At 42.2% G+C, this 61,649-nt stretch overlaps 4 protein-coding genes and 1 long non-coding RNA gene across 9 annotated transcripts; 1 reads left to right on the top strand and 4 right to left on the bottom strand.

Moving 5' to 3' along the window:
• Positions 1-7,304: 7,304 nt before the first annotated feature.
• On the bottom strand, positions 7,305-26,937 carry LOC146549441 (lactose-binding lectin l-2-like). Its single transcript, XM_085262876.1, has 2 exons — positions 26,808-26,937; positions 7,305-7,826 (listed from the first exon to the last, which is right to left on the bottom strand). Exons 1-2 carry the CDS (start codon positions 26,893-26,895, stop codon positions 7,387-7,389), a joined length of 528 nt encoding a protein of 175 aa, XP_085119002.1. The 5' UTR covers positions 26,896-26,937; the 3' UTR covers positions 7,305-7,386.
• A 1,279-nt stretch (positions 26,938-28,216) lies between these two features.
• Positions 28,217-29,633, bottom strand: LOC146549440 (ladderlectin-like). The gene is made up of 2 exons (XM_085262164.1): positions 29,493-29,633; positions 28,217-28,792 (listed from the first exon to the last, which is right to left on the bottom strand). Exons 1-2 carry the CDS (start codon positions 29,578-29,580, stop codon positions 28,362-28,364), a joined length of 519 nt encoding a protein of 172 aa, XP_085118290.1. The 5' UTR covers positions 29,581-29,633; the 3' UTR covers positions 28,217-28,361.
• Positions 29,634-43,858: 14,225 nt separating this feature from the next.
• On the bottom strand, positions 43,859-45,430 carry LOC146549439 (lactose-binding lectin l-2-like). Its single transcript, XM_085263304.1, has 2 exons — positions 44,937-45,430; positions 43,859-44,499 (listed from the first exon to the last, which is right to left on the bottom strand). Exons 1-2 carry the CDS (start codon positions 45,011-45,013, stop codon positions 44,076-44,078), a joined length of 501 nt encoding a protein of 166 aa, XP_085119430.1. The 5' UTR covers positions 45,014-45,430; the 3' UTR covers positions 43,859-44,075.
• A 113-nt stretch (positions 45,431-45,543) lies between these two features.
• On the bottom strand, positions 45,544-51,842 carry LOC146549438 (ladderlectin-like). Of its 4 annotated transcripts, none has more exons than XM_085263301.1 (4): positions 51,762-51,823; positions 50,059-50,190; positions 46,851-47,015; positions 45,544-46,187 (listed from the first exon to the last, which is right to left on the bottom strand). In XM_085263301.1, the coding sequence occupies exons 3-4, from the start codon at positions 46,936-46,938 to the stop codon at positions 45,754-45,756; spliced, it is 522 nt and encodes a 173-aa protein (XP_085119427.1). In that variant the 5' UTR covers positions 46,939-47,015; positions 50,059-50,190; positions 51,762-51,823; the 3' UTR covers positions 45,544-45,753. The 4 variants fall into 4 exon arrangements, with proteins under 4 accessions (XP_085119427.1, XP_085119428.1, XP_085119426.1 ...); XM_085263302.1 differs by having other exon boundaries at positions 46,851-46,999; XM_085263300.1 differs by lacking the exon at positions 50,059-50,190 and having other exon boundaries at positions 51,762-51,842.
• A 1,538-nt stretch (positions 51,843-53,380) lies between these two features.
• LOC146549437 (uncharacterized) lies at positions 53,381-60,935 on the top strand. Of its 2 annotated transcripts, none has more exons than XR_014890542.1 (2): positions 53,381-54,091; positions 56,287-60,935. It is a non-coding gene; the product is annotated as an uncharacterized LOC146549437 (long non-coding RNA). The 2 variants fall into 2 exon arrangements; XR_014890543.1 differs by having other exon boundaries at positions 56,284-60,935.
• The last annotated feature ends 714 nt before the right edge of the window (positions 60,936-61,649 follow it).

Here is a 61,649-nt window from a genome sequence, read left to right as displayed (position 1 = left end):
GACTCTGCTATAGCAGCCAGTAAAGTTGAAGTAAATACAAATTTTAAAATGAATTAAATAACAAAATTTGAACCTTTGGTTTATAGATGGATTTTTGAATACCATCCATCCATCCATTCGCTTCTGCTCATCCTTTTCAGGGTTGTGGGGGGCGCTGGAGCCTATCCCAGCTGTCATAGGGCGAGAGGTGGGGTACACCCTGGACAGGTCGCCAGTCTGTCGCAGGGCTAACACACAGAGAGAGAGACAACCATTTGCACTCACATTCCCTCCTGCATTCACACTTATGGGCAATTTAGATTAGTCACTTAACCTATCCCCACAAACTGCATGATTTTTGAATACATTTAGTCTTCATCAAGGTTTTTGTGATCTCACAATGCTTTATATAGACATCAATGGATATCAACAGTGTTGGGTAAGTTACTTTAAAATAGTAACTTAGTTACATTACTAGTTATTTCTCTCAAAAGTAACTCAGTTACTTCAAGTTACTCATTACTTTCAAAGTAACTAGTTACTAGGGAAAGTAACTATGATTTTACTCAGAATTCTCTTGTTAATGTGTTTCTTCCATAACTTTGCCAGTCTTCTAGCTTGCTTACTTGCCACAAGTGCACTGTGCCACCTACCAATAGAAAGGAAAAGATAATGTGCATATTTCCACGAGAGAAATCCCACGCCTGGACCGTCATTGACTGCTGCCATGATTCTAGCCTACGTCACAGCGTCATGTGCACCTTTTACATCCAACACAAAAACTGCAGTCGTGGTGCTTTCGATTGTACTCAGAACTCGGAAATTCTGCCTTCTGAATAGGAAGATGTAGGTAACACCAGACTGCAGATGAGCTGCATACAGAGCTGGACTGGGACAAAAAAATCGTCCTGGGCATTTTGACGCCCACCATTATAGGAAAAATCATAAAGCCTTTGAATGAAAATAAACACTGTTGTGTCAGTGATGTACACGGTTTTGATGGTATATATGCATCAATCTATCAATCGTTTGTTGTAAGATTCAGATAATTATTTTTTAAAAGCGAGACATTTTAAATGAGAATAAGAATGAAAAGTATTTCTTTGTGCCCCCCTTTCCCTGTTAATGCCCTACATGCCCCCCTGGCAACACTTTGCTAGATCCGCACCTGCACAGTTACCAGCTGTCAGCTACTTAGAAAAGGATCCTGGTGTTATTTGTCTCTCAGAAACAGTTCATAACTTCCCTTCAACTCATTCATGTCACCTAAAAGGTAAACCTGTTTTTCCATCACCTGTTCAGCTCTGATGATTCAGTAAGGACATCTCCTGGTTTCATCTTCATGTTTCCCTCTCACCAGATAACCAAACCATATCATGACCAGCAGCTTTTTTGCAGCTGTGGCTCCAGCAAACATCAGCTGATACTAGAAATTAATATTAAATAAATTCTAACAACAGCTGATCAAGCTTAAAAGTGCTGCTGTTGTTTACTTCATTTCTAACACAAGGTCCAGGACAGACATATTATTTATTTATGAGATCATCATTGAGCTCTAAGTCTTGTTTTTACAGGATTCAAGTGTGTTTTGGTAAAATTATCCACAACTCAAAGACATCACTTAACTACTTATTGACACGTGTTGAGCTCTGGCCTTTTCCAGAGAACTTCACTGTTTGTTTGTCTGAGTATTTATTGTTTTATTATATTATAAAATCACATCATCAACAAAATGCTTAACAGAATAGGTTACTATACCAGGAAGAGGAAATAGAAGTGTACAATCATTCTCAGTAAAAAAAACAACAACTGTCAAAACAAACCCTGTGCACACTTTTTATTGCAGTGAACACATATACATGAAGTGATTGTGGGCGGCCTGTTCAGAGGCAGGTAGATAAACAATTAGAACCTTTGGTTTAGTAGATTTTTGTTTTTTATAGTATTGTAATTTGCAACTTTGAAACATATTTTTTAATTTTAACTATTGTCTCTCTTTTAATGTTTACAGTGTATGAAAAGAGCACCCCAGACAGATTGCTATTCTTAATTTATTTCTTTACTCTTGTTTTTTTGCAAACTTTATAAATGGCACAGAGTGAACATCATGACAAAAAGACTCAATATATACAATATAGAGACAGTGGAATACTGACAGGGAAACACAAAAGTTCTTTTCATTACATCTTGGACCCCTGCCTGGTCGCTTGGATCTCCGACTACCTCACCGACAGACCACAGTACGTCAGGCTGAAGGACATCACGTCTGACACAGTGGTCAGCAGCACAGGAGCACCACAGGGAACTGTGCTGTCCCCTCTTCTCTTCACCCTGTACACCTCTGACTTCTGCTACAACTCTGAATTATGCCACATTCAGAAGTTTGCAGACGACACAGCCATCATGGGGTGTATCTGGGATGATCAGGAAGAGGAGTACAAAAGTCTGGTGAGGAACTTTGTCGCATGGAGTCACACAAACCACCTGCAACTCAACACCTCAAAGACTAAGGAACTGGTTGTGGACTTCGGGAGGTCTAGAGCAGGTCCACTGCCGGTTCAGATAGAGGGGGAGGAGGTGGAGGTGGTCAACAAGTACAAGTACCTCGGGCTGTGGGTGGACAATAAACTGGACTGGTCATGCAACACAGAGCACCTGTATAAAAAAGCACAAAGCCGACTGTACTTCCTCAGGAGGCTGAGGTCTTTTAACATCTGCAGGAAGCTCCTGAGGATGTTTTACCAGTCGGTGGTTGCTGGAGTACTTTTCTATGCTGTGGTGTGCTGGGGGAGCAGCACAGCAAAGAAGGACTCATCCAGGCTGGAGAAACTGATCAGGAGGGCTAGCTCTGTGGTCGGCATGAAGCTGGACACTCTGGTGACAGTGGCAGAGAAAAGGACATTAAAGAAACTGATGGACATTATGGACAATGCCAGGCATCCTCTGCACACGGCCATTAACAACCAGAAGAGTCTGTTCAGTGACAGGTTGCTTCTCCCCAAGACAAGAACTAACAGACTTAAAAACTCCTTTGTCCCACACCCCATCAAACTGTTTAACTCCTCTCTGGAGGGGAGAGGGAGGGGAAACAGGAGGACAAAGGAGGGAACAACTAAGCTGTAGTGCCTCTTCACCTCACTGTGCAATACCTTTTGTGCAATACTTTTGTAAATAGTCAACAGTGCAATAGACTCAATACTTGAAATGTGCAATTCACTTGTATTTTTATTTTTTATTCCTATTTATTCTATTTATCCCCTTCGTATATTTTATTTATATTGTCTCTGTATTATATATATGTGTGTGTGTGTGTGTGTGTGTGTGTGTGTGTGTGTATACATATATATAATATTCTGTAACTCTGTAACTTCTGTCGGTGCTGTGCTTTTTTGGAAATCGAATTTCCCAGAGGAACCCACCCGAGGGATTAATAAAGTTCTATCTTATCTTATCTTATCTTATCTTATCTTATCTTATCTTATCTTATCTTATCTTATTAATATTAATCTGAATAATTGCAGAGTCCAAAAATTGACCTGGGCCATAACAGAAAGGGAACAGAGGGTTAAAAACCATGCACATCTCAATGACATCACAAAGCATTTTTACTTTACTATGTATTAAACTGGGCTTTGGCACTTTCAGGAGAACTTCACTGTTTGTTTGTCTGAGTATTTATGGTTTTATTATATTACAAAGTCACATTATCAGCAAAAAGAAAAACAGAATAGGTTACTGTACCCGGAAGAAACAGAGGTTTACAAGCCTCTCCAGTAAAAAATACAAAACAAACTCTGTGCACAGCTTTTATAATTGTGAACACATAAATGAAGTGATTGTGGCCAGCCTAGACCTTTAGAGTCAATAAAAGGAAAGACCGTCTATTTAACTTCTTTTTTACTTTGCCACTTTGAAATATTTACTGTGCATACAAATATTTAAGCTCCCTTTTGTCTATTACATTTTTAAATTCACCAAAATGAAATCCCTGCAGTAAATAAACGTTTAAACTAAAAGCAGATCATAACCACTGCTGTGCCAGCTAGGCTGTCCTTTGGCACTCATGTGGGGGGTTTGCCTCACTTTCTATTCTAAAATGTGAAGTGCAGTCTTAAAGGTTTTTTCATCTCAACTTCCACCATATCCCTTTACTAAAGTTTCTTGAACATACACAAAGAGATGGAAAGATGAGAGGCTTTCAGCTAGGGAGTACGGAAAGAGGGCATGACCCTCAGTAGCTTCAAGTCTTAAAGGATCATTTAGAAGGAAACTGGGCCATAGTTAGAAACAGGTAGAAACCAACACAGTTAAACATCAAACATCTAAAAACTATGTGACCTTATGAGAATAATGTTCTTTTGGTTTTTCCTGCGACGTTTCCATTTCCGACGTTGCCATCACATAACATGTAAACCTAGCATTCAGACAGGATTTTCTGAATGGACACACTGATTACAGTTTATGGATAGTGTTACTTTCTGTTAGTAACTTCACTGTAGCTTCACTGTTACACTTGTTTCCCTCTTATTCACACACATGTATTCTGTCTTGCTTCTGCTTTAATCCCTCTTCTCCTCAGAGCATACCCCCACCTCTCCAGGCCCTACTCCACCTGCTCCCTACTCTCACTACAGTTTACAATGTGATCTGCAAACATCACAGTCCGTAGAGCGTCCTGCCTGACCTCATCTACCAAATACGAAGGAGCAAAGAGACGATCTCTGATGTAATCACACGTCCACACTAATACCACGTACCTCATGCTGTCTCTCTGTCCTTATAGATGTTCTGCACCACTCTCACATACTTGTCTGCCACTTCTGACTTCCTCATACAGTACCACAGTTTCTGTCTTGGCACTCTATCACATTCTGTCTCTAGATCCACCAAGACACAGTGAGCTGCACCGCAACTTCTGACCTCCTCTGTACTTCTCCATCAACACTCTCAAAGCAAACATTATCTGGTCTTTAAGTCTGACGTCATTAGCTTTTTCTGGGTCCAAACTCCGCTTCAGGTCCCAAAGTGAAACAAACACTGCAGGGTCACTGAGAGTTCCAAACTGTCTAAATTCATCTAATCTTTAATAAAATGATCAATGTGGCTGCTCTACAAGGTGTAACAAATAAGTTTAGCATCCAGGCATTCATGAAATCAGAATTTACGAAGTTTAACAGAGGGAGTTAGCTCACTAGTTTCCATCTAAAGGTGATATACCATGTTATGACAGAGGGATTTCTAAAAAATTAAAAAGTACAGCTCAGCCATCGCGTCCAACATAAATGAAGAAGTTGGACTAGCTGGTATATAACGATGTGCTACGTGATCACTAGCGAGTTGCGACACAGCTATGGTTAGCTATATATGTCATGATCCTGGGCCATGTGGGCCCAGTATTCTTAGTTTCTTGTATTTGTTGTATTTTGTTCCTTATTTAGGCCATGTTTCCTGAGTTGCCCTGTTGTGTTGTTCCCTAAGTGTTTTCCCTTCGTGACTCTTACCCCCTGTGTGCCCCTCTGTGTATTTATGAGCCCTCGTCTCTCTTTGTGTTTATTCCATGTTTCCCCTGCCCGTTATGTCTATGTTCTCCCTGTGCTCTCTCTCTCTCTCCTCCTGTCTGAACCCCCGTGTACTTCCTGTTTTACTTTGTGACTCTCGAGCCTGTATACGTCATGTTATGTTCACCCCGCCCTGTCTCGTTATGGTTATCTGTGTCAGCTGTGTCCCCGTTTGTTCCCACTTCCCTCGTTAACCCTCTGTGTATTTATGTGCTTGTCTCCCCCAGTCCAGTGTTGTGTCGTCAATGTCTCTTCCCCGAACCTGTGTGGCTTTCTGTTCCCTCGGTCTTCAGTTTATATTCCCGGTTTTGGTTCTGTTACTTTGCACTTCTGCAATAAAGCAGCATTTTTGAGTTCAGTTCCAGTCTCCGTGAGTTCTGCGTTTGGGTCCTCTTCTGCCTCCACACAGCCAGTTTATGACAGTATATAAATGCAGTGAACCTGGAGGATGAACGCTAACGTTTCTTCCACTCAGTGAAAGTTAACGCGAGGGTTCCCGATAGTTAGAGACAAATGCAACCGGCAAACTTCAGTCAGGAGAACAACGGAGATAATCCATCCACAATACAAGGTTAGTCATTAATGCTGCATAGTAAGGTTTTAAAAACTAAGCAAACATGCTACCAATGAATAGTGGAAATAAGAGCCGAGAGAGGCAGATAGTGATCAGTTCTTCAGATTAAATAGATCAAGATACAAAGATTAAAACGTGTTAAAAACACAACAGCCTTAATAAATGCAGAGTAGTTTGGACCTGGAAACAGGGTTCATACTGTCATGGACCTAACAACCTGATATCTGTAGTGCTTTTTCTTTGCATACTTCTGCTTTTCTTAAACTAGCTTCATAAACTATTTTTCATATCTTCATGGTATGGGTGATGAGCTTTATTCCCCTTTAGTTACTACAGGTCTGCACATCACCATTGTTGTTGAAAATCGGTACCAGTTTCTTCTTCATTTCCGAGGCATCCTCTCACTTTCCAAGACTGTGTTAAACATTCTGGTTAGTTAGTCCACTCCTCTCTGTATTATCATGGGTATGTTATCTGGACCAACTGCCTTTCCACTCTTCATCCTCTTCAAAGAGCAGACTAGAAACCCAACTTCAGGGTTAACGTTGGATTTTCTGTACTGAGAGGGTGTATCAGTGTTTACCAAGGTATATCGCCAAGCTAAACTATGTTTCAAATTTATTTTCCATTGATTCTTTCCTTGGTCTCATGTATAGGAATTTCTTTTACTTATGTATTAATCACATTATTTTATTGCATAATGCCTTGGTGCCACTGGATTTTAACATGTCTGACACTCATACTGTAAGACAAATGGTGGGGGTGTAGTAAGGAAGTTGGGGGAAGCAGACCACGCCACAGGAAGAGTCTTTTGTCTCTCTGAGGACTCTGGGAGGTAGCAAGGGAGTGTGAACCTTAAGGTGTGAAACAGCTGTGTACTGCCTTTTGTTCCTGGAGAAGGTATTTAACTGAGAGCCATGCTAGGCTCAGGGAGACTCTGCTGACCTGCCCCGCGGTCATGTAGGCTCTCCACAAGCTTGGTTTTCTGTTCTTTGTGTGTTTGGATTAAAGAATGTTAGCTACCGCTCGTCTGCAGGCTTTATTTAAATGGAAAACTTCCACAACACTCGGTACACTAAACACCACTAAGGCTGCAGCAGACGGGATGAAAAGCACAGCAAACATACTTTTTTTCTTTCTTTCTTTTTTTTATTGCTAGTTGTTCATTACACATTTAGGAAAATCAAGGTCAATGGAATTTTGTCAGTGTCACACAAACATATAAAAGACATATAACAGAAACATTGAAGGTTAAATGTATATTTTTGTTTTGTTTTATGTTTTAGGACAGGTTATTCGTGTTGCACAAACAGAAGGAGAAATTACAGAACATGGGAAGTCATTCCACTTCTTTACATTTGAATAGTTCATGTGACCACAGTGTTCAATTCCCTTCCAGTTGTCTGGCTGTTGTGGACACCAGTGGACAAACCGAACTGCACAACCATCAGACCACATCCATCTGCCTTCTTTATGAAGGTCACTCAGACCAATCCATGTGATTCCCTCAGTGTGGTCAAAGTTCTTAATTAAGGTTCTGACAAAGTTCTCTTCCTCCTGGCTGTGGATAGAAACCAGGTTGGCTCCCTGTGACACACAGTAGAGCTCTGCATCAGCCCAGCTCATATGTGCGGCGACATATTTGTAGCAGCGGCCATTGAAGTTGTACCAGAACATGGGGCAGTTTCCATGCAGTAGTTGAACTCTGTGGTCATCTGAAGAAGACACAGACACAGTTAGGATCAAGTGAAAAAGTACGAGTTAAAGAGATCGTGTTTTTGCAGAAATAAAGCTGGTCAGCTCTGGTATTTCAAGGGTGACACCTGGTGACAGACTGTTTTCTTTGGTCTAGTTTTCAAGCCTTCACATCTTCATTGTTAAAGCCCTGAACGATTCAGAGAAGATTGGTTACATGTCTGTCATTTACAGATCAATGCTACAAATAACTGCCACAGTGAAAGTTGAAATGACTGTTACTGTACATGGCTTCACTTTGTAAGAAGTCTATTATCTAACTTTAATCTTACTTATTTATGGTGCCAAAATGAAAGATGAAAGTCTGCCCATCAATGTGAAAGTTAAAATACACAGAGAAGAAAGTGGGGCTTATTATGGTTATTAGCAGGTCTTTATCATAACTCTATGATTTAGCAGAAACCATCTGGTATGGGAAGAAAAGAAATCCATATTATAATCCTACACTAATACTTTTTGGATAACACTACCTGCTGAAACAAAAAACATCAGAAACATAAGGAAAACATAGAATGGTTACGAAGTAAAACATAGAATGGTTACCAAGTTGGAGCTTCATTTTATTGCCATCAGACGGAGACTCAGAAGGAGCACCCAGAGCCGGACCAAACAAGAAGAGGAGCAAGATCATGTTGGAGCTTTAAGTCTCAAAGTGTGATGAGGAGCTGCTGAAGCTTCTTTGTACAGGATGTTCAGATTTCTGCAGAGAGTTGGTCCTGCTTTCTTTTATAGCTGCCTGAGAGGGTGTTTTCAATCCACTGTAAACAATAACACTAAAAATGAGCCAGAAAAATACATCAAATTCCAATGAACTGAGCTGATGTGTAATTTATGTTTATGGTACCACAAAGCTATATCAGCATAATGATTAATCAAACAGGGTGAATCAGATCTCTAACAGGAAGGACCAAATAGAAACTCCTGAGCTGCTCCAGTAAACAAAGACAGATTGAACTCTCCCTCTCAGAAGGATCCTCTCTATGTAGTCAACCCAGACAGAGATATGTGACTCTGCTATGGCAGCCAGTAAAGTTGAAGTAAATACACATTTTAAAATAAATTAAATAACATAATTCGGACCTTTGGTATATAGATGGATTTTTGAATACCATCCATCCATTCGCTTCTGCTCATCCTTTTCAAGGTTGTGGGGGGTGCTGGAACCTATGGGCAATTTAGATTAGTCATTTAACCTATCCCCACAAACTGCATGATTTTTGAATACATGTGGTCTTTATCAAGGTTTTTGTGATCTCACGATGCTTTATATAAACATCAATGGATATCAATAAACTCATTTATTATTTGATTGCATATTGAATATCGCCTGACTGCCTCTGTGCAAGTATGCAAAAGGAGAGAGACAGAAATACTTACTTTTTACTCTATGCAGTAATATAGTAATAGTAGTAAGTACACTAATAATGTTTTCATGCATTCAGATTGATACACACCTGTTGGATATGTGTGATATTTATCATGATATCAAACCAGCTGTTAAATCCTTGTCACAAAAGCTACATGTCATTAGAAAACAAAATTAGAAAAAATTGTCCACATCTCAATGACATCACAAAGCAATTTTACTTTACTATGTATTAAACTGGGCTTTGGCACTTTCAGGAGAACTTCACTGTTTGTTTGTCTGAGTATTTATGGTTTTATTATATTACAAAGTCACATTATCAGCAAAAAGAAAAACAGAATAGGTTACTGTACCCGGAAGAAACAGAGGTTTACAAGCCTCTCCAGTAGAAAATACAAAACAAACTCTGTGCACAGCTTTTATAACAGTGAACACATAAATGAAGTGATTGTGGCCAGCCTAGACCTTTAGAGTCAATAAAAGGAAAGACCGTCTATTTAACTTCTTTTTTACTTTGCCACTTTGAAATATTTACTGTGCATACAAATATTTAAGCTCCCTTTTGTCTATTACATTTTTAAATTCGCCAAAATGAAATCCCTGCAGTAAATAAACGTTTAAACTAAAAGCAGATCATAACCACTGCTGTGCCAGCTAGGCTGTCCTGCAGCTATTTGGCACTCATGTGGGGGGTTTGCCTCACTTTCTATTCTAAAATGTGAAGTGCAGTCTTAAAGCTTTTTTCATCTTAACTTCCACCATATCCCTTTACAGAAGTTTCTTGAACATACACAAAGAGATGGAAAGATGAGAGAGGCTTTCAGCTAGGGAGTACGGAAAGAGGGCATGATCCTCAGTAGCTTCAAGTCTTAAAGGATCTTTTAGAAGGAAACTGGGCCATAGTTACAAACAGGTAGAAACCAACACAGTTAAACATCAAACATCTAAAAACTATGTGACCTTATGAGAATAATGTTCTTTTGGTTTTTCCTGCGACGTTTCTCAGGCAAGTGAGAATGTAGGCTATTTAAAATAAGTAACAGGGACCATGAGCAATCAAAAAAGCCCCAAACCATGATAATTGAACTTTTTTTGGCCTTGAACATTTGTGTGATTTTTCTTCTTCTTAGTGAATCTTTGCTGGTGCAGCCATGCCATCACATAACATGTGAGGCTGCTTTCTTTTATAGCTGCCAGAGAGGGTGTTTTCACTGCTGGTGTGACATCACTGGCCAGCTGGACCAAAATTATACACTGTAAACAACACTAAACATAAGCCAGAAAAAAAAAACAAATTCCAAAGAGATTAACAAAGGTTGTTTGTTTTTTGTTGTGTAGCGTATATTTATTGTACAATAAAGGTGTTATATGCATGATGACTAATCAAACCTAACTGACTAAACACAAGCCAGTAAAAAGGTAAAATTTCACACGTGCCTGTTTTTACTGTGCAATTATATTCTATTGTGTCATAAAAGGAATCGGTTACTAAAACAGATCAGACCAGAGCATCTACAGGAAGAGAAAAGAAAAAAACTCCTCAGCTCCTCTAGTAAACAGAGAGAGAACAAACTCCCCCGATGCAGCCCGATTTCTTTCTTTCTTTTTCTTTCTTAGAAAGAGAAGTAAATACAGTGTGAACTGCCAGCCATCTGAGATCTTCACAGACAGTGCTGTATGACTATGGAATTATATTTATGTCATAACAAGCACACAGCAAAAAATAATCTGAAAAAATAATTTCTGTTCATAATGAGAAGCATGCATCATTCCTAAGAAAAATGTAAATAGTTCTTTAGTCAGTTGAGTAAACTTAATTTGTAAACTTACATAAAAATATGACATGTGCTTATGTTGCTGCCTGTGAAACAGCTGTACACGTCTGGCTGCAGAGATCCACTCACTGTGGGTTCAGGAAACAATGAAACAATTACACTGTAAAACCCTCCACTAGGGTACATTAAATCACATCACTACTGATGTGTGGCCTAAGTAGACATAAGTAGAACAAACAAGATGATGGTTTCTGTCACACTGACAGAACTGATGTGCACTGCTCAGGTGGGATCGAGATCCTAAGCCTGAACCTTTGGCACTGAAGATGAACACAAGAGCCTCCAATAACTTGGGAGTAACACTTAAAACCTGTAATGTAAAATGTAAACTTAGATGATTTTTTTGTTTGTTTTTTCATTTTCAGCATATGAATAATACCAAGATAATGTGTAACTTAACACGGATATAAAACTAGAACAGAGTATCTAACATGTTAGGCTGACTGTGCAGACAAACGTGTGTTTGGATTCTGGCCAACTCCTCTTCCTCCTCACTGTGGATAGACACCAGGTTGGCTCGCTGTGACTCACAGTAGAGCTCTGCATCAGCCCAGCTCATGTGTGTGGCCACATATTTGTAGCAGCGCCGATTGAAGCTGTATCAGAACAGGGGACAGCTTCCTTGCAGTAGTTTAACTCTGTGGTCATCTGAAGAAGACACAGCAGTCAGAACTTGATGAAAAAGTAAGAATGAAAGAGATCATGTTTTTGTTAGTGTGACAGACTTTTTTCTTTGATATTCTTCAGAGATGGTGCATCAGACAAGCACTTCAGCACAGTTGACACTGTGGAAGTTAAAACATGCAGAGAAGTAAGCTGTATCTTATTATGTTTACCAGCAAGTCATAATCATAACACTACAGTATAGTAGAATCCATCTGACATTGGTAAAAGAAATGTATGCTTCAATCCAACATCAAGAATTTTGTATCATTGACTGCTGAAACAAAAGATATAGAAGCATGAACAATATGTTCTTTGAGTGAAAAAACAAAAGACACAAATAAAGGAAAAAGTAGAGAAAAGAGGGCTTACCAATATATGGGACAGTTACCAAGTTTAAGCTTCACTAAATGGTACTACTGGTGCTGCTTAGGCTTCACTGTACAGGATGTTCATATTTCTGAATTCAAAGTTGAAGCTGCTGTCTTATGTAGCTCCCTGAGAGGGTGTTTTTACTGCTGGTGTGACATCATTTGCCACATGGACATAGCAGTAACATTTTCTTGGGACTTCCAGGAGAACGTGACTGTTTTTGCTGTAATTGTATATTTATGGTATGGTATATACTTCCCTACATTAAAGAGCATTAGCTCTCTTTTTAAAATAGGTTTTTCTATCAAATGTAATAAGTGAGAGTTTTGTTCTTTCCTCTGCTTGCATTTATAAATGCGATTCTACACAGCAAAATCTCCAGTGTCAAATTAACACTAGAGAGTGTCTATATGGGTCCACACCTCTGAGTGTTAAATACAACACTGTTGAGTGTTAAATTAACACTTTTGACAGTGTTATATGTTTAGAAGTAACCTAGTCAGTTTTGAAGATTAACAATGGCTAACACTGAGCAGTGCTGATTTTCTAACACTGGAATATTTCTAACATTTTGAGTTATTTTCCAGCGTCCGCTGTACACTGTGTGGGAAGAAAACTTCTTTCTACAGCGAAAAATTCAACTTCAAATGTGAGCAAGCACATAGCACGCCACCACAGGAATGTGAAATTAACAGAGAAACCCCCGGATCCCCCCACTGACATGAACGCTGGGGCACCGGGCAATCCTCCAATGGCCCCGCTCCAGGTAAACATGTGAAAACTGATTTAAGACTTGAATCTTTATTTTATCTATTTTTTTGCTTTGTTTTACTTACATCTATTTGAAAAGTGAGTGTAAACACAAAAATGATTTCATTTTATATGCTGGAATAAGCAGAAAATAGGTTTAAATGTTAAACAAATTTCTTCGAGTTAAAGACTGTTGCATATAATTTAATTTTAATCAGTAATTAGTAACTAATTACTAATTACTACTAATTACTAATAACTATTTTTAAGTAACTTGACCAACACTGATAACGATAGAAACAGAAATATACCAACAAGTTAAGAGAGTGATGGAATGAAGAAAATGAGAGAGACATGAGGACATCAGGAAATGCAGAGGATTAGTAAGGAGGGAGTGAGGGCAGCTACACTGTTCCAAAAAATAGTAATGCCAAAGTATTTTACTGTGTAGTTTACAGTTGTGTACTGTTTTTCTAGAATATCATTACATTTACATAAGTAGACTGTGATCTGACACGTCAAATGTAAAACAACATAACATCACTGTAAATGTAATAAAACACAATTTACTTGTTTGTTAAATATATTTTGTTGTACATATGCATATTTAGATAGTAAAAATACATCCAGGAATGTCTCCCATCATGCCTTGGGACATGTGCTGCTGTTTAGATGTTCTTGTTTTATTGTTTATGGTTACGTTACTTTAAACTGTTATCTTGAATGTTGTGTTTACGCCGTGGTGCAGCGTCACTGACAGTTGTTGTTTTGTAGAGAGCGTGCTGTACCATGAGTGACTTCTGTTGTGCTGTTGTTGAACCTTGAGGCATACTGTAGCACTGCAAGTGTTTTATTAAGGAGCTCCCCCTACCAGCTTGGGGTTAAATAACAAGCTCAATCTCTCTCTGTGAGCTTCTTTGTTTAGATTTCTCTGCATGCCACAATGTAAAACATTGCATGGACACGCTGTGCTAATTATATATTTTGAAAAAGAAATGTAGAGGTAGGAATTGCAATTAATATAAATAACATGACGCTAAGCATCGGCCAATGAATGTGAACTAACAACAAGGTCGCGGGTAACGCTGCGACCGTAGGAAAAAACCCTAATATGAAGGTATTTTACTGTGCATTTTACAGTAATGTTCTGTTCTTGTAGAATATCATTAAAGTTACGTAAATAGACTTTGACTTCACATTTTGAATGTAAATTAACGTTAAATCACTGTAATGTAAGTCTGTGAAGGTTCTCAGTCATCCAGGTCATCGTAGTCAAAGGAGCTTGCAAAGAAAAGCGTCTGGACTTCTTTAAGTTGCTTGAAGACGTTTCACCTCTCATCCGAGAAGCTTCTTCAGTTCTAAGGTCAAATGGTGGAGAGTCCCAGATATAAACCTAGTGGGAGTGACCCCCCACAGAGGGACAAAAGGACCCCCTGATGATCCTCTAGTCGCCTGAGCCAAGGTGTGAAACTGGGCGTGGGACCCAATCAGCCAGAGTTTCGGGTGAGTTCATTGTGAAACCTGGCCCCACCTTATCATGCGAATTCCTGAGGTCAGATGGCCCAGGATGTGAGTGGGCGTTAAGGCGTCTGGGAAGGGATCTCAAAACTGGATTATAGATGGCAGAGAGTTGGTGTCGTAAACCCCCGCCTCTGTTCAAAGATGGTCGCTCACAGTGGACATAGATGGCTTCTTTCACTCCTCTTTCAAACCATCTGTCCTCTCTGTCCAAAATGTGAACATTGGCATCCTCAAAAGAGTGTCCTTTATCCTTAAGATGCAGATGGACTGCTGAGTCTTGTCCTGTGGAGGTGGCTCTTCTGTGTTGTGCCATGCGCTTGTGTTCACAATGAACACACCCGAAACTCTGGCTGATTTGGACCCACGCCCAGTTTCACACCTTGGCTCAGGCGACTAGAGGATCATCAGGGGTCCTTTTGTCCCTCTGTGGGGGGTCACTCCCACTAGGTTTATATCTGGGACTCTCCACCATTTGACCTTAGAACTGAAGAAGCTTCTCGGATGAGAGGTGAAACGTCTTCAAGCAACTTAAAGAAGTCCAGACGCTTGTCTTTGCAAGCTTCTTTGACCACTGTAATGTAATACAACATAATTGTCATGATTATTAAATGTATCTGTCTGTACATATGCATATTTAGATTAAAATATATTCACAAATGTATCATGATCCCACAAATATCTGTCCATTATTTGAAAGATTGAACTGTTGAATTCAAATGTAATGCTATGGAAAAGTATATAACATGATCCCTATAAGCTTGTGCTACATCACATTAGTATTATTATTGTTGCTAGTTAGGCCGTTCGTGGCTCAAGAGTTGGCAGTTCGCCTTGTGATCAGAACATTGCCGGTTCGAGCCCTGGCTCGGACACTCTCCGTTGTTGTATCCGTGGTCAGGACTCTTCACCTACCGCCTACTAGTGATGGCCAAAGGGGCCGATGGTGCGATATGGCAGCCTCGCCTCTGTCAGTCTATCCCAGGGCATGCAGTCAATTATTATTCAAACCAACTGTTAACTGTATATTTCTGTACATTTACGTATTATGATTCATATTTCCACATTCATTGACCTTGTTTATAGGTAATTTCATTGTTTGATCGCGCAAAAATGTTCCTAATTTAATGTCTAAAAGCACTTGGAAAAGGCAGAATCCCATGTCAAATTAGCGCAACAAACTGTATTTTTATGGGACAGTTATTTTCTGTTATTTTATGGTCGTATTTTGGTGCCCCAGCTGCTGGAATATTACCTTTTTTAAAGATGTTTTTTGTATCAGTGTAGTGGAAAGGCAGCTGGTCCAGATGACATAACTGTGGAGGTAGGGAGTTTTTAAGGAAATAGTGCAGTGGGCAGAAAGGAAATGGAAAAGGTAAAGATATGATTTGTGAAACAGCAAAGAAGAAACTGATGAAACTCCAGTCTTCCCTTCCATAAATTTTGAGATGAAAATGATGAGTAAATATTTCCTTCGAGTGCAGCTGCCAGTGGTTAATATGAAAATCAAGATTAGTGGAATTTTGAGACTGTCACACAAACACACAAAAGACAGATAGCATAAACAGTGCAGGTTTAATGTACAATTAGGTATCACAGTGTTCATTTGTTCCATCGTTGTCTGGTTGTCCTGCATGCCAGTAGACAAAACTCACTGCACACCCATTAGACAACATCCATCTGCCTTCTTTATGGAGGTCACTCAGTCCAATCCAGTTGTATCGCTCAGCATGGTCAAAGGGATATTAGCTTTCATTGCTGGATTGTTGTGTGACTCGGATTGCCTGGATCCGTCCCTGTTTACCCTGAGAGGATTCCTTGTCATGAGCAGAGATGGGCAGTAACGCTGCTCATCTCAGTAACTCAGTAACAGTAACGCGTTACGCGTTACTGTAATCCGATTACTTTTTTCAAGTAACAAGTAAAGTAAGGGATTACTATTACAAAAACGGTAATTAGATTACCGTTACTTTCCCATAGGAACACTGCGTTACTAAAACCGTGATTTTTTTGCGAGAATGTCTCATGACAGTGATGTAAGCAAGTGCGACGTTTGTGACAACAGCTGTGTGCAGATCAACAATGGATCATATATCGAGTACGGGAGAGAGTATGAGCGTGCAGCGTTTAAAGCGCGGAAGTACTGACCTTACTTTAAGTTTGATTCCATAAAAAGTGACAAAAACATTAGTGTCCATCGTGCGTGGGAAGAAAACTTCTTTTTAGAGCGAAAAAAACCCCCTAAACTTCCAAGTAAGCAGCTACGACGTAATGAGAAACTCACAGAGAAACTCGCGGATTCTTCCACTGACCGCTGCAGCACACCTGCACCAGGGTAAACCTCCGCCTACCCCACTCCTGCTTTACAGGTGAAAATAGAGCAAAAGGACCGCTGAGTCTTTGACTTTATTTATTTTCTGCTGTGTTTTACTTGCATCTATTTGAAAGACTGAGTGTAAACACACACAAAAAAATATTTTATGTGCTGGAATGTGCAGAAAATAGGTTTAAATATTCAACTAATTTCTTCAAGTCAGAGAATGGTGCATATAATTTAAAATTTGCTTGATGCATAAAGTCAAAAGATTAAAACTAATAAAAAAAGTAAAAAAAAAAAAGACTTTTCCATTTGATTACATTTTGTATGATGGATTATGCAGAAAAAGTAGAATTGGGATGAAAGATCTATCGCTTTATCACCTCTTCAGGTTGTAAATTGTGTTTTTAAAAAGTAACTAAGTAATTAATTACTTTTGAAAATAAGTAATTGTTACGGGTCCCAAGGATGAAGACCACGATGACAATATGTTACCTGTAAAAGCAGGTGAAGAGCGGAGTAAGGAAGACACGATGCGTCTCTGCTTTCCTCCAGAACGTGTCTGAGTCTGATTTATTTCACACAAATAAATGCTATAAAACACTAAACATGAGCTTTCAATATACTGTTCAGCTGGTTCCTCATTCACATCAATTACATTTACTTATTTCACAACATCAGTGAAATATACTCTTTTTAACTGGTTCAGTTTCTTAAGTTCACACTTCTTTCCATAACAACTACATTCTTTTATCATATCAATAAACACATCACATTGTCTTCTGCAGTGTCTTACTGGCTAAACAGTTCTATTCAATAACAGCATTGGTAAATACATTACATTTGTTCCCTCCAGTAATTTACTGGCAAAATCACTATTTAGTGCATCATGAAACACAGCTTGTTTAATTAACCCGTGAATGCCTCTGTTAGCTACACAGAGTTGCTCAGAGTGCTTGTGTTACACTAGCTAATCTACTCAGTCACTTTCAACATAACTATTAACATTCACATCTCACAGAACTGATTCGATTGGAGCATTACAACACGTTTGCACCGAGCATAGGAGCGCACTGACTCTGCTTCACGAGCGCTCCACCTAACGAGCGGGCTCGCGGTGCGGTCGCACGGGACACTCCTCTGGTTTTCTCCCGCGTTTACATGTAATTAACTCGGGCGGACCGCCTTAACTCTCTCATTCACGTTAACGTGGGTAACCATGGTAACAATAAACAACATTTTCGGTGCGAGCACCATTTACCGACCTGTAAAAGCAGGTGAAGAGCGGAGTAAGGAAGACACGATGCGTCTCTGCTTTCCTCCAGAACGTGTCTGAGGAAGCAGCGGAAGGTGGGCTCCACTTACTGCACCCCCAAACCCCGGAGCAAGCACCAAAGTTCCGCCCTCACTGCTTTCTAACATAAAATGAATCCCTATTACATGGATTTTCTATCCTCTTAAAGAACTGAAAATAAATACATATAGCAATGAAAAATGTCCCGTTACATGAGTGTTTTACACAAAATAACATTAATGTGGTCATTCCCTCACAGGGGTGCCACACACTCCCCTACAACAAAAGTGGCTCCTGACACTTGAAACAAATTTACACTCCCAATCTCTGTATTCTCGTCAAATCTCGGACAGTGAATAATCAAACCCTTAAATTAAAACTTCAAGCACTTAGGAATGTTTGGTTCTCTAGGATTAAGCAACCACCATAGTTTAGGGCTTCTTCCTAATAACTACATATGGGGTAGAGAAGAGAGATATATGGGACCTGGACGACCGGTGGGCCTTGGAATGAAGATAGGCTTGGTTGTGGGGGCCACAGGGTGGCCGAAGGCACGAGGTAAGTATCTACCATGTTTACAGTGGGCCGTGACTGGTATGTTGGATGACCTAGAGATGAATAGGTGAGCATTTGGCCTGGACGCCTCTGTCGGGTGGATCGCCTCAGTGGGGCAGGTGAGCTAGACTGAGAGTCTCCTACCTGCTCATCACAGCACTCATGTCGAGGTAACTCAGGTTCCACTTCTGACTGAGGCAAGCTAAGGGCTGCCGAACTGTTACTCCCCTCTCGGTCACACTGGTGAGTCTCAACTTCATCTCTATTCTCAGGTGCCATGGGACCCCCTCTTCCTAATGGACCTCCTTCGTGGGCTCCAGCCACCTCTGACAGATTCTCAACAATGTCCTCGGCATCTATCACAGGTGTCCTTCGTCCTGGCTCTTCAAGATCTCTCGGGCTCAGAACAGATCCTCCTTCAAACTGAGCCTGCGTCTGCCTACCCGGTTCCAATCTGTCCTGGCTGACAGCCTGTTTCCCGGAAGGGACGGTTGTTCTGAACTCAGCCCGGATTGGTGGTACCCTCAGCCAGTAGCCACTACCCGGGTCATCATCTGAATCAGAGGTCTCAGCATTTTCTATCCGTCCTTCCCTGTCTTTACCCCTCACTCGAGCATTGGTCCGTTTGTGAGTCGATCTTAAGGTTAGTTTAGTTGGTTGTGGTGGGAACTCTACTGGCAAATCATTGACCAAGAGGAGCAAGTTCCGGTGCAGGGTCCGAGTCCTTCCCTGGTCATTACCCTCTGGATGGACGACATACACTGGGTTATCCGAAGCCTGTTCCTTGACCACATATATCCTGTTCTCCCAGTAGGAGCGTAATTTGCCAGGTCCACCCCGCTCGCCTAAGTTCCTCACCAACACTCTGTCCCCTGGTTTCAGTACCACTCCCCTCACCTTCTGATCATAGTACGACTTCCCCTTAGCACTAGCCGAAAGGCTATTTTTGGTGGCAACCTGATAGGCCTCTGTCATTCTCTTACGCCACTTTTCAGCATACCCCCCGTGCGACACTGGTTCAGTTTCCTCAACCAGGCCGAACAGCAGATCGACCGGAAGGCGGGGGTGACAGCCAAAAAGCAAGAAATGTGGGGAATAACCAGTGGACTCATGACGAGTACAGTTATATGCGTGTACAACCTGTGGGAGATGATCTTTCCATGTTTCCTTTTCTTTGTCTGTCAGGGTACGCAACATCTGCAGCAAGGTGCGGTTGAATCGTTCTGCAGGATTACCCTGGGGGTGGTATGGGGATGTCCGAGAATGACCAACCCCTGAGAGCTGCCCAAGAGTTCGGAAGAGCTCATTTTCGAACTCTCGCCCCTGATCGTGATGGAGTTTGTTGGGGAACCCGAAGCGAGGTATAAAATCATTGTAGATCCGCTCGGCTGCAGTCCGCCCGGATTTGTTCTTGGTCGGGTAGGCCTGAGCGAACCGTGTAAAGTGGTCGACCACCACCAAAATGTATTCATACCCGCCTTTGCTTTTCTCAAGATGTAGGTAGTCTATACAGACAAGTTCAAGTGGTGAGTTGGACTTCAGGTTGCCCATGGGTGCACGCACATGAACTGTGGGTTTCTTTTGTTTAATGCAACAGCATTTCTTAGTGACGTAGTCCTCTATGCACCTCTTCATGTGAGGCCAATAGAACCTCTCTCGTGCGAGATGAAGGACCCTCTCAGTACCGACATGACCCATCTGGTCATGAAGATGTTTCAAGACCATAGGCTGGTACAGGAGAGGTAGGACTAGTTGTTTCCGTTCGGGTGTTCGTCTGTACAAGATTCCACTTTCGAGGTGTAATCGGTCCCACTCGCGGAGGAGTTTACAAGCAGATCCTTCTAACGACCTCCTGATACTCTCACTGAGTCTGACATTAGACTCTTTAAGTCTGATGACCTCCTTCATCGTGGGGTCATCCCTTTGTGCCTGCATCAGGTCATCAGGTTTGACTTTCTGGAGAGCCGCGCCTGGCTGCAGCATGACATCCTGGGAGGAAGCTAAAAGGACAGCCGCCCACGCAACTTCTTTCTGCTGGGCTACTCTTGCTCCCTCCCAAGCCGCTCTCACCACCTCATGTGACAACTCTTCGGTGCACACTGACGCAAGGTTGTTCACATCCAGAGGAACGCGGGACAGCGTGTCGGCATCTATGTTTGTTTTTCCTGGCCTGTATTTGATGCTAAATCGGAAATCAGACAATTCCCCAACCCATCGATGACCAACTGCGTTCAGCTTAGCTGTGCTCATGATATACGTAAGCGGGTTATTGTCTGTGTAAATGGTGAAGTGTGGTGCATAGAACAGATAATCTCTGAACTTTTCACACACCGCCCATTTAAGAGCCAGGAACTCCAACTTGCCACTGTGCAGGTGGTAGTTCCGTTCAGCAGGCGACAGGGTTCGTGACCCATAGCCAATGGCGCGCAACTTCCCGCCCTGCTGTTGGTAGAGTACAGCGCCCAGTCCCTGCTCGGATGCATCAGTGTGCAAAACAAAGGGTTGGTCAAAGTCTGGATATGCTAGCACTGGAGGATGGACTAGCATGTCGACCAGTTGTTCCAGTACCCTCTGATGCTCAGGAGTCCAGTCTATGGGCGCCCTTGATGGCATTTGAGGCCCTTTGGTTTTACTCTGATGGCTACGAGTGGGCCGTTCTGAAGACTTGCTCTGGAGTAGCTCGTACAGTGGCTGAGCTATCCTCGAAAAGTTCTGTATGAAAGAGCGATAGTAGCTAAGGAAGCCCAGGACCCGCCTCAGATCACCCACCGTCTGCGGTGACTTGGTCTTCAGGGCCAAGACAGCCTCCAGATCCTTTGGGTCAATCCTGACGCCCTCAGCGCTAACTAAGCGCCCCACGTAACGAACTTCTGCTTTAAAAAGCTCACACTTCTCAGGCCGCAGCTTCACACCGTGGACCTGTAGGACCTGAAGAACTTTGCGGACCACCTCGACATGGGCTTCAAAAGACTGTGAGTAACAGAGGATGTCGTCAAGGTATGGTACGCAACAGTCATCCCTCAGCGAACCTAAGATCTCTTCCATACTTCTCTGGAAGGCGGCGGGTGCATTAGTGAGCCCAAACGGGATTCTCACCCATTCGTATAGGCCCCAGGGTGTGGTGAAGGCGGTGAGATGGCGGGAGCCTTCATCCACAAACCCCTGGTGGTAAGCCTTGCCTTGATCAAGGATGCTGAACCAGGAGTATCCCCCTAAGGTGTCAAGCAGGTCGCGTATCCGAGGTAGTGGGTGTCGGTCCGGAACAGTTTTCTGGTTCAATAGACGGTAGTCTATGCAAAGACGGAGTGAACCGTCTTTCTTCCGTACACACACGATGGGAGCAGCATAAGAGGACTTGGATCTTACTATCCATCCCTTCACCAGGAGGTCTTGCACGTACTCTTTAACCTCCCGTAGCAGCGGCTTAGGTATGGAAGTATATGCTCTCTGCACTGGTATGTCATCCTTTAGGTTTATCACCATTTTCAGATCAGGATTACAACCAATATCATTCCCATCCCTCGCAAAGGCCCTGCACTCGTCGAACAACATTCTCTCCACAATCTCTTTTTGTTCCTCCTCCAAATGTTCAAGGTTCACTGGCGGATGCCATGACGTTGGGAGAGGTTCAGCTGGCTCCACCGTTATCTCGCGAACTGTTACGGTAGGTTGGGACTCGTTTGGGGCCTCGGCCTCCACAATACGTTCAACCGGCTGTAGGGTGCCCAGGGCAGTCTTCCTCGTCAAGGTGATATCATGTTTGGTGTCGTTACTCAGGGCAATGGCGACGTACGGCTTAGCTGGATTCTGTATTTCAACTAACCCCGTCCAAACATCCAACTGCTCTAGGGCCTGATTACCCTCATCAGCCTCAAACAGCACCAAACAATCAGGTGGATTCATGAATGATGGAACCCGGCACTTTACCCAGGTGACCTGTCCAGCAGGGATAATCACATCCCTTTCACCTGTTCTCAAGCGCCCTTGCTTCATGTTTGGCTCTGCTGTCTGGATGAAGCTTACGACCACCTCAGCTTTCTCAGGGGGAAGACAGATGGCATTGCACAGCAAGGTAACAAGAGTAGGTATCAACCGCTCTGGTTGCCCCTCAATGATCTGTTCCAAGACATTGAAACCGATCAATGGTTTGTCCATTGGCAAAGTACTGACGAGGACCGGAGTACTGACGGAGAGGCTGGGGTCTTCACCCCCCGGTAAGTTGATCATGATGGGTACCCAGCCATCAAATGGTATGGTTTCCCCATTGACTGTGCACACTTTCAACTCATCAATTTCCTCGATGATCTCTGACAGAGGTCGCATGACTAAGTCAGGCAAGTATCTGTCTTTCCAATCTCGACTTATGATGCTAACTTGAGCACCTGTGTCAAGTAGTGCTTTCACTGCTAAGCCATTCAAATTACACTGTATGAGGGCTTTCTTACCGATTAGCTTAGCAACTGCCCCACGTTTAGTGTGGGGTGTCATAACACCAGACGTAGCGAGTGCCTCACCCTGCTGCCGGTTAACTCCTGATGTGACTGGTGAGGGGAGACTGGGTTTGCTACTGTTAAGGCTAGGTTGGGTCCTCACCTCCCTTAAGCGCTCACTGTGGGGCTCTCTTTTGGACTCGGTCACTGGGCGCCCCGCTGCAGAGACCGGTTCACGTTTCCCTGGTTCTTAGATTTTTTTAAGCAGCCAACCGCCCTGTGACCCTCTTCCCCACAGATGAAGCAATGGCAACAATCTGGACGGTTCTGTTCAACACAGTTTGGACACCCAAAGGTTTTGTCTTTTCTGTTTCTTGACCTGTTTTGTGAGTATGGGTTCGCTAGGTCTGAGGCTCGTGCTAGAGTCTGTTGTCTCATTGCCTCCACCAGCCCAGCGAGCTCATTAACTTTAGCTGTGAGTTCTTTAATCGGGTCAGTCTTAGTTATGTCAACTGGTCGGTCTTGCTTACTACATTCCTGGATGGTGTTGAGCTCAGACTGAGCACTATGTGCGTTAGTTGTGTTCTGTCGACGGGACGAGCCTATTCTCTTTTGCCTCTCACTTTCCTCACTAGTGATTCTCATTATGTGGCGCAAAATTGTTTCATCACTCACCTCTCCGCTTGACAACAGAGGTTTTAACTCTCGCCTAATGTCACTGTGCTTATACCCAAGCCCCTGGTAGACTGAGTGCAAGAAAACATCCTGAACAGTAGCTGGACTGTACTTTATGCCTGCATCAGACATTTTGGATGTGAAGAGGACCCGCTGCTTCAACCCTATCACCCGGTAGAGAAACTGCTGTGGTGTCTCACTCTCGTCTTGTCTGGCACACATTAATTCCTGAAAGAGTTCTGTACTATTTTTCTCTCTCAGGTGGGCCTGGAGGAACCCCTTCAGTTCAAGTACAGTCAAATCGTCTTTATTGATTAGCATATCTTTAAAAGTTCCAGGCTTTATTATCCTGAGCACGCCACGAACTATCTCTGCGTCAGGGAAGCCTTCTCTAATCCCCTCATCCATCTGTTTGCAAATGTTGTTGTAGCTAATGTCGGATGAATGGTCACCAACTTGACCCCCTTGTACTCTAAATTCTCTTCTCTGGAGATAAGAGAGGTCTCTCAGAGAGATCATCCCCTCACGAGTGGGCTGGGCCCGTGACTGCCCGGGTGGGTTGGGTTGAAATGGGTCGCTCTGTGTTAGGTTAGCTTGAACTAGCAAACCTGTTGGCTGTCGAGGTGACTGTTCAGTGGGGACCATTACACTTTGTCTCAGTTTTTTACCAAGCGCCTCATAGCTATTTAACATCTCCTGCAGCTCAGTGTTAGTGATATCAGAGATAGAGCTAGCTAGGCCAGTAAGACTAGTTGTACCTGCAACTGGCGGCCGGTTAACCATGTTAGCTATCGTGGTCACCGGAACAGGTTGCGTAGGACTATCACCCATGCCACTTGAGGGGGGAGCTGGTTGCAGAGTTTGTGTAAGTGGTTGCATAGGACTATCACCCATGCCACTTGAGGGGTGAGCTGGTTGCAGAGTTTGTGTAAGTGTCTGTGTAACAGGTGAATCTGCGTACACACTATCATCACATACTTGTCGATTTTCAATCACATCATCAATGAAGTCCTTTAACATTAACAAGTCCACCATCCCACCATCTTCTGCCTCAAGCAGTGGCTTACTGTACATGAAAGAACTGATGTGGTCAAAGCAGCCCTCCTGGTCTGTTGCGTCGAGCTCTGGCTGACCCGGGTCCGCTGGACCCACCTTCTTAGCGATCTTGTAGAGTTCTCCCACTGACAGGGTGAGTAGGCTTCTCCTAATGTCCCACACTAGGCTCTTCCTCCCTCCCTCGGCCATGGCTGCAACTCCTTGCTGTCCCTCTCAATGGGCCACTCAGCACGACGATGGATCAGTCTCGGCTCCAACTCTCAGCTCGCTCAGCCAGCATCAGCTCGCGTCCTGGTCCCAGATGTCATTTATGGATCAGCCCCGACCACAAGGTGGCGCCGATCCCGGCCGAGCCCCCAAGATTTGTTACGGGTCCCAAGGATGAAGACCACGATGACAATATGTTACCTGTAAAAGCAGGTGAAGAGCGGAGTAAGGAAGACACGATGCGTCTCTGCTTTCCTCCAGAACGTGTCTGAGTCTGATTTATTTCACACAAATAAATGCTATAAAACACTAAACATGAGCTTTCAATATACTGTTCAGCTGGTTCCTCATTCACATCAATTACATTTACTTATTTCACAACATCAGTGAAATATACTCTTTTTAACTGGTTCAGTTTCTTAAGTTCACACTTCTTTCCATAACAACTACATTCTTTTATCATATCAATAAACACATCACATTGTCTTCTGCAGTGTCTTACTGGCTAAACAGTTCTATTCAATAACAGCATTGGTAAATACATTACATTTGTTCCCTCCAGTAATTTACTGGCAAAATCACTATTTAGTGCATCATGAAACACAGCTTGTTTAATTAACCCGTGAATGCCTCTGTTAGCTACACAGAGTTGCTCAGAGTGCTTGTGTTACACTAGCTAATCTACTCAGTCACTTTCAACATAACTATTAACATTCACATCTCACAGAACTGATTCGATTGGAGCATTACAACACGTTTGCACCGAGCATAGGAGCGCACTGACTCTGCTTCACGAGCGCTCCACCTAACGAGCGGGCTCGCGGTGCGGTCGCACGGGACACTCCTCTGGTTTTCTCCCGCGTTTACATGTAATTAACTCGGGCGGACCGCCTTAACTCTCTCATTCACGTTAACGTGGGTAACCATGGTAACAATAAACAACATTTTCGGTGCGAGCACCATTTACCGACCTGTAAAAGCAGGTGAAGAGCGGAGTAAGGAAGACACGATGCGTCTCTGCTTTCCTCCAGAACGTGTCTGAGGAAGCAGCGGAAGGTGGGCTCCACTTACTGCACCCCCAAACCCCGGAGCAAGCACCAAAGTTCCGCCCTCACTGCTTTCTAACATAAAATGAATCCCTATTACATGGATTTTCTATCCTCTTAAAGAACTGAAAATAAATACATATAGCAATGAAAAATGTCCCGTTACATGAGTGTTTTACACAAAATAACATTAATGTGGTCATTCCCTCACAGGGGTGCCACATAATCAGTAAAGTAACAGGATTACTTTTTTGGGGAAGTAATCATTAATTAGTTACTGATTACTTTTTTCAAGTAACTTGACCAACACTGGTCGTGAGTGATTGGAGAGTGGCTGGCAGCAAGCAGTGAGTGACCGAAGAGGAAGGAGTGTTTTCCCCCTGTCCTCCCCACCTTGGATCCCCTGGAGCCCATACTCCTGTCACCTTTGTATATAGCACTATTCCCCGAACTGTCTGTACACACACCTGGTGAAAAGTGTAGTAAATGCCACTGTGATCTTCTCAAGTTGAAGAGTCCTGCGTGTGAGTCCTCAGTGAACCGTGACACTGAATATCAGATAAGCATGTCTGCACAGTTGACACTGTGAAACATGCAGAGAAGTAAGCTGCTCTTATTGTGTTTATAAGCAGTCTTTATAATAACTCTACGGTACAGTAGAACCCATCTGACATGGGGAAAACATTTGTGTTACAATCCAGCACCAAGAATTTTGTATCACTGACTGCTGAAACATAACAAGCAGAAAATCCTGGAGTGTTTGACTAAAATGTAATTAAAATATAAAAAAAAAAACCCCACACAAATAAAGTTAAAATACAAGAAGGGAGGGAAGAGTCAGAATATAGGATGGTTACCAAGTTGTAGCTTCACTTCATTGCCATCAGAAGGAGACTCAGAAGGAGCACCCAGAGCCAGACTGAACAAGAAGAGGAGCAAGATCATGTTGGAGCTTTAAGTCTCAAAGTGTGATGAAGAGCTGCTGAAGCTTCTTTGTACAGGATTTCTGCAGAGAGTTTGTCCTGCTTTCTTTTATAGCTGCCTGAGAGGGTGTTTTCACTAATCACTGTGATATCATTGGCCAAATGGAACAAAACTCTCCACTGTAAACATCACTAACACCAGGCAGTAAACACCATCAGATTCTAAAGAAATTAATAATTGCTGAACAGCCACGTCCTCCTGGCAGACTCAGAAGAACGGGACTGTATTTGCTGTAATTCTGCATTCATGATGTGATCAAAGGCCTTTTCAGCATAATGATTAAACAAATATGGAAGGTCAGAGTTGTAACAGGAAGAGAGCAGCTCACAAGCTCTACTTACTGCTCTAATAAACAAAGACTGAAAAAATTCTCAACATTAAAGAGGACTCAGCACCCAGAGTCGCCCAAACAAGAAGAGGAGCAAGATCATGTTGAAGCTTTAAGTCTAGAAAACTAGAGCTATAAAACTAGAACAGAGTATTTAACATGTTATTTGTCATACACAAATGCTTCCAACAATGCTCATCGTAATGGATGTAAAAGTAAGACACCTGATAATTAAAGCATCTGACATCAGGACCTTTTTCTTCTGCTGCACTCAAGTGGCCATAATGTTCATAACAGGTACTTAAATTCCAGCTGTGAAGATTCAAATTTGTAAACATTAATACTTCAAAAAACAACTGAAAAACATTTTCTGAGTTACTGTTTTGTGAATGTTGTTAAGTCTCATTAAGCTGACTGTGCAGACAAACGTGTGCTTGGATTCTGGCCACTCTGTCATGCACCGGTTACTTTTATCATATTTTGATAGCAGGGTGTGTTAGAGACACTGGCTCTAATGTCCTCTAAGCACTGATTTGCTGAACTGCAGCCTTTATCTTCAGGGAAAACATTGTGCACCTTTTCTCACCTTTTTGAAGATTTTTAGTTTTTCTGGAGCTATTAAGTGTGTGTAGTGTGAAAGCAAGAGTGCCCCCCCCCAAAAAAAGAAACATGACTTAACCTGGCTGCATATTATACAATAGTCTGTTCATACACATAACTACACAATAGAGGTACTGATCATTAAATTTCATGTTTTGTTAGTAACGTCTTTGTTTGTTTGTTTTTATCTTGGAAAGACCTCAGAAAGCTTCTGTAACTAAAAGCACAGTGAGCATGTAGAATATTATTATTATATAATCCGAATCCTTTTCAGAACATGTTTGTTACCAAAAATCATTTTACATTCTTATTATAAATTATCACTCAGTTTTGAGCTCATCAGGAGGTGTGTAAATTTATTAGTATGACTGATTCGGCATTCATGTTAAAGTTCAGTGATTTGCTATTTATATACAGACATAAATGTTTACATTGCTTTCTGTATCGTGCCACATGCATGTCACCATAGCATGTCCTTGCTGAATTAGTATCTTAATTTCTAAGCACAGACTTTGTGCTTTAAACAAACAGAGGCACAACTAGAAGAACATGGCCAGTCATTCCACTGCTTAATTGTACGATAGTTTCTTGTAACACAGTCTTCATTTCCTCTATTGTTTGGCTCGCCTTTTTTCCAGTTAAAAAAGTCTACCACAGAGCCATCAGACCACATCCATCTGCCCTCACTGTGGATGTCACTGAGTCCAATCCAGGTGGCCCTCTCATCAGGGTCGGAGTTCCTGATCAAGGATCTGACAAAGTTATCTTCCTCCATGTTGTGAATAGACACCAGGTGGGCTCCCTGTGACAAACAGTAGAACTCTGCATCAGACCAGCTCTTTGGTGTAGCTACATACTTATAGCAGCGGCCGTTGAAGCTCCACCAATACGTGGGACAGTTTCCTCTCAGGAGCTTCACTGCTCGGTCATCTGAAAAAGACAGAAACAAGAAGAGGAAAAAGATCATGATTTGTTTTTTAGTGACAGAAGAAACCTGATCTGTACTGCTAATATCCTAAAGGTGAGACCTGGTGTCAGGCTGCTTTTCTGTATGTACTTCAGGGAATACAAAGAAACATTACATATTAGCTTCTCTGCATCAGCTCCCTGCTAAATCCAGATTAAAATTAAGAATCCATCTCCTCATATACAGTGTATTAAATACTCAGGCTACATCTTATTTTATGACCGATAGAGTGCTTTGCTCTCAGACTGCTGGTTTACTTGTGGTTTTGAGGTTAATTAAAAGTAGAATGGGAGGCAGAGCCTTCCGCTTTAAGCCTCCTCTAATGTGTAATCAGCCATTTTGGATTAAGGACACAGATAATCAATAATCTACTTTTAATATTAAGCTTTTCTTTTTGATGAGGCCTAAAGTTCCACCAGTCACAGCAAATGGCTGCTCCTGTCTGAGCCTGGTTCTGCTGGAGGTTTGAAACGTGGAACCAAATTAATGTATGTATCCCCAATTACACTAACACATATTTATCCTGAGCAAAACAAAACAAGAAACATGATAAAGGTGCATTTAAAATCTATTATTTGCTAAATAATATTAAAAAGACAAAAACAAAAAGAAACTACAATGAGTAAATGAAGGAAAAGAGGAGCCAGAATGTGGGACAGTTACCAAGTTGTAGCTTCACTTCATTGTCATCAGAAGGAGACTCAGAAGGAGCACCCAGAGCCAGACCGAGAAGGAAGAGGAGCAAGATCATGTTGGAGCTTTAAGTCTCAAAGTGTGATGAGGAGCTGCTGAAGCTTCTTTGTACAGGATGTTCAGATTTCTGCAGAGAGGTGGAGCTGCTTTCTTTTATAGCTGCCTGAGAGGGAGTTTTCACTAATCACTGTGATATCATTGGCCAAATGGAACAAAACTCTCCACTGTAAACATCACTAACACCGGCCAGTAAACACCATCAGATTGTAAAGAAATTAATAATTGCTGAACAGCCACGTCCTCCTGGCAGACTCAGAAGAACGTGACTGTATTTGCTGTAATTCTGCATTTATGATGTTATCAAAGTCCTTTTCAGTATAATGATTAAACAAATATGGAAGGTCAGAGTTGTAACAGGAAGAGGAGCAAGATCATGTTGGAGCTTTAAGTCTCAAAGTGTGATGAGGAGCTGCTGAAGCTTCTTTGTACAGGATGTTCAGATTTCTGCAGAGAGGTGGAGCTGCTTTCTTTTATAGCTGCCTGAGAGGGTGTTTTCACCCCACTCTAAACAATAACACTAAAAATGAGCCAGAAAAATACATCAAATTCCAATGAACTGAGCTGATGTGTAATTTATGTTTATGGTACCACAAAGCTATATCAGCATAATGATTAATCAAACAGGGTGAATCAGATCTCTAACAGGAAGGACCAAATAGAAACTCCTGAACTGCTCCAGTAAACAAAGACAGATTGAACTCTCCCTCTCAGAAGGATCCTCTCTATGTAGTCAACCCAGACAGAGATATGTGACTCTGCTATAGCAGCCAGTAAAGTTGAAGTAAATACACATTTTAAAATAAATTAAATAACATAATTCGGACCTTTGGTATATAGATGGATTTTTGAATACCATCCATCCATCCATTCGCTTCTGCTCATCCTTTTCAGGGTTGTGGGGGGCGCTGGAGCCTATCCCAGCTGTCATAGGGCGAGAGGCGGGGTACACCCTGGACAGGTCGCCAGTCTGTCACAGGGCTAACACACAGAGAAAGAGACAAACATTTGCACTCACATTCCCTCCTGCATTCACACTTATGGGCAATTTAGATTAGTCACTTAACCTATCCCCACAAACTGCATGATTTTTGAATACATTTAGTCTTTATCAAGCTTTTTGTGATCTCACAATGCTTTATATAAACATCAATGGATATCAATAAACTCATTTATTATTTGATTGCATATTGAATATCGCCTGACTGCCTCTGTGCAAGTATGCAAAAGGAGAGAGACAGAAATACTTACTTTTTACTCTACGCAGTAATTATAGTAATAGTAGTAAGTACACTAATAATGTTTTCATGCATTCAGATTGATACACACCTGTTGGATATGTGTGATATTTATCATGATATCAAACCAGCTGTTAAATCCTTGTCACAAAAGCTACATGTCATTAGAAAACTCTGGCATCATGACATTGAGCAGTTTATAAAAGTATTTTTGGTCACATCTTATTAATATTAATCTGAATAATTGCAGTATCAAAAAACAGACCTGAGCTACAACAGAGAGGATGATTAATGTAGCTTTGTTTTTGGCAACAACAATAATATCCAGTCAGCCTCCCCCCTCCTTATTTCATGTTTTGGTTTGGTCCAGGTGCACGTGCTCCCAGCTGATGCTGAGCCTAGAACTGGACCTCAGCAGGAGAAAGAGACAGTAGGATGGGTCCAGTATAAGTAAGCTCTGCTTTTCAAAAAAGAAAAGCAAAACAGCTGGAAATTAAACTCATAGTGAAGTCCATATGAATGAAACTGCTTGTCTTTCCTAGTGTTAGTTAGCTTACTTCATTTCTAACAAAAGCCTCAGGACAGACATATTATTTATTTATGAGATCATCGTTGAACTTTTAGTCTTTTTTTGCAAAACTGATTTAAGTGTGTTTTGGTAAAATTATCCACAACTCAAAGACATCACTTAACTACTTATTGACACGTGTTGAGCTCTGGCCTTTTCCAGAGAACTTCACTGTTTGTTTGACTGAGTATTTATTGATTTATTATATTATAAAATCACATCATCAGCAAAATGCTTAACAGAATAGGTTACTATACCAGGAAGAGGAAATAGAAGTGTGCGATCATTCTCAGTAAACAAATCCAAAACAAACCTTGTGCACACTTTTTATTGCAGTGAACACATATAAATGAAGTGATTGTGGCCGGCCTGTTCAGAGTCAATAAAAAAGAAAGACCGTCTATGTAACTGTAAGAGTTATACACTTAATCACTCTATACATGTCTAAATAAACAAGTGAACAATGAAGAAGAAACACTGCAACTAAGGCATGCAAGGCACGAGCAACTACAAAAAAGAAAATGTGATGCACAGACAAAAAAAGAAAAAGCAAAGGCCCCCCTTTTTACATAAAAATAAAGTAAAAGAAGCACATTTTAAAAATAGAGGAGAAAAAAAAGTACAATTAATCTTTAATTTTTGTTTTTACTTTGCCACTTTATTTACAGCTTGTACAAATGTTTAAATGCCCTTGTGTCTATTACATTTTTTAAATAAACCAAACAAAACAAAAAGATTGCAGTAAATAGACTTTTAAACTAAAGCAGATCATAACCACTGCTGTGCCAGCTAGGCTGTCCTGCAGATATTTGACACTCATGTGGGGGGTTTGTGTCGCTTTCTACCCTAAATTGTGAAGTTCAGCCTTAAAACTTTCTTCATCTTCCAGCTTTCATCTTAACTCCCACCTTATTGGTTTAAGTTTTTTTAAATAACATTTCTGACAATGAAAATTGACAGTTGGAGGTGCATTTCTATCTTTTTATAGCCTTTCAGTGGTTTTATTTAAATTATTTTTAAAATGACATGTCTGACCGTGGTTTGTATAGACAGAGGTCTTTAGTGACTCTATGTTGGCCTCCTACTCATTTTGATGAGGCTTTACTGTTATAAAAAAAAAGGAGAGTGAAGAGCTCACATTTTAAGATCTGATCTAAAGGTTCCACTTTGCCAAGAAGGACCTTTATGATACAATAAAACTACAACAAAGTGCAGGTACTAGGGCAGTAGTATTTAGTTACCTGAAAACATTCCTACAATCAAATTTTAGATTGTAGTAACACACATTCATCTGCCTATAAGATTTAACTGCTCATTAACAGAGGGAACCAGAATACAGTTCAGGATCCTTCCAGCCCACTTTAACCGCTGGTCATATTTAACATAAGCTTGAAAAACAGTCAAACTTCTTCTTTGGATGTTACCTTTACAGGCTGTGGCTGTAGACACTCACTGCTGTACCTCTCTCCTCACCTCCTCAGTGATATTATTCTGTGTGTGTTTTTTAGGATGAAGCCAAACTATAGATCTTAACTACATTAGAGTTTTTTCTGGTAACGATAAAGGTAGATGTGAATAATCTCCATTTGTCTCCTTTTGTAATACTTAGTGTTTATTAAATACTACTCATGAAATGTGATTACTGATGTTGCAGACATGTGTCTCGTAACCCCAGAGATACACAATGGAGGCACTGATCATGAGTTTTTATTTATAGCTTTTCAGTTCTTTTACTTTAGAGCAGTTTTAACTATTTATTTGTTCACCTAAAACAGTCTTTGCTTTCATGAATTTTGACATTGAAACGATGAGTAAATATTCCCTTTGAATGCAGCTTCCAGTGGTGTCACGGTTCTGGGTCAGTTTGACCCAGTATTTTGAGTTGTTATGTTTTTGGTGTGTTTTTGCATTTTGGATTCTTTTCTTATTATGATGATAATGATGATTATGACTCTATGTTTCCGTTATTCTTGTTTAGGGATTAGTTCGTAAGTTTTTGTGTTCTCATGTTTATTGCAGGTTTAGTTCAGTGTCTAGTCTGTCTCTCTGTGTCGTGTCTGCGTGTTTGTTTAGTGGTGTCTTGTTTCCTGTTTTACTCTGAAGGTTCATGTTCCCATCTTATGTCAGTGTTTCTAGCTTTGTTCCCCCTGTCTCATTAGGTCTTATTCCTCCCAGCTGTGTTCCCCTGTTGTCTCTAATTCCTTGATGACTTCCTCAGTGTATTTAAGCCCAGTGTGTCTTTGTGTCAGTGTCAGATTGTCTGTTATCCTCACCTCGTATTTTCGTAGTTTCCCTTATTGTGACACTGTGTTTCATAGCCTGCTTAGTTACTCTGTGTTTATAGTTTTTTCCATAGTTCCTTCACAGAGTGTCTTAGCCTTTTTAGTTTACACAGTGTTCTCTGTCTTCTTAGTTTTCCCAGTTTCTGTGTTTCCCTAGTGTTTTTGTTATGCCTTCAGCCACAATAAAGGCTTGCCTTATTTTGGAAACCTAGTTCTGTCTCCACTGTGTCTGCTCTTGGGTCTACCTCATTCTTCACACCGGCGCACCCCGCTGTGACAGTACGATCTGACTATGTCAGACCCAGCGGACAGTCCGGACGAGATTGGGGAGGAGCTGCAACGGATCAGTCGGCTCATGACGCGCATCTGTGGGTGCACGGACCCCAGAGTGGTGTCCACTGGGTTGGAGGCCATTGACGCCATCCTTCAGAAGGCGCCACAGCTCCGGCAGTTTCCCCAGTTTTTTGAGGTGTTCGACTCTCTGGCCCCCCTGAAGGAGGAGCTTCGCGCCCGCGCGCTGGCCCAGAGGGTGTTAAACGCCGCCTCCGCACCTACGACTCAGACTCGTAAACGGTTGTCGTTGTTGTAGCAATGGGAATTGCATTTACCTGTGTGTTCCACCCGGGGTCTTGAGAGTGTAACACCGGAAGGTGAGAACCGGAGACTCATGACTGTTTATTAAGAGTTTAATAAAAGTTTACCTCGGAGGAGGGAAAGTTCAACCGAGCATCTTGTGAAGTTTATAGAGAGAACAAGATGAAACATGGTGGCAGCGGGGTCTAGAGTGATCCACACCGCGCTTTGAAGACAACAGATTGAGCGGACGGTATCGACGCGTCCAGCTAGGCTAGTTAGCCTCGGAGGTGCTAACGGCTCAGGACAGCAAGTGAGACGCTGACGAGAAGAGCGCAGCGGCGTCTACGATGGATGGATTGAAGCCACCCGCACAGTGGAGTATGGATTCAGTGAACCTGTCTAAAGCGTGGAAAACATGGAAAGAAGAGTTTACACTCTACACGGAACTAGCTCTGCCGGATGCTGAGGAAAAGGCGAGAGTGAAGCTGTTTTACTATCTGATCGGGGAACGGGGCAGGGAGCTCTGTGGAACGCTGATCGGAGCTGAGGCAAGAGTAACAGTAAGTGAGCTGATGAGAAAAATCGATGAACACTGTAATCCCAAAGTTAATGAGACTGTCGAGAGATACAGATTTTTTGCACGCAATCAGGCTCCTGGAGAAAATATTGATAGATATGTTACGGACCTGAGAATGCTGGCGAGCACCTGCAACTTTGGACAATTAAAAGACTCACTGATCAGAGACAGGATCGTCTGTGGCACGAACAGCTTCGGTTGGAGGGAAAGGTTGCTCAGAGAAGAGAACCTCACATTAGACAGATGTCTAGATATTTGTAGAGCAATGGAGATTTCAAGAGAATACAACAAAACAATAGCGGGACAGGCTATAGAGGAACTGCATGCAGTAAAACAAAAAGAGAGAAAAAGACTGGATAAAGAGATATCATGCAGATTTTGTGGAAGAGCACATGAAAGACTCAAATCAAAATGCCCAGCATATGGAAAAAAATGCAAAAAATGTGGCAAAGAAAATCATTTTGCTATAGCATGCAGGAGTAAAAGCAGACAGAGTGAAAATGGAAAAAAGATCCACACAGTGACGGAGCAGGACTCGGATTCCTGTGAGGACATAATGACTGTCACAGCTATGACACAGACTGCAGTAGAAGTGAACCAGATCAGAGAATCAGACATGAAAAAACGAGAGCAGCTGTTCGCAGGCATGATGATTGGCAACAGCCTGGTCAAGTTTCAAGTTGACTGTGGTGCAACCTGCAACGTTATTCCCATCAACTTGTTGAACCCTAACACCAAAATGGAGCACACAGACAAGGTTCTTGTGATGTACAATAAATCAAGGCTGTGTCCATTAGGAAAGTGTAAAGTCAAGCTGACAAACCCAAGAAACAACAAAAAGTACAGAGTCGAGTTCCAAGTGGTGGAGGAGGATTGTAAAACACCTCTACTTGGGAGAACAGCTAGTGAAGCGATGAAGCTAATACAAGTTAATTATGATAACATCTGTGCTTTGAACAGCTCAGTGACAACAGCTCCATCAGAGAACAACGCATGGTTGTTGGAAGAGATAAAGTCTGAGTTTCAGGATGTGTTTACAGGAGATGGATGTTTGCAAGGTGAATATGAGCTGGAAATCGACACAACAGTGCAGCCCGTCAAACTGCCAAAACGCAGAGTCCCAGTGTCGATGATGAAACCACTGAAAGAGGAACTGATGAGCCTTGCAGACAGACAAATAATAGCACCAGTGGAAGGTAGTACTGATTGGATCAGTGGGATGGTGACAGTGCAGAAGCCAAATGGCAAACCCAGGATATGTATTGACCCAAGACCGCTTAACAAAGCTTTGAAGCGTAGTCACTTCCCGTTACCGACAATAGATGACATATTGCCAGATGTGTCAAAAGCGAAAGTTTTCACAGTTTGTGATGTGAAACATGGCTTTTGGCATGTGAAGCTTACGGAAGAGTCAAGCCATCTCACGACATTCGCAACACCATTTGGTCGCTTTCGTTGGCTGAGAATGCCGATGGGGATCAGCCCAGCGCCAGAGGTCTTTCAGCGCAAACTGATGCAAGCGTTAGAGAACCTGCCAGGCACATACATCATTGCTGATGACATCCTGATCACTGGAAAAGGAGAGACGACTGAGTTGGCAGAAATGGATCATGACAGAAACCTGAGACTTTTCCTGGAACGCTGCAGAGAGAGAAACATCAAATTAAATGTGGAAAAACTCAAGCTTAGAAGACAGGAAGTACCATACATCGGACATCTACTCACAGCAGAGGGGCTGAGCGCTGACCCAGAGAAGGTACGGGCCATCACAGAGATGCCAGCACCAACTGACATAAAAGGGGTGCAGAGACTAGTTGGAATGGTCAACTATTTATCAAAGTTTTACAAGCATCTGTCAGACGACTGTGAGCCTCTCAGACAACTGACGCACAGAGATAGCCTATGGGAGTGGACAGACGTGCAGGAAGATGCATTTAAAAGACTGAAAGAAAAACTAACACAAGTCCCAGTTTTGAAATATTACAGCCCTGAAGAAGAGCTGACGCTGCAGTGTGATGCCAGCGAGACAGGACTGGGAGCAGCTCTGACTCAACATGGAAAACCAGTGGCATTTGCAAGTCGTGCATTGACGCTCACTGAACGAGGTTATGCACAAATTGAAAAGGAATGCTTAGCTATTGTGTTTGGGATGGAGAAATTCCACCAATATACATATGGTCGTCTTGTGAGAGTGCAATCAGACCACAAGCCACTCGAGAACATTATTAAAAAGCCACTGTTACATGCACCTAAGAGACTGCAAAGGATGCTATTAAGGCTGCAAAAATATGATATAACCATAACATATGTTCCAGGCCGGGACATGCTACTTGCTGATACGCTGAGTAGGGCCTACCTGCAGGATAGCATCAAAAGCCAGACAGAGTTGGAGACAGAATGTGTCAACATGGTGGACTATGTACTAGAGATGGACCGATCCGATATTACGTATCGGTATCGGTCCGATACTGACCTAAATTACTGGATCGGATATCGGAGAAAAATAAAAAATGTAATCCGATCCATTAAATATCACGAAAGCACCTCACAAAACTTGCAACACGCCGTAACTCACCTCAGAACGTTAGCACGTCGGAGCAGTATGCATCACGTGATAGAGCGGCTGTGGCATGCAGGACCTGTGGTCTGGATAGCATTTGGAGCTTCGCTAGCAACCCGGCATTTCATCTCCGACAAAGTTATCCCCGAGAGAAGTAAAGCAAGTGTGTAAGTCCATCTCTGAATGTTTGTAAAGCATTCCTGCGTTAAGCTTAACAAGCGATATATGGAGCGACTGCCTCTTCTTGCTGCTACTTCAATCATGAAACTGCTTAACGATCAGCTGATCGGCTTTTCTGTCGCCAGTCGTGTCTCTAGTTTGCTTTTGGCCCACTTTGCACCAGAAAGAGGAAACCAGCGGCTGAACAACAGCAGCACGTTTAAGCTTGATCAGCTGTTGTTAGAATTTATTTATTATTACTTTCTACTCGAGGATCTTTTTCTACGTAGCTGACGCTGGTAACTGTGCAGGGGCGGATCTAGCAAAGTTTAGCCAGGGGGGCCGATAGGGCATTAACAGGGAAAAGGGGGGCACAAAGACATACTTTTCTTTCTTATTCTCATTTAAAATGTCTAGCTTTTAATAAATAATTATCTGACACCCAAAGTTTTAATTTGATGTAAAATGAATAGAAGTCAATTACTGTATATAGTAACTATTAAGTCTAATATACCCTAGTAAGCTATAGTACTTTTTCCTTTGGGAAGGTACCATCTGTGCAGTCTGCAATTTTGTTGAAGAAAGATGTTGAATCTATTTAATATTTCTTGAAAAATAATTGATTTCTGTGCATTTTTTTTCACACTGCATCAAATTAAGGTTGATTACGTCGATTAAGCATCATGAGGTGGCGCGTGAGGGGTGGTTCCCTATTTTTTATTTATTTATTTTTGTTGTTGCTGGGAGTTGGAGCCCTATTAGTTAGGTTGCTTAATATTTATGCTAAGTACTCTTTAAAATACCAGAATAGGGAGGATGGTGTAGGTTTAAGTTTATTAGATTGATCAGTATTGCTGAACTATGAAATATTTTTTTTTTGCATACAGGTATAACAGAATAGCTTTAGTGTAGTTGTTGTTTTAAATTTGAGTATGAACTTATACAAAATGCAGCAAGATATTTAAAAAAACAGTTTTGTTGATTAAAAAACACTATATCGGATTCATATCGGTATCGGCAGATATTCAAATTTATGATATCGGTATCGGTATCGGACATAAAAAAGTGGTATCGTGCCATCTCTACTATGTACCTGTTTCAACAGAAAGCATGGACAGAATACGGGCAGGGACGAGAACCGACCACACACTACAAACGCTGATAAAAGCAATACAAAAGGGGTGGCCAGCCTGTAAGAAAGATGTACCTGTTGAAATAACCCAGTTCCAATCTTTGCAGGATGAACTGAGCACACAGGATGGATTGGTCTTCAAGGGAGAGAGAGTGGTGATTCCAGAAGCACTGCAGGCAGATATAACCCAGCGAATTCACTCAACACACATCGGCACAGAAGGGTGCCTCAGGAGAGCTAGAGACTGCGTCTACTGGCACGGTATGAACGACCACATCAAAAAGTACATCGCTACATGTGACATATGTCGGTCTGTGGATGCAAAACAACAGAAAGAGACACTAAAACCACACGAGCCGACCACCAGACCATGGACCAAAGTGGGGACAGATTTATTCAACTTTGAGGGTAGGGACTACCTAATAACTGTTGATTATTACTCCAACTTTTGGGAGATAGATTATCTACCTGATACCAAGTCGAGTACTGTGATTAGGAAACTAAAGGCTCATTTCGCACGTCAGGGAATCCCAAATATTGTTTTTTCTGACAACGGGCCCCAGTACAGCTCAACAGAGTTTGCCAACTTCAGCCGGAAATGGGAATTTCGACACCATACCTCATCACCTGGCTATCCGCAGAGCAACGGCAAAGCTGAGTCTGCCGTTAAAACTGCCAAACGACTCATGAAAAAGGCGAAATTGGCTGGACAGGATCCATATTTGGCCTTATTGGACCACAGAAACACCCCAACACAAGGTTTAACTACCAGCCCTGCACAGAGACTGTTAAGCAGGAGGACGAGGACACTTCTCCCAATAGGAGACAGATTGTTGCAACCCACAGTGACTGACAACAAGTTAGCACTGATGAAAAACAGAGAGAGACAAACAAAGTACTACAACAAGACAGCGAAGGACATGGACACATTAAACCCAGGGGACTTGGTGCGAGTCCAACCTTTTGAACCACACAACTTATGGACCAAGGCTAGAGTGTGTAACACTCTGGGAAACAGATCCTATGATGTGGAGTTGGACAACGGCAGAGTCCTCAGAAGGAATCGTCGCCATCTGAGGCGAGCTACAGAGGTCAAAAAAGACATGTCAGCACATCTCCAGCTTGAGGGACAGAACATTACTGTGCCAACACAGAGCAAAGAGAACACACAAAACAGCACTACCAGGTCAGGACGGGTAGTACAACAACCTGGATATTTGAAGGACTATGTATGCAATTAAGGGGTAATCTGTGAGTTATACGCTGTGATTTGTTTACTTGTCAGAGGAAAGACAAAAGGAAAAAAAAAAAAAAAAAAAAAAAATCTGTGACGACATTTGAGTTATATGTTGTGATTTGTTTACTGGTTAGAGAACAGAGCAGAACATCTGTGATAATATTTTGAGTTATGGCTTTGTGATCTGTTTACTTGTTTGGAAGGAAAAAAAAATAAAAATAAGGAAATGAGAAACAAAACAGAAAAAATGAATAAAAGTAATACTAAAGGAAAATAGAAAGAAAGCTAAAAAAGTAAGTGGAAGAAAGAATTTTTATTTTTGAAGAAAATTGTGTCTAACAAAGAAATGTCATGTCTAAGTTTTGTTCCAGTTGCAAATTGAGTTCTCAACTTATGAATAGTTCATTGTCTTTGTAAAAGAAAAGGGATGTAGCAATGGGAATTGCATTTACCTGTGTGTTCCACCCGGGGTCTTGAGAGTGTAACACCGGAAGGTGAGAACCGGAGACTCATGACTGTTTATTAAGAGTTTAATAAAAGTTTACCTCGGAGGAGGGAAAGTTCAACCGAGCATCTTGTGAAGTTTATAGAGAGAACAAGATGAAACAGTTGTCGTCGCCGCTGCCTCGCGAGCCGGAGGCAGTCAGAGTAGGGACTCTGAGGCTCACCGCTGCACCGCCATCGACTCACAGTTCGTCTCCGCCACTGTCAAGCTGCACAGCCCAGCGCACCAAGATGGTGGAGGCCACAGATTTCGACGACGATGAGTGACAGCAGGTATTGCTAGCTTTACGGGAGGACGAGCTTCGTTGGAAGCCCTGGCTCATTTCGGAGGAGGAACTCACAACTGTTGCACCGCCTCGGACCAGCCGCTCGCCCTCTCCACCCCGCTCGGACTTTACTTCACCTGCCTCTTTTCTGGCAAGGATGTGGGCGGACAACGAGGAGATCGCTGCCACATCACCCTCTGCTTCGGTGGCTTCAGCATCCATCCTTCCAGAAAGAACCGGCGTCAGCGCCGCCGTCGCACCGCGCTACCCCCGGGGGTGAGTGACTGTGTGTCTGCGTCTCATAATCCTTTTATAGAGAGGAGCGAGATGTGCATTGATTCGCCGGGGCCGGAAACTATGACTGAATCGTGTTCTGAGACTGACAGTACAGTGTTTAGTTGTTTAGAAAGACCTACTATGGAAATCATGGAGTCCGGCCTCTGTGAGCGGCAGCAAGCAGCTTGCACCCACGTAGAGGAGGAGCTCCGGGGAAAGCCGTGGCTCACCCCCGATTGTCAGCACATCTTTCGGGGAACACGCCTGGCTCTCGGGGGCCCTCGGAGCTGCCAGGGTCTGCCACCCCTCACTTCCCCAACAGCCAATGCTTCAGCCTCAGTGGTTTCTTCAAAGAAGAGGCGACATCCACGTCGCCGCAGCAGCTGGAGGTTGGTGGAACTCTCGTTTCCTCTCGGACTCCGTTAATAATAGAGGTTAGTGACAATCTTTCGCCTCAAAGTCTTCCTAAGTTGCTGGAATGTGACTGTCATGAAGGGTTCGCAGACGCTCCAGAGATAAAGACAATTTCTACATGTGCTGGAGGAGCGATATCGACCCAGTGCTCCTCAACACCACCCATTGTCTTAATAAACGATGAAAGTATTGATCACGAGCTCATGTTTGGTGTGAAGGGTGGTGATATAACCTCTGGTCATGAGCGGTGTGACTTAAATAATGACACCCTGTCTGTACCCGGTGATCAACTTGACTGTTCCTCAGCTCATTCATCTTGTGACTCTACTACTTGCTATGAATTGTGTAAGACCAAATTATTAGGTAAACCAGAGGAGAACAATTCAAAGCAACCTCTGAGTGATGCTCTCACTCCTGTACTCAACAAGCACAATTCACCTGAGTTTTGTGTTCCAGGTCAAGAGAACAGTAATGGGAATGTGGTTTATGTTCTGAACTCTAAAAGTGAATTGTGCCCCCCAGAAGAAGATGGGGGACACATGTCTGAACCATGTAGCTCCAGCACCCCTCAGGGCGCAGTGAATGCTGAGGCTGAGATCTGGGCCTCCGATACTGTCTCTAATGATCATGTTTTACCTTCAGTTTGTGTAAATTTGGAATCATGTTCTTTTGTTTCTAAATCATTTCAGGATGGGGTGTTGGTTGGGAGTGCTACTGATATAGTAAGCTCACAGTCTGCACCACCACTGGCAGCCACAGCTCTATTAGACTCTGTGTTAGCTGCACCTCCATTCATAGATGACTCAGAGTCTCTGTCTAAGTCAGCTTCTGGTGGGGGGCTAGCTGGGGAATGCAGGCCTGAGACTGCCAAATACCAGGCCGAGCCGCATGATTCCTGTCAGTCAGAGCGTAATGAGGCTTCAATCCCCTCTGACAGCGTCACTTTTGATTTGTTTGTGCCTAATGTGGTCTCTGCTAAAGCTAATGGCTCTGTCAAACCAATCACAGAAGAGTTTATTCAGACTCTTGGCGTTAACCTAGTGCCAGCCATCCCATCAGAAGTAAGTGTAACTGCAGTATGTGTAAGCGCAGACTCTGATCAGGTTACAAGTCCACCACATGACTGCAAAATGAACGTGAATGAGTCTTCTTTAACCAGTTGTGCCGACTTAATGGATGTCCAGGAACCTAGCCATGAACTGATTAATCATGTTTCTATGAACGGTTCAGTTATACATGCAGCTCATGTGGTCGAACTAGCCCCTTTGGTGACTGAAACCCTGTCACAGGTGGAGACTGTCACAGGAAGACAACGTGACGTTTCTTCAGAGGAAATGAACTGTACTGAGAGCCTTGGGGGTCCAACTTTCGAACAGGGTTTTTCCATAACAGTTAACTTGCTTGCTAAGAATGGCGAAACTTCCGCTAGAGCTGATGCAGAGACTGTTACTGATTCTGGGCAATATTATGGGGTAGATGCTGCCTGTGTGTCCAAGATTAATCTATGTAATTCTGGTGAGGGTGAGGCAGCCAATCTGAGTTTGTGTTTTTCTGCTTCTGAGTTAAAAGAACCAAAGACTGAGACTAAAGACTCTGTCTTTATGTTTGTGAAGGAAAATGAAAATATGAATTTGGACAAGACCTCTGAAAGGAACACACACATAGTACTTGGCTGTGACACCACTTTTTCTCAGACTGCCATGGACATTTCTGTTCTGGGTTCTGAACCACACGGTGAACAAATGAATAATGTTTTCAGGGGCGATCTGGTGGGAAATGAATTGTGTGATGTTACATTAAATTTCCCAGAGAGTCAGCGGCATCTTTCTTCTGCCAGAGTAACGGCTCAGCCCCCTGTTCAGCTCTGTTTTGCCAGGGGTCTCCATAACTGCTCATCCTGCATCTGTAGCTGGATGCCTGGGTGTGCCACCTCGGCACCTTGCAGCACCCCCGCTGCTTCATGCCTTGTCAGCTGGAGGGCCCGAGGAGCCCATCCAGCCACCACCTGCTCTACCACCTGCGACTCCGTTGCCTGCAGCACCTACGCCGTCGCCTGGTCCAGCTTCTGCTCCGCCTACGCCGTCGCCTGGTCCAGCTCCGGCTGCCACTTCCGCTCCGCCTGGTCCAGCTCCGGCTGGTCCAGCTCCGGCTGCCACGCCACCTCGGGATCGCCGGCCACTTTCCAGGCCGGCCGCCGGACGTCATTGGTGTCGTGGACGGCCTCCTGATCTGTTGCTGCAGTCTTCCTCACGGCCGGCCTCCGGACCTGTTTTACTTTGGACTCCTGTGCTGCCGCCCGCACGGTCGGCCCCCTGAACTTTTTGAGGCTCGTATTGGCTTTAGTTTGATTTTGTCAGTTTTCCTGGACTCTCACTCCTTGTTTTTGGTTGGTCTACCTCATTCTTCACACCGGCGCACCCCGCTGTGACAAGTGGTTGTTTCCACATTTATGAAAATCAAGGTTAGTTGAATTGAATACTAACTGCGTGCTGATGAAACATGCACCCGCATGTCTGTGACACCAGTTACACGCTTGCATGTTTTCTCATAGGACCTGTAACCCCAGAGTTAAACAGTGGTGGCACTGATGATGAATTTTCATGTTTAATTGTTTTTTCCTTTTTATTTGGAGCAGTTTTAAACATCTATTAATGGGCCAAAAACGATTTGCTTCTGTACAATGCAGCGAAAAGATACATTTCAGTTTCTAAGGGCAGGTTATTTGTGTTGCACAAACAGAAGCTAAATTGAGAGAACACTGGTGATCATTCCACTTCTTTTCTTTATTCACGTTGGTGTGACCACAGTGCTGATCTTTTCCATCGTTGTTTGGTTGTCCAGCACTCCAGTAGACAAAACTCACTGCACAACCATCAGACCACATCCATCTGCCTTCTTTATGGATGTCACTCAGTCCAATCCAGGTCCATCGCTCAGCATGGTCAAAGTTCTTAATTAATGATTTAACAAACTCTTCTTCCTCCCTGCTGTAGATAGACACCAGGTTGGCTCGCTGTGACACACAGTAGAGCTCTGCATCAGCCCAGCTCATGTGTGTGGCCACATATTTGTAGCAGCGGCCATTGAAGCTGTACCAGAACGGGGGACAGTTTCCATGCAGTAGTTGAACTCTGTGGTCATCTGAAGAAGACACAGCAGTCAGAGCTCGATGAAAAACAAATAACTGTTTTTGTCAGTGTGACTGACATTTTTTTTCTTTGATCTAACCTCTGAAGAACATCAGAAAAGCACGTCTGCACAGCTGACATGGTGAAAGTTAAAAAAATGCAGAGAAATAAGCTGCTCTTATTACGTTTATTAGCAGGTCTTTATCATAACTCTACAGAATAGTAGAACTTATCTGACACGGGGGGGAAAAAAAATCTATGTTACAATGAAACACCAAGAATTTTGTATCACTGACTGCTGAAACAGACAACAGAAAATCTTGGAGTATTTGACTAAATTGTGATTAAGATAATAAAAAAAACCCCCACAAAAATAAAGTTAAATAAAGGAGGGGAAGGAAGAGTCAGAATATAGGATGGTTACCATGTTGTAGCTTCACTTCACTTCACTGCCGTCAGAAGGAGACTCAGAAGGAGCACCCAGAGCCAGACTGAACAAGAAGAGGAGCAAGATCATGTTGGAGCTTTAAGTCTCAACCTTTGATGAAGAGCTGCTGAAGCTTCTTTGTACAGGATTTCTGCAGAGAGTTAAAGCTGCTTTCTTTTATAGCTGCCTGAGAGGGTGTTTTCACCGATCACTGTGATATCATTGACCAAATGGAACAAAACTCTCCACAGTAAACATCACTAACACCGGGCAGTAAACACCATCAGATTCTAAAGAAAGTAATAATTGCTGAACATCCACGTCCTCCTGGCAGACTCAGAAGAACGTGACTGTATTTGCTGTAATTCTGCATTCATGATATGATCAAAGGCCTTTTCAGCATAATGATTAAACAAACATGAAAGGTCAGAGTTGTAACAAGAAGACAGCAGCTCACAAGCTCTAGTTATGGCCTTCTCTAATAAACAAATGTAGAACAAATACTCAACGTTAAAGAGGACTCAGCACCCAGAGTCACCCAAACAACCTATTGCTGTGCAACACTTTCATTTTATCAATTTAAAGTGATCCAGAAAAACAAACAAACAAACAAACAAATGCATGATGAAAATATCTGTTTAATATAGTATTACAGAGTCCTTAAATTTCAGTACTCCAGCCTTGCCCTTCTGTACTTCTAATATGTTTAATTAATAAACACATTAATTAGGATATATTAATATTAACATTGCTAAATTTATTGTGGAGGGACGCTACATGCCAACATAACATCAGGTTAACTGTCTAATGTTGAATTAGCGTCTTGGTTTCTAAACACAGGCATTGCGTTTTACACAAACAGAGGGATAACCACGAGAGCATGGTTCGTCATTCCACTTCTTAACAGGACCAAAGTTGTTTTGCACACAGTGTTCGTTTTTTCCCAGGTTGTTTGGCTCGCCTGTAAGCCAGTTAAAAAAGCGTACCACAGAGCCATCAGACCACATCCATCTGCCCTCTCTGTGAACATCACTGAGTCCAATCCAAGAGGCTCTCTGAGCAGGATCAAAGTTCCTGATCAAGGATCTGACAAAGTTCTCTTCCTCCATGTTGTGGATGGACACCAGGTTGGCTCCCTGTGACAAACAGTGGAACTCTGCATCAGACCAGCTCATCGGTGTAGCTACATACGTATAGCAGCGGCCGTTGAAGCTCCACCAGAACGTGGGACAGTTTCCTCTCAGGAGCTTCACTGCCCGGTAATCTGAAAAAGACAGAAACAAGAAGAGGAAAAAGATCATGATTTGTTTTTTAGTGACAGAAGAAACCTGATCTGTACTGCTAATATCCTAAAGGTGAGACCTGGTGTCAGGCTGCTTTTCTCTATGTACTTCAGGGAATAGAAAGAAACATTACATATTAGCTTCTCTGCATCAGCTCCCTGCTAAATCCAGATTAAAATTTAAAATCCTTCTCCTCACATACAAGGTATTAAATACTCAGGCTACGTCTTATTTTAAGAGCAATGGAGTACTTTGCTCTCAGACTGCTGGTTTACTTGTGGTTTTGAGGTTAATTAAAAGTAGAATGGGAGGCAGAGCCTTCCGCTTTAAGCCTCCTCTAATGTGTAATCAGCCATTTTGGATTAAGGACACAGATAATCAATAATCTACTTTTAATATGAAGCTTTTCTTTTTGATGAGGCCTAAAGTTCCACCAGTCACAGCAAATGGCTGCTCCTGTCTGAGCCTGGTTCTGCTGGAGGTTTGAAACGTGGAACCAAATTAATGCATGTATCCCCAATTATACTAACACATATTTATCCTGAGCAAAACAAAACAAGAAACATGATAAAGGTGCATTTAAAATCTATTATTTGCTAAATAATATTAAAAAGACAAAAAAAAAATGCACAAAAAAAAGTTACCAAGTTGGAGCTTTACTTCATTTTCATCAGAAGGAGTCTCAGAAGGAGCACCCAGAGCCAGACCGAGCAGGAAGAGGAGCAAGATCATGTTGGAGCTTTAAGTCTCAAAGTGTGATGAGGAGCTGCTGAAGCTTCTTTGTACAGGATTCCTGCAGAGAGTTAAAGCTGCTTTCTTTTATAGCTGCCTGAGAGGGTGTTTTCACTGATCAATGTGATATCATTGGCCAAATGGAACAAAACTTTCCACTGTAAACATCACTAACACCGGGCAGTAAAGACCATCAGATTCTAAGAAAATTAATAATTGCTAAACAGCCACGTCCTCCTGGCAGACTCAGAGGAATGTGACTGTTTTTGCTGTAATTCTGCATTTATGATGTGATCAAAGGCCTTTTCAGCATAATGATTAAACAAACAGGAAAGCTTGTAGTAACAGAATGATAATAAACAAAGACAGAACAAATTCTCAACATTAAAGAGGACTCAGCACCCAGAGTCACCCAAAGAAGAAGAGGAGCAAGATCATGTTGGAGCTTTAAGTCTCAAAGATGATGAGGAGCTGCTGAAGCTTCTTCCTACAGGATGTTCAGATTCCTGCAGAGAGTTGGAGCTGCTTTCTTTTATAGCTGCCTGAGAGGGTGTTTTCACTGCTGGTGTGACATCACTGGCCAGATTGACCAAAACGCTCAACTGTACACAAAACTAAACATAAGCCAGAAAAAAAATCAAATTCCAAAGACATGAAGAAATATTGTTTGTTTTTTGATGTATAATTTATATTTATTGTACCATAAAGGTGTTATCAGCACAATGACTAATCAAACCAGAGCGTTCTCACTCCCGAGGCGTAACATGTCGACGTTTTGTCACGTCCCGCGTTTTGTCACATCTCCTTTCGCGTCCTGAGGAACGCGAAAGGAGACCTTCGGTGTTCTTATGGTACACGGCGGGTTATGGCTGGAATCCAGTGCAATGACGCTCCCGCGGTAGTAGACGTTCCAGCCCTGTATTCCAGCCCTAAACCTAACCTTATCCCTAGCCCTGACCATAACCTTATTCCTGACCTTAACCAGGACTTTAATGATGTTAAATAGCGTGTTTCTAAGCGATTTGAAGAAAAAGAGCGAACATGTGTAGATTCAGTCCAGACGGTTCTCATATTTCCTGTTTTTTCCGAGGTCGTCATTTAGGAACGTGGTGGGTAGGCGAAAACGTAATATGGTGACGATTTGTTGCCTAGTGTAAAATGTTACGCTTTGGGAGTGAGAACGGGTTGATCAAACAGGACAGGTCAGCCCAGCACAGTTCATTAGTATAAACTAGTTTAGCCTGAACAAAACTGCCTGTTGTAGTATTTTCATGCAACCTCTGAATAACAAAAAATTTCATTTGTTTCTTCAGTTTGTTTTTCAAGGCATTTCAGAAGAACATAGTTCAGCAGCACAGATAAGCGAGCCGTCAGATGTCTTTATTTTCTTGTTGCTCTATTAGTGAACTCAACACCAGACTGCAGTACATGATAATTTAACTGATTCCCAGTAACACACATTCATCTGCCTATCAGATTTAACTGCTCATTAATCGAAGGAACCAGAATACAGTTCAGGATCCTTCCAGCCCACTTTAACTCCTGGTTATGGTTAAAGACTCTCTTTCCACCTCCAGAGTCTCCGATATTGGGTGTAAATCTATTGCTCTAATGCTCTTAAGAAAAAAAAAAAGAAAAGATAAGAAAGAATCCATAGATGCACGTATATAAAATAATAATAATTATAACTACAGAAGTTAATTAGTTAAATGAGAGAAAGTCACTGGGAATATTTAACATAACCTTGAAAAGGCCATAGTTGGACATCTGTTGTATTATAAAAGGCATTATCAGCATAATGATTAATCACACTTACAGGTCAGAGGTAGAACAATAACCTACATAGCAAAATTGGTATGGCCCAGATCTGGCCCACACAATGTGCTTACACATGGCCCACATACCGCAAAGAATGACGGCCCTTTGGTGGCCCACACATGGGCCAGTTGCAGACACACTGGTGGTACTTTGCTGGCCCATGTGTGGCTTACCAATGGCAAACCTGGTTTGGACCAGGCCGCATTCACCCAATCAGACACTTTCTCTTAACTGAGTGCTTCCTAACTACATACACATTAACACTCACACTCTCGACATGGAGACTGGAGAAGCCAGGGATCGAATCATTAACCTTCCGATCAATAGGTGAGCTGCTCTACCACCTGAGCTACAGCCACCCACTGGCAAAGGTAAGTAAACCCTCACTAGATTTTGGGATAAAGTGTAAACTCACAAACCTGTCAAACCTGAATTTGAAACATTGGCTACCATAGAAGTATAGTATTGCAACATGGCATTTGGATCTTCTAACTAAAATAGAAAAATAGGAACATAAATAGTGCATCATTGCCAGACCTGGCCCATATCTGGTTGACATACACCCTGCCATGACACCAGTCAGTCAGAAGTGCCAGCTTGATGCCAGATCTGGGCCAGACCTGTTTTCTATGACCCTGGGCCACATAAACTAAACCACAATCGAGCCAGATGTGGCATACCATGACATAGACGGTGCCATCTATGCCAGGCCTGGCCCATATCTGGATGACATATGTCTTGTCATGCCAGAAGTCAGTCAGCAGTGCCGGCTTGATACCAGATCCGGGCCATACCTGCTTGCTATGTGGGAAGAGAAAAGGAGAAACTGCTGAGCTGCTCCAGTAAACAAAGACTGAATAAACCCCCCTCCTCCTCTCCATGCAAGAAGATTCCTTCCTTCCTTTCAGAGAACCCACTTCTACACTTCTCAAAATAAACAAATTAAACAAAATAAAATTTATGCTAGCAGTGAAGAATCACATGTATAAGTAATTTCAATGTCACAAACATCAGTTCCTAAAGATTATCTGCTAATCTGTCAATTTAGGAAGCATGAATCTTGTGAATCCATTTCACATGACTTTGGCGCAAATGAAATTGACAACTGGAAAAAGATCATCGAGGAGTGATTTTACAAACTGTTGCTCTCTTCTTGTCCCTTCTTACTGATTTTCTCTAGTTTTGCTTTTAATTTTGGAGTCTTTATCACTACTGGCAGCTACAGTGGCTAACAGTGGCTAAAAGCCCATTTAGGTTGCAAAAGTAGACCAGTTGCTGTACACATATCATAAGTTTGCATACCGTAGGTAAGTGGTCCTCTTTGTATGTTTCCTGAAGAACAGTCAAACCTCTTCTTTGGATGTTAGCTTTACAGGCTGTGGCTGTAGACACTCACTGCTGTACCTCTCTCCTCACCTCCTCAGTGATATACTTCTGTGTGTGTGTTTTGGGATAAAGCCAAACAACAGATCCTAACTAGATTTTTCCATTGTTATCAGCCTTTCTGAAACCGAATATTCCGAGTTGGACAGTTCGGGGTTACTCAACCCTGAGTATCGTTTTTCATTCTGAGTTTTCTAAACCGGCTTCCTGAAATAGGGCCCTGCTCTTGTTCATCTCTGTTCTGTCCTCATTCTCCTCTCTCTCCCTCTCTGCTCCTCTCTCTCCCTCTTTGTGCTGACAATCATCAAATATACAGTTGAAACCAGATAATTACACACTCTTCAGATCAAAACACAAACACTTTTTTAATTGTAACATCAAATCAGACTAAATGTTTATTTTTTTAGATTGATAAATATAAAAAACATATTTGTTAACTTTAAGAGTAAAGAGAGAAACTATCTGTATTTCTTAATTGTAAATGGCACCAAATTGTATTCAAAATTGAGCCACACTTATGGAGCTCCACAGTTCTTTTCCTGGTGTTTTGGTTGACATCTCTTGATTTTCCCATTTCAAAGAAACAGGCTCTGTGTTTTGCCTTATATGCATCCACAGCTGTGCCACCAATTTACTCACATGGACTCTACTGACCTATCACAAGCTTCTTCAGGTCAGAATGGAATCGTCTGGAGTTTTCTTATTAATTAACAATAAACTTAGTGTACATGTACTCCTAAATTTGATGAAAGTGATAAAAAATAGACAGCTCTGTCTCTCTTTATTCTGACATTTAACTAATTCAAAAGATATTTCAAATTTATTTATCCAAAACAAGTTTACTCTAAATTGATGTTGCACAGTAAAAAAATGCTTTTGTGTTTTCCATAAAGTGTATGTAAATATCTGGTTTAAACTGTGAATATACTGCTGTGTATTGAAGTTCCTCTTGTTTTGCATAGAAAAATACTGAATAACATACAAAGCATAATATATAAAATACTACCAGAGTTTTTTTCTTTGAAAGAAGCCCCTTATGTCCATTCTTGTATATCAGTGCATTACTGAAACCGGTTTATTTAGCCGTGGAGGGAAACAACTGAAAATATGAAATAAACACACATGTAAGCTAAGACTCTCTAAAGCAGGGGTGTCAAACTCAAATACACAGTGGGCCAAAATTCAAAACTAGAACAAGGTCGCAGGCTAAAATTAATATTTATTGAAAAATATCTTCCTCCAGATTTAAGAATGAATCTCTTCTTATGGACTCAAACAAGTTTTGCTGAAAAACTGAATGTGGAACAAGCAAAGCTTAATACTAAACAATGTATATATTAGCTGTATAATACCAGTAGGCCAGCTCTAATAGTAATTTGGTATGGCTTCGCGGGCCAAATGTAATTAGGCTGCGGGCCAAATTTGGCCCGCGGGCTAGAGTTTGACACCTATGCTCTAAAGAAACAGCACTGTTGTTGTTCGGCTTTTCATTTCGCCATTTGTTGATTCACTTGAAGAACAAGTAACGTAATATGGGTCAAGTGATCAGTTTGATATCAATCTTTCGTGATACACCGTCATATTTACATTATTTGTACAGTAGGAATGATTTGTTTTGGTACCTGGTCAAACTTCAGTTCTCCTTGCCTAGCTCCGTTTCTCCAACAGCTCACTAGTAGCAGGAGCTGCCCCGCCCCGCTTAGTGTCTGAGCTCGGATCATACCAATATTAGGGGGGATTTACGCACAGTCGTAAATTCCCACAGTGTGCACTATGTGCTTCGAATATTGTGTGTAGTTTTTTTGCTTTATACAGTTGTCAGCCAGGCATCTAACTATGAAAAGATTACACTCCAAAAGACCCCGGGCTTCTGAAAAAACAACCCGGGCTTAAGCCCAGTAAGCCACCCCCCCGCTCCGCCACTTGTGTCAGTAGTATTTGGTGACCTGCACAGCGGACTCCATTCCTCCAATCAAACATGCACAAAGAGAAAAGGTGAGAGAGGCTGTCAGCTCGGGAGTGCAGAAGGAGAGCATGACCTTCAGTAGCTTCAAGTGTTAAAGGATCTTTTAATTCCACATTAACGAGTTCATGACGTTTTGAGATTTAAAAAACAAACAAACATGCATGTTTCTTTTTTAAATGACATAAAACTTAACAGAGAATTGCTTTTTAACGCTATATTTTAAAAGTAAACTGGGCCATAGTTAGCAAAGGGTAGAAGCCGACACAGTTAAGCATCAAAAGGAAAATATGATCATCTACTTAATCTGAAGTGTTAACAGATCCCCTTCTGGAGATTATTTATAGTGCCAAAGTCAAATATGAAATTTTGTCCATCAAGGCAAAAGTTGAAATACACAGAGAACAAAGTGGCTCTTATGATGTTTATTAGCAGGTCTTTATCATAACTCTATGATTTAGGAGAAACCATCTAGTATGGGAAGAAAAAAATCCATATTATAATCCTACAATAATTGTTTTTGTATCACAGTATCTGATTGTTAGGTATTTTAGTACCATGGTAGCATTTACTGGATATTGTTTTATAGTGACATTATGCAGGAAAACTCTGTCATTCAATAAGGCCCCTTTGTTTTAGTTATTTTTCTCTTTGACCCAAGAATTGATGTGTGAGAATCACAGGCTGGTACAAGGTTGAAATACCACAGAGATCACTCCCTCAGCTACATTAGTTTCTTAATCTTTTAGACGCCTGTTGAAGGCCAAATGGTTTGTTTCAGATTTCACTAATGTAAGAACTCTTCGTTTTGTGCCTTGAAAATATGTCGCTGAGATAATCACAATTGTAGCTGAACTGATACACTACACAAAGGATGCTTCTTCACCCAAGGGCAGGAAGACGCTGCCTTATCTTGGTCTGTACTGGTTTAAACTGATAATCTGCTGTCTCATGAATTTTACCCTCTATATAAACTGTTGTACTTGTGAATAAAGTTGAGTCACTTTGGGAAGACAATCTAAAGCAGTCTCTGTTTTCTTGTTCTCCCAAGCTGCTCCCGAGCTGCTCGTACTAACACGCTGAATGGCATGCTTGAATATTACTTGAGAATATATTTGACTGTGTTACAGACTAAGGGACATTCTCTGCTGATAGGTGAAGGTACATTCTCTGCTGATAGACGTCCACGCCTCGGAGGAAGCCGATCCACGGAGTAGGCCCTGGAAACAGTTTCCTTCAATTTTGGTGTCGAGAAGTGGGATCCTGACGAAGGTAGGCACTTGTCTTTTTATTTTATAAGACTGTGTTATGCCTTTCTCAGTGATCCACATAGAAACGGGATACGCTGACGAGGCCTTCTTCAGTGGCCCACATAGTAACAAGTGGGATACACTGAGGAGCCTTATTTAGTGGCCCACATAGAAACACAGGAAGTTGCCTGTTGTTTTGTAAATAAAAGCAGAAAGGACACAGGAAGTTGCCTGCTGTCATAAACTAAGAAGTTGCTCACCAGCAGAAAGGACACAGGAAGTTGCCTGGGGTCATAAAACGAGAAGTTGCTCGTTAAAAAGTGAGAAGTTGCTCACTAAAAACATAAAATTGCTAGCAAAAAATCAAGTAACCTCAGGTGTGCCACAGCAAAAATAGAAACTAACTTAAATCCTTCAAAGCGTCTAAACCCCTCTGGAAATCACTGACCATGGGTCAGAATAATTCAAAGACCTTAGACGGGTCCGATAAAAACTCAAAATTAACTGTAAAACCGAAAAAAATAAAATATAAAATCACAAATAGCGGCTCAGTACGACTCCCACTTCCGGTTACGTTTAACCCACGCTCGCGAATCAATGAAGACTTCCATGATTACGTATCCAGAACATGCGGAAGTGCTTACGTGACTGATTTCGTCTCGAACTTAAGAACTATAACTTTAATGCATCCTAATGTATTTCCGGAGCCCTATCCCGAACGATTATCGCCAGAAAACAGGTCAGTAGAAATGTTAAATACTATTTGTGATAAGAAAAGTAGGCTGATTAAAAAGTCCTGTAAAAAATATATGATAGAATGTCGTGATGTGACCAATCGCATGCTACCACTATGGAAAAAAGGACCCGAGCCAGACGTAAATGCTTTAAATCAAGCCAGTGTAGGCTCTAGTAAATCCACTGCAGAAAAAACTAGCCTTATATGCCCATCCGTTCAACCTACGGCTCCGCCGCCTTATGATGAAAAAACAGAATTAATAGCTGCTGCGGCGGCTGCACGTCATCAGCGCGTATATCCTGATTTAACAGCAGAATCCCAAAAGAGTGAGGAAGGCACTGAAATGACACCTAAATCAGAAGAAGATGACTGGTTTAACCTAGATCAAAGACAGGAACGAGAATACACTGAACGAGAAAGAGAGTTACAGGAACATAAAAAGCAAACAAAACAGTTAATGACAGAGTGTGAGGAAATCATGAAAGATCCTTTAACTGAACGTACGGAAGCCGAACTGCAGGAAGCCGTTTCTGTCATAGATAATCATGTTCAGCGCCACACTAGAGTAGCGAATGGTTTAACTGTGCCAAAAGCAATAACTAACACCAGAAATTTAATCAGGAACTACTTAAAGCAAAAAAAAGAGGAAAAAACTCAAGAGGGCCCCCACAAAAACACCCGTTATAAAGAAAAGCAGGGATCACAATTTAATGACGTCAGCACCTCCCTCCCGTTCATGATAATAGGGGACATGTGTTGCATTCAACCCCCTAAAATTTCAGAGTTAGCAGCAACCATTAAAGAACTTCCCGATCCTCTAAAAAATCCTACAGCCTTTGTTTCTGCATTACAGAGAAGTACCAGATACCACCACTTGGGTGGGCCTGACTATAGATATATATTATGTCAACGAATCCCAGGTGTGACTGAATCTCAGCTTATTGAAGAAGTAGAGGAACTAGACCCTAAAAATGACCAAGCAGCCAACACCTCCTCGTTTTTGTGGATAAATGATGACAAAATCACAGCTTTTTTTTCAAAATCTAAAGAGATTTCTGCTCACAATGTCTAGAGATAAAATTGATTTAAATGCAGTAACCATGTGTAAGCAAAAGCCAGATGAATCCATTCTAGTGTTTATGAAACGTTTCACACACTGCTGGACTAATGAGGCATGCATGCCTGAAGGAGGAAATGATCAGATTTTCATAACAACATTCTTAAACAATATTCATCCAGAATGTTCACAACTATTGAAGCTGACTGCCACTGATAATCTCTATGACATGAAAATAAAGAACTTTATCACACTTGTCAAAACAAAAGCTGGTGCAGATCTTTTCCCCAACAGCACGAAGGCTAAAACTGTTAAGATGATGTTGAACTTTGATGTTGAAGGCTCAGAGGAAAGTGAAAAAATGATGTATGCAGGGGCCCCGCCCCCTCAACAAGCGCAGCAGGGAGATTTCAGAAGGAGAGATAGGAATGGAGACGTATGTTTTTATTGTGGAAAAATAGGACACTGGAGGACGGAATGCAAATCAGCAGCACATAGGTCTCAACCACAAAACACAGGACCAGCTCCTGCCACTAGGCGTAAGCAGAGCTCTTACAGACAAGGTAACTGGCAACGCAGACAGGAACCACATCAAAATAATGGCCCCTTTGCACTTAGGCAGCAACCTTATAATCCACATTTTAATCCCCACCCATATGATAACGAAAGACTGGACCGACAATAGGGAGGCCCAGGTGATGATGAGGGACAGTGTGAAGCACTACACACGATGCTGCATTTGCAATTGTCCCGTAACACAGAAAGCTTGCCCATGTTAGATATAGAGATAGGTGAAAAGATTTATTCCTTTTTAGTTGACAGTGGAGCCACTAAAAGTTCACTGTCTGGAAAATTCTATAGTGGGCCTGTTTCCTCTGTGTGCATCAACACCATGGGAATAAACGGAACTCTAGTGCAATGCCCCAAAACTCATTCTCTAAAAACACGCTGGGGCCCAAAACCAGATGAAATTACATATCATCCATTCATAATTATTCCAAACTCGCCTGTGAATCTATTAGGCAGAGATTTAATGGCAAAAATGAACTTGTGTATTTCATTTAACACAAAGGGTGAAATGTTTGCAGATACTGATAACAGCTATGTTTTCTCTGCCCTATGCACCGACACCATGGAGAAGGAACATCCTCTGTGTCAGCTGGACGCCTCAGCGGAGAATGAACTCAATATCCATCTGACTGGTATCCCACGTCACACTCTGTGTCAAAAACATGTGCAAACACCGTTACCAGGTAGCCCCATGCCTGGAAGCCACATATTTGTTTCTCTCACACTGTTCAACAACATGATAACTGCTCACACCAGTGAAGGCCAAACAGTGGTTTTGTCACATAACTCAGACATAGGCTATGACATCACTGCACCATGTCAACACATAGATCTAACCTACCCCATACACTGTACTATCTCTGCTGTCACATTGCCAGCTGAATATCAAAACATGACATTATGGTCAAGAGGTGAGAATGATGTAGGATTTATTGACTGTACACCTTATCATGCTCAGCTGAAAAACAACAAGCCGGTATATGTCAAGCAATATCCCATTTCCGCTGAAAAAGCCGCAGCCTTAGACATCATCATAGGAGATTTATTGACAGCTGGAGTAATAAAGCCCACAGTATCTCCATATAACACTCCTGTCAATCCTGTGCCAAAGCCTAACAAACCTGGCGTATGGCGTTTCACACAAGACTTAAGGCAAGTTAATGCAGTCATTAAGCCTCTGCCACCTATTGTCCCAGATGTTCCCAGCATACTGACATCTATTCCAGCAACAGCCACACATTTTACTGTGGTGGATTTGTGCTCCGCCTTTTTCTCAGTACCTGTGCATATAGACACACAGCCGATATTTGCTTTTACACATAGAGATAAGCAGTACACATGGACTCGCTTACCCCAAGGCATGGTAGACAGCCCTGCGGCTTTCTCAATGGTAGTACGTGCTACCCTGGACGGCTTCACTCCTCCAGAGGGCTGTACTCTGATCCAGTATGTAGATGATCTCCTCCTCTGTGCTGAAAGTGAAAAACTATGTCAAACTGCCACACACATGCTTCTCCAGCACCTCCAAAAGACTGGCCACAAAGCATCAGCAAAGAAAATGCAGTACTGTCAGACTTCTGTTCAATATTTGGGATTTACACTGTCTCACGGACAACGTTCTATGACTACAGACAGGGTCAAAGCTGTGACCTCTGTCCCTAAGCCCACTACACAAAAAGAAATGCTGTCTTTCCTAGGCATGGTGAACTATTGCAGACAGTGGATACCAGACTGTTCTTTTCATGACCACATTCTGCGTGAATGCTGCAAAAAAGACAAGCCTCCTCGAATACTGTGGTCCACAGAAATGACTGCCTCTTTCAATGCATTACAGGGAGCGCTGACCTCCGCCCCTTGTTTGGGTCTGCCTGACTACCACTTACCGTTCCACCTGTACGTCACAGAGAACGGCACAACCTGTGCAGGTGTATTGGCCCAAGAGCATGGCTGTGGCTACCGTCCAGTAGCCTTCTACTCAAAGGTGCTGCCAGCAGTTGTTCAGGGGATGCCGGCCTGCCTGAGAGCAGTAGCAGCTTGCTCTATCATGATAAGGGACTGCGAGAAGCTCACACTCTCACATGACACTATTCTACACACCAATCACCAGGTCACGACCATTCTAGCAAACATAACTACACAACACATGACCGCACAACGTCGCTCAGGTTATGAAGCTACACTAACTTCAACAGCAAATCTCACTATAAAAGCAAGCAGCACACCCAATTCGCCAGCACACTTACTTATTCGTATGCTGTGTTCCTCTGACCGACAGGATGGTTCAGACGACCCTGACGATCATGATTGTATGACACGTATACAGGAATCCACATCACCACGCCCAGACTTAGAGCAAACACCTATCCCAGACTCAGTCATTGTTTATGTGGACGGGTCCTGTTCAAAACCAAATGACAACTTATTTCTTTGTGGCTATTCGGTGGTGACATTGCCTGACATCATACTAGAGGCTCACTCATTACCATTTCACTCAGCACAAAAAGCAGAGCTCATGGCTTTAATACGCGCCTGTGAGTTACATGTGGATAAGCGGGTAACAATTTACACTGATAGCCGTTATGCATTCGGTGTGGTGCATGACTTTGGCACATTGTGGAGACAAAGAGGATTTAGATCTGCTGATGGAAAACCGATCGCTAATTCTGACCTTGTTCAAAGACTTTTGCAGGCTATACAGCTGCCATCGGCAATTGCAGTTGTTAAAACGAAGGGGCACAGCACGGCTGACACAGACGAAGCAGTGGGAAATGCTCTTGCAGACGTAACCGCGAAAGCAGCTGCTGCCTCACAGCAACCACCCAGAAGGGAAGTATTATCTTTGCCTTTACAGCTGCCACTTGTCACGCTCCCAGACTATTTAGAAACAAATGTTGACCTAAAATTCATACAAGAGCAAGCCTCTGCCTTAGATTACACTTACTGGGAAAGTAATGATTGTACCTTAGATAACAGAGACGGCTTATACAAAAACCTTGAGGGTTTGATTGCCCTCCCATCTTCACTACTGCCAATCCTTGTCCGCCATTTTCACGGTGTGAGTCATGTCGGACAAAGAGGGGTAATAGGAGCAATAAAATCAAGATTTGTAATCGAGAAAACATCACACGCAGTAAAACGCATATTAGCAACCTGTCTAACATGTGCACGAACTAATGTAGGAAAACCAAAAGCAAAACATCAGCATTTACCACAACCAGATTTCCCATTTCATACATTACAAATTGATTTTACACACATGCCAGCACAAGGAAGCATCAAGTACTTACTGGTAATAGTGGACCAATTTAGTAAATGGGTAGAAGCTTATCCAACATCAAAAGAAACTGCAGAAGTAGTCTGTCAAAAGTTGTGCAATGAAATAATACCCAGATTTGGAATACCTCACCAAATTAACAGTGATAGAGGACCTTCATTCACATCAGAAGTAATTCAAAAGTGTGCTAAAACTCTAGCAATAGACTGGAAATATCATGTGCCATACCATCCTCAGAGTTCAGGAGTTGTAGAAAGAATGAATAGGACCATAAAAAATCGCCTGACTAAAGCAATGATAGAAACAGGAATGACCTGGATCAAACTACTTCCTCAAATCCTCTGCGAGATTAGAATGACTCCATCCGCAGCAACCAAATTATCTCCATTTGAAATAATCATGGGAAGACCGTTTCCAACACCATGGTCAGCCTCCAGAGGGGCACCGCTATTGGAAGGGGACATAGACACTGCATTGTCTGACTATGTTCATAACCTGGTAGAAACACTGAATAATAACTATCAGAAAGTTTGTCTCTCTCAGCCTCTCCCTTCCATAGATCCAACCCATCCGTGGAAACCAGGAGATGCGGTGTTGGTAAAGTTGCTAAAACCAAGGGCACTCGGGGAGGCCGCGTGTTCCAGCCCCCAGACTGTACTTGCAGTGACGAGAACCAGCATCCTAACAGACGGACAACCTCAGTGGATTCATGCCAGCAGGGTTAAGACCAGCCCCACCAAACCACCTAAGGCGTCGGATCAAGTAGATGACGTCTCAGGCGAGCCAGCGCCCGGATTCAATACACCTATAGATGACGACTCAGGCGAGCCAGCGCCCGGATCCAATCCACCTACACACACACAATCACTGATTAACACACAACGCCTGAAAGAGCCAAGACTCAGAAAGCCCTTTGATCCCCCACCTGAACAACAACAAGGTACTCGAACATCCAGCAGGAACAGAAAGCCTAGAGTACCACACAATGTCTAACCTGATAAAGATAGACTCATTCCATCCTGATAATGGAGAAAATGAAATGCCCATTGTCATCACACGACGCTTATACGGTGTCTCTCGAACCTGGGACCAGGCCAGGAGACGACTAAAGAACTGTCTTTTTTATATATTTAGGTTATTAATCATATCTACTGCATTAACCTTAGGATTTTTATTTACTATTTCGTATTGTAAAGTGCAACTCTGTTCACATTTCTGCAAGCCACATTCTCAATGATAACCCATATAGCTACCAGTACAGCTACTTCAATGTATTTGCAATTAGCACAAATTGATCCTGAGGATGTGCCAGATGTTACCAATGATGTTCCTGATGTGTATATTGAACATTAGGTTGTGAACCATTACATTTTATGATTTGCTTTTTATATTATGTTATTACATTTGTGATTTTTCCTTTCTATTTGAGTTATTATTTTAAAAAATAATAAAAGAGGGGAACTGTTAGGTATTTTAGTACCATGGTAGCATTTACTGGATATTGTTTTATAGTGACATTATGCAGGAAAACTCTGTCATTCAATAAGGCCCCTTTGTTTTAGTTATTTTTCTCTTTGACCCAAGAATTGATGTGTGAGAATCACAGGCTGGTACAAGGTTGAAATACCACAGAGATCACTCCCTCAGCTACATTAGTTTCTTAATCTTTTAGACGCCTGTTGAAGGCCAAATGGTTTGTTTCAGATTTCACTAATGTAAGAACTCTTCGTTTTGTGCCTTGAAAATATGTCGCTGAGATAATCACAATTGTAGCTGAACTGATACACTACACAAAGGATGCTTCTTCACCCAAGGGCAGGAAGACGCTGCCTTATCTTGGTCTGTACTGGTTTAAACTGATAATCTGCTGTCTCATGAATTTTACCCTCTATATAAACTGTTGTACTTGTGAATAAAGTTGAGTCACTTTGGGAAGACAATCTAAAGCAGTCTCTGTTTTCTTGTTCTCCCAAGCTGCTCCCGAGCTGCTCGTACTAACACGCTGAATGGCATGCTTGAATATTACTTGAGAATATATTTGACTGTGTTACAGACTAAGGGACATTCTCTGCTGATAGGTGAAGGTACATTCTCTGCTGATAGACGTCCACGCCTCGGAGGAAGCCGATCCACGGAGTAGGCCCTGGAAACAGTTTCCTTCACTGATGAAACAAAAAACATCAGAAACATAAAAAAACATATTCTTGGAGTGTTTAACTAAAAGGTGCTAAAATGACAAAAAACACAAATAAAGCCCAAAGTAAATAAAGAAAAGATTAGCCAAACTACAGGACAGTTACCAAGTTGTAGCGTCACTTCACTGCCATCAGAAGGAGACTAAGAAGGAGCACCCAGAGCCAGACTGAACAAGAAGAGGAGCAAGATCATGTTGGAGCTTTAAGTCTCAAAGTGTTATAAGGAGCTGCTGAAGCTTCTTTGTACAGGATTCCTGCAGAGAGTTCATGCTGCTTTCTTTTATAGCTGCCTGAGAGGGTTCTTTTACTGCTGGTGTGACATCAATGGCCAAACTGACCAGAACTCTCCACTGTAAACAACATTAAACACAAGCCAGAAAAGACCATTGAATTCCAACGAATACCGACACGTGACTGTGACTGTTTTTACTGTCCAATTATATTCTATTGTGTCATAAAATGCAT

Source organism: Mchenga conophoros, linkage group LG22 (assembly GCF_057382185.1).
Source record: "Mchenga conophoros isolate Kocher_MC1m ecotype Shallow Benthic linkage group LG22, M_conophoros_male_GT1.1, whole genome shotgun sequence".
NCBI classification, from domain to species: Eukaryota; Metazoa; Chordata; class Actinopteri; order Cichliformes; family Cichlidae; genus Mchenga; species Mchenga conophoros.
This window is presented reverse-complemented; position numbering and strand designations above follow the sequence as displayed.

Coding starts and splice junctions, on each gene's coding strand:
- LOC146549439 (XM_085263304.1), bottom strand. CDS start 45,013: ATGATCTTGCTCCTCTTCTTGTTCAGTCTGGCTCTGGGTGCTCCTTCT. Junction 44,500..44,936: donor TCTGACGGCAGTGAAGTGAA/GTGAAGCTACAA, acceptor AGATGACCACAG/AGTTCAACTACTGCATGGAA.
- LOC146549440 (XM_085262164.1), bottom strand. CDS start 29,580: ATGATCTTGCTCCTCTTCCTTCTCGGTCTGGCTCTGGGTGCTCCTTCT. Junction 28,793..29,492: donor TGAAGTGAAGCTACAACTTG/GTAACTGTCCCA, acceptor TGTCTTTTTCAG/ATGACCGAGCAGTGAAGCTC.
- LOC146549438 (XM_085263300.1), bottom strand. CDS start 46,938: ATGATCTTGCTCCTCTTCCTGCTCGGTCTGGCTCTGGGTGCTCCTTCT. Junction 46,188..46,850: donor TGAAGTAAAGCTCCAACTTG/GTAACTTTTTTT, acceptor TGTCTTTTTCAG/ATTACCGGGCAGTGAAGCTC.
- LOC146549441 (XM_085262876.1), bottom strand. CDS start 26,895: ATGATCTTGCTCCTCTTCTTGTTCAGTCTGGCTCTGGGTGCTCCTTCT. Junction 7,827..26,807: donor TGAAGTGAAGCTACAACTTG/GTAACCATCCTA, acceptor TGTCTTCTTCAG/ATGACCACAGAGTTCAACTA.